General features: G+C 37.3%; 1 protein-coding gene and 1 pseudogene across 2 annotated transcripts; both read right to left on the bottom strand.

Moving 5' to 3' along the window:
- Positions 1–50,305: 50,305 nt before the first annotated feature.
- On the bottom strand, positions 50,306–65,067 carry LOC149016111 (kinetochore protein NDC80 homolog). The gene is given in 5 exon segments (XM_089157242.1): positions 50,306–50,902; positions 50,994–51,061; positions 51,064–51,139; positions 62,837–63,083; positions 63,724–65,067. Coding segments are annotated over 5 exon segments (1,776 nt in total). The 5' UTR covers positions 64,884–65,067; the 3' UTR covers positions 50,306–50,677.
- LOC149016112 (uncharacterized) lies at positions 53,773–62,830 on the bottom strand (annotated as a pseudogene). Its single transcript, XR_016173663.1, has 2 exons — positions 61,356–62,830; positions 53,773–55,191 (listed from the first exon to the last, which is right to left on the bottom strand). The product of XR_016173663.1 is annotated as an uncharacterized LOC149016112 (transcript).
- Positions 65,068–72,089: the final 7,022 nt, after the last annotated feature.

Genomic DNA, 72,089 nt, shown 5'->3' with positions numbered 1-72,089 from the left:
TAATGTAAAGATAACAACAAATCTCACAGCCGGGCACCATGAAAGTCGTCATTGAAGCATATTCGTATTACTTTTACCCACCTCGTAAAGTTTGACCCAAATCATCATTCAGCATCGCTTCGAGCTTTCCTTTGAAACCACCTAGGCTGCATTTGTTTGTTGGAATAAAGGTAGGGTGGGAAAATTCTTGAAAAAAGTGTAGATTTCTTACTTTTCCCTTAAATCCTAAAATGGTAGATTGTTTGGTTGTTTGGGGGTGGGAAAGTGAAAGTTTCCTTGAATCAAGGAAATCTGTCTGGTGATGTGGCAGCCCAACTTTCCCACCCCAAGCCATTTTAAAACCCCACATATTTAGTAGGACTTTGTGGGAAAGTTGGGAAAAGTAAAAAGTGGGACCCACCACTATCACTTTTCCACAAAACCCTTTCATTTCATTTCCTTCTCCCTCGCCTCACTACACATGGGCCCACATGTTTTTTTTTTCCCTACCCACCTTTGCAAACAAACGCAGCCCTATTATTTTTTTCATAAGGCTGCATTTGTTTGCTAGAATAAAGGTGGGGTGGAGAATTTAATGAAAAAAATAATTTTTTTCCTTTTCCTTTAAATCCTTAGAAGTGTAGATTGTTTGGTTGCTTGGAATGAGAAAGTTAGAGAAATTTGTTGGGTGAGGTGGCAACCTGACTTTTCCACTCAAAACATTACAAAATGTATAGGATTTTAAATAAAAGTAAAATGTAAGATCCACAATTAACAATTTGTTGTAAATTCCCATCCTCCTTTTCTTTTTTTTTTTTTTTTCTTCTTTCTCTCTCACCTCATTCCACATGGAATTTACTATATATATATTTTTTTCCATCTCTTTTTTTACACTTCACCTTTACAAACAAACGCAGTCTAACGCTGGTAACGCCTTTTGCGCTAAGAAAGGACGTGTAACTAAAGATTCTCCGTATCGTAGGGTACGAAGAATCTATTGCTGCTGTAAATCGTAATGCCAATTGCCAATTCGGTTGTCTCTTCGCTGTTGGAAGTTTCTCTTCCAACTTCCAACTCAGTAGTAAATTTAAAGAGTTAATTACGACCATGCCACTTTTGTTTCTGCTCTATTATAAATTAATTACACTCATGCCAATAATGCCATTATAAATTTGGTTTTCAATTTTTTTCTTTCTTTTTTAAAAAAAGAAGACGAGCTTCCGAGGATCAACAATCAACAGTATAAACTAGCCGTTTCCCCCAAAAACTAAGCCCATCCCCGCAACGGATAAAGGCGAGTCAGGTTTTCTAAGTGTAGTCATCTTTTTTTGGCCAAATTTAACTTCTTCTTTTTTACAATTTTTTTTTTTATGAGGTTCATCCGAGCCAGCTTGGGCACACCACGATTACATCCTCAAATTAATGCCGCCGAATGGGTGCGAACCCAAGACCTCCCCGTGGGAGGTAGAGTCTTTAACCGCTTTACTAACCCATCATTGGCAATTCTAAGTGTAGTTATCGTCACTTAGGTGTTCTGTTTCGAATTTATGAATGAAGTCTTTAACTTATTATTAAAAAAAAAAAACCACAAGACAATCATAAATTAACCACTTACAACCAATGGGGACCTTTACAACTAGGGTTTCGTTGTGTGTTTCCAGTGGTAAGTACTTCTGCTGGGCTCTTTATGTTGCCCCACAAATTTTACGCTTTAAAGTATCTCCACTACCGTATTGATTGAATTTGTGATATGTAATTGTTAAGAGTCTCTAACTAATCCAGTTTTGCAGTAACCCGCCAAAGAAATGGATGAGAATCAAAGCAGAAAATTTGGAATAGTAGAAGTGGTTCGATAACATGCAGGTTTGATTGCTTTATTAAAACGAATGATAGGAATTGCACTGACAGATAAGCTTAGAAACCGGAGAAGCAACCAATTGGATTAATTGGAGTTTATTGGATGTGGGTTGCAGTATGTGCAAAGTTTGAATGTTGTATGGTAATCAACAGAGACTGGTTTGGGTTGAGATCATCAAACAAAAGAAGCAGAAAACTTAATTTCATTTATTATCATTATTTACTTGCAAATCAATCTGATGCCTGATCTCAGGACTGCAAAACGCAGTAGGTTTTATCTTCTTCCCCGAATCCTTCCTGAGAGCAAAGTGCCAACCCAAAATATTCACTTCCTGGTTTTCCTTGCAGTCATGGACATTTGAACATTGAGCTCGGTGTGAAGCAGCTAGACTATTTTTAGTAAAGAAAAACCAGATAAAAATAAGGGTTTAGTTTTACGCTTTAGCACTTTACATTGATGACAGACTAGCTTGTAAGAACTAAAATAATGGTTTGTAAGTTTTTTCAAATCAAACTCCATTTTTAATTGAAAATATGAGAAATTATGTATTTACCAAATCTGTGGATGAATGTGGGCTTCGTGAATGATGTATTACCAAAAATCTCAGTGGCACCCGGCTGTCTCAATTGAGAAAATCAAGTTTCATCCATTCCTTCACTTACTCTTACTCTTACTCTTATTTGTTTCTATGTATTAGATTATTACACCTGAGGAGCATAATTGCATTGTAGAGAGACTCTATATTTGGGTCACAATGTAGCCTGAAAAAATTCAAATTCGTAGAGTTTTTTTTTTTTTTTTTTGGGTATAAAGGCACCTTTTTATATGTAAGAAATGGAAATAGTATATATCATTTACAAGAGTTGAATTTATAACCTCTTTATTAAAATGTATGAATCATTACCAACTGAACAACCCTAGTTTGATAAATTTATGGAGATCTCCACATAAAGAAGAAGCATACCAGGGGATACCATCTCTGTGAGTACCCCCTCTCTACATCTTATTCTATTTGTACTCTGATGTTTGGGTTCCATATGTTATTCTAGCGTGTGTTAGATACCTAAAACGATGTGGATGTTTTATCCCCAAGCACTTGGCAGCATGGAATAGGGATTCTCATCCATGCTCCCATTGCATCCTCCACCACATGTTTAAAAGGCGGCTCTACCTAGATTCTAGACTCTTTAGCATGTTAAACAAATGGCCTAAATTGACATTTTTACTTTACAATTAAAATGTCTCTTTTTGAATGCGCAACTCAGCATTGTAATTTTTGATAGTTTTCTTTCAAAATTCAAAGAATTTATGTTTGCTAAAGGTTGGATCTTTTTCTAAAGGACACCTAAATGGTCAATAAGTGTCTCTTTTGGAAGGCTAGCTAGTTCGTTGGCTAACAAACATGCCTTAAGGGAAGAGATATGAGAAACGCAAAAGTAACAATCAAAATTGATGGGGAAAAATTCCACCGAACGCCCACGAAGACGCAGCGGAAGTCTAGATCCACGTCCGCTCCACCACCAAAGGTTTACCGGCGAGATCCTCAACACGGAAAGGGAAAATATCCACAACCCAAAGCCGGGATTAATGGAATGAAGATCAAAACTAGCAAAGAAGAAAACTAAGCGCGATCTAAGAGAGAGGGAGAGAGAGATGGAGCGCGCGAGACGCCGGCGAATGAATTACTCGACTGCCACAATGCGGGGTACAAAAATATAACCTATTGTAACCGCCTAATAGTGAGTTTCAATATGCCCTTGGGCATTAATTATTAATCAAATCAAAAATCCAACAGCTCCCACGCACAAGGGCAAGGAACCAATGTGCCGACACACGATATCCGAATACACATCAATCCTCGCTATGATCCCGGAACAAGACCTCTGGTCCCGACACACAGCATATCCGATATACAATATATTGATCCTTCACTATGTATCCCGGAACATAGACCACCCGGCCGGACACAATATCCACAACATACGGCAAAATGGGTGGCGACGGGAAACGACGCGGAGCCCCAAACTAGAAACCTTCCGAAGGCCGAATGGCACATCACCATAGAAACAAATCAAATAAGCATTAGTATAACACGGTGTCCAGGTTTATTCAAACCACGGACTAAAGGACTCGACCTCGAGAGATCACCTTCTGTCCTTAAAATGTTCACAGAACACAACGGCGGGCCAGAAACACTTTAGGGTGCGGAATCAAACATTTCTGCCGACCATCACTACACGGGATTGACTCCTTTCCGGTAGTGCCCCTTAGGTCGAATCATCATGACCAAGGTAACACCCCAAAGAGCCACACAACCCCGTTCAGATGTCGCGAAAGTCACTAAGAACACTAATGGACCATAAGGTCCAGGACTCACACAATGAGAGGAGCAGGGATCCATCCTCTCATTTCCAATGATCGCAAGCACACATAGTATGAATATGTGCTATGGTGGAGCACTATATACAAAGAACGAGTCATCTCAACACCATACAAGTCTTAGTCAGGAACCCGCGCAACCCGAGTTACATGTCGCCACCCAGCGCCACATAAAGTACCGGCTCATATAGGCAACATGAATAGTGGGAACATTCAGGATCTCTTCACAATAGAGAAACTCATCTTGATTCCAAATCAAGGCGACACATGATTATGAATTGACCTACACAAAGTCACACAACGTCTCACTCGCGCCCAAGGCGCGAGGCGAATGCTCGGTGAGTGAGCCACCTGCCTATTGACATATGTTGTTTTATGCTAGAAGAAACACAACACAGAAAGTGAATAATAAAAAGCTGGAATGAACTCATATTATTCATTAATAAGAAAGTCTCAGACAAAAATAAGTCACAATCTACGCAAGCCAAGGATTTTACATGAGAAATAAAACATCCTTGGCTATAGGTTTGGTAAGAGGGTCAGCTACCACAAACTAGTAGATATGTGTAAGTACAACCTTCTGATGTAATGTCTCTAACAAAGTGATATCTCAATTGTATATGTTTGGTCTTCCCAGATACTTGGGGTCCTGACATAGCTAAGAGGCCGACTATCACGAGACAAGGGCAGCCTCGGATGTCATCACAATCCAGATGTCGAAGGAATCTCTCAACCAAACAGCCTCTGAACGAGGGAGCAGCACAACCGCCCAGGTGAGAGGGAATACAAGCGCCTGACACCACGAAAGGCCGCCAAGCAAGAAAGATACGAGGGATTTGCGCCATTGATGCAGGGGGCATCACAAGAACAAGAAACGATGGTAACACAAAGAGTTACGCGAGATATCTCAAATCCCGACGCTCGGCTAGCCGGGTTGATGGTATGATAACCAAACCTGAAACAAATACCGGCCTAGTACACATCAAGCGACAAAGGCTACAGACGGAATATGGAACTCTCCATCTGGTTCTCCTCTGGAGTCTTAGGACCCATATCAAGGCTCAAATGCAAACCCTCTCCACCGGAGTATCAATTGGTTTGCGGGGATTGGTATCTCGCAAGACATTGTCAATATAGGTCTCTTGAGATAAACCTAATCTCTTTGCCTATTTTGACAATCTTGACACCAAGCACATAGCTGCTTCACCCATGTCCTTCATATCAAATACGGAGGACAACCATTTCGAATGGTTTCCAATAGCTCCTGCTATTGCTAGCCATAAGTATGTCATCTACGACAGTGTGAATGACATAATTATTATCAGATCTCTGGGTAAACACGGTGGTCTTCCTCAAGCATGGAAAAACCATTTTCCATCATAGCGGTGGAAGCGCACATTCCATTGTCAGATGCTTGCTTTAAGCCATATATGGACTTCTTAAGCTTGCACACTTTGCGCTCAAGTCCATGTGCTTCAAAGCCTTGAGGTTGATCCATATAGATCTCTTCCTCAAGTCTCCATGAGAAAAGCGTTTACATCCATCCGATAAAGCTCCAAGTCCAACCGAGCAACAATGGCTAGTATGAGGCGAAGAGGCAAACCTAACCACGGGGAAAAGTTTCCTCATAATCAACGCCCTCTCGTTGGGTGTAGCCCTTAGCCACTAAACGAGCCGAATCTCTCAATAGATCCACCGCCTTTCTTTGATCTTGAGAACCCACTTGTTCCCAATCGCCTGGCTGGGGCAAGTCAACCAAGTCCGACATGATTAACTTTCATCGACTCCAACTCTTCCTTTATTGCTTTTAACCATTCCTTTGAGCTTGACCCCGCAAGAGCTTCCGCACGCTCTTTGGTTCATGCTCATCGACTGAAATCATCTCACAGCCAATCTCTTCAGAGTTACCATGTAGGCTTCATCCTCTATGTCGAAACGTCGACGAGGAACTAGCCCGCGCCTACTACGGCGCAAGTGCATGTCAGATTGCTCACCGTCTAAGGTAGCTATCACATCTGCACTCCCACTCCCACTAGGATCTTCGGATGAACCCCGGTTCATTATCCAGAATCTGAATCCCCGGAGTGACAAGACCACTATCTTGTATCTCAAAGGTTAACTCCCGAAAGAGATGGAAAATCATTCTCCAAGAATGTTGCATCCCTAGACTCAAGTTCCATTTTCCTCTCATTCTCATCTAGTCCAATGAAGACATGGCCCTTGAGGGTTCAGAATATCTCACAAAGATACACTTTCTTCCTCGGGTCCAAGCTTTCCATACCGGTGAGAAGTAGAGTGAACATATGCGCACATCCCCATGCGCGCAAGTAACTCAAATCGGCTCCTTCCGGTCCACAACTCATATGGTGTGGAAGGAACCGATTGGTTGGAACTCGTTGAGAATATAGGCCGTAGTCGCAAAGCATCTCCCCAATAAGAGATGGGTAGATTTGCCTGCGCCATCATGGATCTCACCATGTCTAGCAAGGTTCTATTCCTCCTCTCAGCAACCCCATTTCTGTGGAGTCCCCGGAATAGTAAGTTGTCTAGATATCCCCTTTCATCACATAACCCTTTGAATATATCGGAGAGATACTCTCTACCTCTATCCGTTCTAAGAGTTTTAATCCTTTATCTAACCGATTCTCAACCAAGCTCATGAATTTCTTAAAACTTCCGAGCTTCGACTATGAGAAATTAGATAAATGTGACCATACCTTGTATAGTCATCTATGAATGTGATGAAATATGACTATCCTTTTCTAGTATGCACATTCATGGGTCCACACACATCCGAATGGATAAGTTCTAAAGGAAGAGAGGCTCTCAAAGCCCTTTTAAATGGTTCTAGTTGCTTCCTGCTAGACATGACTCACAGATTGGCAAACCGGATAGTGAACCTTGGCCTAAGAGACCTCTCTGCCAACCTGTTCATCCTATCTAAACCAATATGTCTTAGTCTAGCATGCCACAAATTAGAAACAATACACACAGATCTTGGCAAACAAAAGCACTACTAGAATTAAATGAATAATCAATTGTATCCAATACAATGAAACCATCGAAAGAAAACCATAACCATAAACCGTATCACCCAGATACAAAACCAAAGAATTGTTTTCAAATACAACTCTAAAACCATGTCTCATAAACCACTCTGTCGTCCCACCTCTATTACTTTGCCTAGACCACCGAGGTTGAGCTCTCTCCTCTGCGCAAGCCCGCACCCTACGAGTGCGCCAGCAACAACTATTTCAATGTGAGGGACATCGGCCAACATCCGATCCTCCTCTAGCTCAAGGTGCTGGCAGCTTGATCAAATGTCTTGACCTCATCAACATGAGTCAAGAAGATCTTCATATGCTCCCAAGACTTAGGCAATGACCTAATGAATGCAGAGACTTGCCCTCATCAGCTAGGCGCCCACATTCGCTCAACTCACTAATCATGTTGGACATGATGGTTATATGCGCCTCATGGTGTGACCCCGGCGCATCATAACCGCAAAGGTGAGTCCGAGCTGGCAGCCTCTTGTGGTGGAAGTCCCTCCATACGGAACTTCACAGCCTCCCACAAAGACTTTGCAGTCCTATGCTCTCAAATCGAAGCATCAGGTCATCCTTCATGGAGCTCGGGATTGTAATCCCGGCTACCCGGTCTTCCTCTTCTAGGCATGTAAAGCCAAGGTTCGCATCGGCAGTGGTACCTTCCTCGGTGGGGACATGGTCTAGTTTACGGTTTCCAGCATGTTCTATTCTTCAGGAGATACTGCACCTTTCGGTGCCAAAGGTCATAATACCTCTCATCGGTTATCTCCTTCGCGAAGTTAGCAACAATGCTCTTGGTAGCAGCCATTTATTCTAGAGACATACATACTAGGATGAGTTCAACTATCTAGCATAAAACACAACTCAAGCAACAACAAATCACACTAGCATAGTCAACCTATGGGATAAGCATTTAAACCAAAAGAGATGCTAACAAACATTCAATCAAATCTCATGCAAACCCACATAGACTTATACACTAGCTTCATTGTGCAAGAAACATGATTGATAGACCCATAAATAAAAAATAGTTTTATTAAAATAAAACATTCAATCATGTTCAAGCTATGAGGTGGTTCACACAGAACACTCTACCTCATTAGCTCCCACTAGGCCCCATTAGGCCCTAATGCTCAAACATCACATAGATTGTGAGCCATAGATGTCCAATAAATAGAAACACATTCAAAATTGGACAAAAAACCGACGGACCGAGACGGATCACCGCCGACAACCGCCAGACAGATCCAAGACGGCCCCGTCCAGTCCACACCAGAGGAGGACCCCTCACAGACGGACCCCGCACGGACCAGACGACAGACGGCGCACCGCGAGAGTCCGCGCCGTGACCAGACAGAACGAGATGGCGCACCACCGAGAGTCCGTCGGACGTGACCAAACGGATTCCGAGATGGCGCACCACCGAGAGTCGTCGCCCGACCAAACGGATTACGAGATGGCTCACCCAACCGCCGGCACAGACGTCAATTCCCATTTAACGATTTTTTCTTTGAACGAAATTTTTTCAAAAAAACGGAAAATCACGTTTTTTTCAACAAAAATTCATCCAAAAACACATGAAAAAATCCAACAATAATTATTAACAAAAATTATCATCATGGATTATCAATTCATGCAAATCTTCATTAGGAAAATCACGAGGATCCTCCCACTCGGATCCGAATCAAAATTAAAGGTTTCCAAAAACCCTATCAATTCTCCCAGGGTTCAGATTAAACCCTCGATCCTCCCATTGGATCCATACAATAAAATTAAACAATGGGAGGAACAATAAACGTGGAACCAATGGCTCGATACCAATGTAGTTAATACGTCAAAAGTAATTCAATTTAATTAATTGATGGGGAAAAAATTCCTTACCCGAACGCCCCTTACTGAAGTATTCGCAGCGGAAGTCTAGATCCACGTCTCGTTCCACCACCAAAGGTTTACCGGCGAGATTCCCAATCACGGGAAAGGGAAAATATCCACAACCCAAATGCCGTGGATTAATGGAATGAAGATCAAATACTAGCAAAGAAGAAAATCTAAGCCTGCGATTCTAAGAGAGAGGGAGAGAGAGATGGAGCCGTCGTTTCTCAGAGATTCGCTCGTGCGAATGAATTACTCCGTTACTTGCTCACTAATGCGGTGGCTACTAAAATATATAACCTATTTTGTAACCGCCCTAATAGTGAGTTTCCAATATTGCCCTTGGGCATTTAATTTATTAATCAAATCAATAAATTCCAACAAGATATGTTCTTTAGAGACAACCTTTGGTGGTGTCTCTTACTCTTCTATATAAAGGTGTGAGGGATTGTTTATTCTAGTGAGAGTATTGTTTTGAAAACTACCGTTAGTTTTTTTTAAACTGTGTCATAAAACAGATTAGTGAATATAGCTTTACGGATTCCTTAGTCCATCAACTACGGAGTGCACCGTGTGTGATGGAAAGATTGACTGATCTTGGGGGCCGGGTGAAAACACATTTAGAACCAATGTGCACTATTTGGGGCATTTAAATACCTTAAAGAAAGCACCACTAGTACGTTTCAAGTCCACCAAAATTGTTTGCGTATCACAATATGGATATACGTAAGTATGCTTTTGATATATAGATTTCAAACAAGGTAAGTTTCCATACTCATGATCCTACTTTACTTATTTATTTGTCTTATATGATTGCCATAGTATTATATTATTTCAAACATTCAATATAACATGATTATTAAATTTATGTAAGATCTAGGTTTTTTTTCAGCATTGAATTTCTTAGAACCGATTTAGAATCAGAAATAGAAAACCAATAGTTCCCAAAGAAATGTTGTGTATCTTAATGCTTTAGTGGAGTCAGGATTTAATATCAGAGGGACTAAGTGTTGATATTTCATACAGAACACAATGACTTTTTTATTCATCTTTACTGTTAAAATTTTTTTTCTAATAGGGTAGCTAAGTACTGACATTTCATACATGAAAAGAGTGTTAAAAATGAAATTCCAAAAACTCGGAAAAAAGGAAGCAAAAAAATTGGGATAATTACTATTGCCCCCCTGGACTTTGATTTTATTACTAATGTATCCCCTGTATTTTGCAAAATTACTAATCCAACCTTTAACTTTGTATATAATTACTAATGCCCCCTACTGTTAAGTTCCGTTAGTTTACTGATGATGTGGCATCTCCATATTTTAAAATCCCAAAATACCCTTTTACTTATCTCTTTACTTATTTACCCTTTGTCAAATACGAATACCCTTAATTAATTGAGAGAAAGAAATAATCATAACGTTTTACTCTAAAAAAATCACCAAAATAAAGAAATAATAATTGAATAAAATTAAAATAGAAACCGAAGAGGAGGGAAGATAGAATTCAACTCAAATTTGGAAACGATATCACCTACCGAATTCCTTCTCCGGCAAGATTTTGTGGTTTCGCAATGGGGGCAAGCTCCCATGGGGAGGGTTACGTTTCGTTTCCAATATTAAAAAGCACCGGTCCCAAAAAAAAAAAAATTGTGGTTTCCTTCCCTACGTATGCTAGAGGAGAAGGTGGGAAACCAAATCGAATTTGAATTTTGCCAATTTCTTTAATTCAAAATAAATAAGTTTAGTGAAGGTGGAAAACCAAAATTTTTTTAATTCAAAATAAATGAAGTTAGGGTAAAATTGACATTTAATCTGGTTTTTATAAATGGGGTAGTATCGTCTTTTGATTTCTTAATTTTAATGAAGGACAAAGTGGACATTACATATTCAAACTTAACGGCTGCTTAATACCGTTATAAGGAAGGGGGGCAACAGTAATTTTGTAAAGAACAGGGTTTTATTAGTAATAAAATCAAAGTACAGGGGGCAACAGTAATTATCCCAAAAAAAATTTAAAAAATTAAGGAGGGGAGTCAAGTGATTATATTTCACACGTATGAAGAGGACTAAAGAAAATTTTCCAGAAAATAAAAAAGGGAAAAAAGAAAGAGAAATTTCAAAACGTCAACGAGGGCCGTAGCCCCTTAGTCCAGGGGTAGCTCCACCTCAGTTTATGTGTTAATATACATTCTCCATGAAATAACAATAGCAATAACATTTGTATGAACATTGATTTTTCATGTATTTATGTTACAAATGATCAAGATTTTGCAGGAAGTAATGTGAACACACTTATTTTCCATGAGTAGTTATTAATGGTTTGTAGTATTGTTTGTGTGATGGAAAAGCTGGAGGTTTTCCAGTCAAATATGTTGCGAGGTTCTTTACAGTGGCGGACCCAGGATGCAATAGTGGGGGGGGCCGAAGAATGAAAGCCAGTAACCTTCCTATTTGGGGTCCTACCGCTAAATTATTTTATTAAATTAAAGAATAGACCCAATATATTTGTGGGGCCCACACATATTGAAAAAATGATAAATTATTGATAATGATATATTTTTCGACAAAATATAGGTAAAATTAAAGCAACAATATAAAAAAAAATATACACATGACTCAACCCTAAAAAGTTAAATGCAAACCAAAATTTTCATTGGTAGGAGATGTAAACCAAAAAAATTTTTTAGGTAAGAGATGCAAATCAATGGTAGTTAGTTACCTACTAACATAGACATTTATTCACAATGCAAAATCAAATAACAAAATGCGAAGAAATAAAGAAACATAGAATATAAAATCAAATTAAAAAGAATAACAAAAGAGAAAAAAAAAAAACAATGAATAAATTGAGAAAGAGAAAGAGACTTAATTGTGGAGTAGATTTTCCAAATTTCTAGGGCCTGTTGGACATGAGTTTGAAGATTTCAAATATCTAGAGATTTCAAATCTATAGATTTCAAATCTATGGAGTCATAATTTATAAATTAAATGTTTGGTTGTGGAATGAAATCAGGGATTCATCCTAAAAACTATTTGATCGACAGATTTTTGTGAATTTGCAAAGTATAGCTTTGAAACTCCGGATTTCACCCTTACCCATAAATCTAAAAATCACGTTTAGGAAAAGGTGAATCTATAGAACAGAATCTAGAGATTTTACAACCAACGGGTAAATCCGATTCATGAATCCGAGATAAATCCGGATCAGAACCAAACAGCCCTAAGCCACGCTATAGAAGGGGAGAGAATAAATAGGAGAAAAAAGAGGATAGAGGAGAGGAGAAAGAGAATAAATAGGGATGAAGAGTTAGTTTTAATTAGAAAAATATTTTGATTTTTGAACCTAATAAGATATTTTTTTCAAAATTCCTTTAACCCACATTAGAAACAAAGAGAATAAATAGGAATAAAAGACGAGAGAGAAGAGAGGGGAGAATAAATAGGGATTGATGGATTAGTTTTTTCATTAGGAATGACATTTCTACCCATCATTTTATATTTAAAAATTGTTCACAATATTGGGGGGGGGCCAAATAGTGACATTTCACATGTAGGAAGAGAAAAAATCGGAAAAATTAAAAGAATTAGGGGAATATGGATAAAATTTAAAAAAATCCGGGGGCCATGGCCCCCTCCGGCCCCTTCATTGGTCCGCCCCTGGTTCTTTATTAACCTTATGATTGTCATGGCTTTTCACATGCATTGTTCTTTTTTCTTCTGCTTCCATGATTAACTTTAGAGCTTTTACATGCACCCACAAACCCCCTCCCCCAGACCTTACAAAAAAATCCACTAGAGTTAACATTGTCCCTTGACCGTTGAAGACTACTACCATTTTTTTGGGTAAATCATGACTATTACCATTTTACCTTCAAATAAAAAAGAAATATTTGAAAAGGTATGTTAAAATTACTTTTCTACCATTAACGTAATTCAACCATACACAAGTGGATGAAGGGGGAATCCCTCCCCCATCTTCTTTATTTATTAAGTTGAATTTTGAAAAATGAAGGATCTTGTTGGCAATCCCTCACCACCACCTCCTCTTACAGTGCAAACTCGGACAACTAATTGACTACATAGCCCTAATATCGTTTTCTTACATACTTAGCAAACTGTTTTTAAATATATATTTACTTTGAGGAGTTGTAATCATCGTGGTTAGGGATGTAATAGGGATGGGCTAGGCCAGGCTCTAAACACTTATAAGTAAGCTCATTTATTGCCTTAATCCTAATTCATGGCCTAAAATCCTTGTCCTTGATCTTAAACATTAACAGACTAAGCCCGTCCCTATGCCGCTTGATTGTCCCTAATCGGGCTGAGATAGGGTGGGTTGGTCATGTCCTATCACTGATTGGCTTTGTCCCTATCCTTGATTGACCCTAACTCTGGCCCTAGATTAGCAACTCTAATATAAAGATAATCTTAGCTAAGTTGAAAATGAGATGCCAAATCAAACATAACACTTCCAAATTCCATACTTTAATTAATTTTAAAATTAAAAATCAAAGAAAAAACTTACAAACTATTATTATTAAATCGGATATGATAATATCCTAATTGGACATGCAAAAAAAAAATTTGAACTTTCATTATCTAAACTTTTGTTAAATCCAAACTGTTTGATATAAAGAAAATAAAGAAACAGCATAATTTCCAAGTTTTTTTTTGTATTTAAATAAACATAAAATCAATAATATGTCAATTATATGAACAATAAAGTAAAAAAACAAAATTATAATCTAACTTATTGTTAAATTTGAATTATCTGATATATAAAAAAATGAAGAAAAAATATTTTTTCAATTTTCTAAATGCTATTAAATATAATATCAAAAGTAAAAGTATCTCAAACAAACAGAATAAAATGCATAAAAATATAAAACAACTCAAACTTCATATTATTTTAATCTCTATAAAACAACGAAGTAATTTATAAATCTACATTGTTGCATTGATTACAGAAATCAAAAAATCAAGATCAAGATTAGAGCCAAAATTAGGGACGGGTCGGGACAAACCAAACATGATAAACACTAATTCCAGGTCCGTCATTGGCCCTAATTCAGAGTCAGAATATTTTGGACCTAACCTACTTTCAGGGCCAAACTATTAAACCCAGAACTATGCGGGGTCAATGTGGGAGAGGACAACTTAAGGCCTCTCGGGCCAAGTTTGCACCCCTGGGGTTGACTCTGGTGTTCATATGCCGTTTGCCGTAGAGATTGGATCGTGTCTGTTGTGGTTGGTTACTTGGTTATATTTTGCTGTAGTCATCTCTTCATTGCTAAAAGAAAGACTTTGATTTCGTATTTAAATAAGGAGACTAAACTTTTATAATTAGATTGAAATTTAATTGTTTTCTTTAATTAAAAAAAAAAGGATTGAAATTTAATTGCTTAAAGAAAAGATTTTAATTGCTTCAAGCTTCAATTGAACGTTCATGACAATACAACTTTCAAAACCTTAGAAGAAAACCATTTAAAACGCAAGTTGATAACGGGCCAAGAAGCTGTTTTTTGTGTTTTTTTATTCTGAGAATGCCGAAGAATATCAAAAAATGTTTGGTAAAATTGTCGTTCTTTTGTTTTCAGGAAACAAATTGGTCTAATTTTTGTGTCTGAGAATGCTTTTTGCAAAAAAAATTTGACTTGTTTCATCGTTCTCATAAAATAAAGCATATCCCATAATTAGGTTAAAGAGGGACATTCGACCCAAATTTCATTCACATGCAACTTCTAACTCCTTCCCGCATTAAAAAGAATTTTATTTATTTATTTTTAAAATGTTTCAATTGTTTCAAGGTTCTCAATACAAATTTTACTAAACGGTCAAAATTGTGCTCAAACCACAATTCTTGATAAAAGCATTACAAAAGGGTTTTCAAAGAAAGACCATTACCAATGGCACACTTAGGACTGACAGCCTAACACAACTCATTCACGTTTTATTTATTCTTGAAAAAATAAAATAAAAGGAACTTAATGGTACGAAGTATGAACTAACATCTGCCTAATACTTTTAGTTTTATCTTTCTTCTCATTTACAAAGAAACTAGGTTATGTTTTTATGCTATTAGATCAATTTTTTACGCAACACAATACAAAATGGGATTTTAGGTTGGCGGATGAACAATAGCAATGGTACTTTGTTGACGCCCCCAAAAAATTAAGGGGGAAAAAAAGAAGGGTAGTACTTCAAGTCTATATTTACATCTCATGATCAATAAGGTCATTAATTTTGAAATAATCGACCTTAACTAATAGTTCTAATTAGCATAACCTATTGGGCTTACATGTAAGCCACAAAATAATCTAAGGGGTGCATGTAATAAGCCAAACATTATGGTGCACCTGTAATTAGGCCTAAATTGCATTGCTTTACTAGTGATTACCACATCAGCCCCAACATCCTCAAAGTAAGGTTGCACAATAACAAGGTCAATGAATCATTTGAAAGTATAGCACCTAATTGATTTTCCCCTAAGTGCAACAAGATCCACTGTTAAGTGGATTCAAATAAAAGATCAACAGATTATTAATGTAGGTGTTGGGTTTGACCCCAAACACAAGCCTATTTTGTTTAGAACAAATGGATTTGATTATCCCCTTAACAATATATGGAGTGACCCTTGAGGTATCTAGGATATTATCATTACCTTAAAACTACATCACCTGATCCAACTGCAAAGCCAAAAAAGATCAATTTCGACACATTTCCATTAGTCAATTAGAGAGCAAAACTTACATTTTGCTTAAAAAATAGGCATATATGAAGAGCTTCAAGTGTTGCTCCTCACCTAGAGAATGGTCCTTGAAGTCTAGTAGTGCATCATAAAACTAGGGGGGAAAAAACTCCTTGAATCGAAACCTCAAATTCACCACATATGGGGTGTATCCGCAAAACTCTAAGAAACTTCAAGAGAGAGGGTTGCCATTGTATCTTGTGCCCCCTCCTTTTGTTCCCCTGATGTAAGGAATCCTATGGGTTGTCCAACACGGTAACTTTAATGTAATTATAGATAAGACCCTTCTAACTTCATATAATTATATATACAATCATTCACTTTTAAATACATCAATAATCATAACTTTATTCCAATTCAATGAGTCGGCTAAATGGATCCATAAGAGTTAAATAAAAGGCTAAGAGGAATAGCATTAATAAAACTTAAGCACAATAAAAATAAATAGGAGAGATGATCAAAGATGAGGACATAATAAGATGCATGAGCTTGGATGAATCTCATATAAAAAATAAAATAAAAATTTTAAAACATTTTCCCTAAAATTTGTCTTCATTTTCAATCACTTTTGAAAGGTATATATCTACTTAGTTTAAGGGACTTTTAGAGATTTACTTTGACCAACCTATTAACCTATAAACTAAAACGTGAACAAAGACTATGGAACCTCTTCTCTTCAAAATATTTTTTCTACTAAAAACTAAGTTTGTGTTAATGATTGTATTATGTTTTGATGAAAACTTCAAACTACAAGACCATACATAGAGTTTTAAGAATCATTTTAAGAATATGCATTTACTTTTGCAATCTTGTATATCAAGTGAACGCTAGAGGATTATCATACTCAGCGGTAGCACAGTGTTAGCATCTCTTAACCTATAATGCTTTTTGTGTGAAGATTCACCATGCCAAAAGTAAACGGGAAAAAAAATTGAGCAACACGATTTACATGAACATTGTGCTTTTCATATATTTATAGAATCGATTCTTGAGATCTCATTAGAAATATTTGGCACTCACTTAGTTTTAAACAAGTATAGTTGTTTATTTGATTCATATTATCATATATAAGATGAGAAGCTGTAATTTTGTTCTTAGGTTTGGGATGTTGGAGTAAACTAAAAGCATATATTTTTCAACGATTACAAGCCATTTTCCTCATCTTAGTTAATGATAATTCATCATTTACACTTAATTACTTATGTAGAGATCTTATATTTGGCTCATCAATCATTTTACCCTAATTAAGCCAAATATAGAGTCCAATGATTCTTTTACCGTGGAAGAATTGAATGTGATTGTTGTTAAAAACATTCATGATGTTGGAAGACAGCTCACTTTTAGAATCTACCAGATGAAGTGTGGCTTGTCGTGAACACTGACGGATTGGTCTTGGTGACAGAGGAGGATATGCTTTTCGGTTGTTCCTCATTTTTGTTTCTTCTTTCTGGGTTTCCAGATAAGATTTCTGTTTTTATCAAAAAAAAAAAAAAAAAAAAGACAATATTTTTTGAATAGATTTTTTATTGAAGAATTTGATTTAAAATCATAAGCGGAGAAAATACAACCACCAAACCAACCACTTGTACATTATACCCATCACATACATGTAAATCAACATTAGAAAGAACATTAAGTGATAGTGGTGTTTTCCTTGATTATACCATATGGGTTCTATATACTTCAGCCATTAGTTGCATTAATGACATTATACAAATGCATGATTTCTCATTTTCATTAAGTGGTTGAAAATATAATCATAATCTCAGAATACCATTTAAACCTTTTTCTCAAAAATATTCTTTTGTTTTTAATTTACTTTTGATGTATCTTCGACAACGTTTAGAGATTTGCTTTGACCAGCCCATTCTATATTAACAAGGACTATAGATCCTCTGCGGTCAACACATTTTATCCACCTCAATGAAATTTGTGCCAAGTTATGTTTTCATTAAAAATATAATACTTCATGATATACTTGTAAAAATTGCATTTGAAAGCATGTATTATTTCCATAATGTTGTATATCAAGTTTTTTGGCAAGAATATTTTATATCAAGTGAAATGCTAGAGGCTTAGCACTTTTAGGCATATTTCAGCATTATTTTAACCAATAAATATTTTTTATATCAAGTGAAATGCTAGAGGATTAACACTTTTTGGCACATTTCAGCATTATTTTAACCAATAATACAATCTATGTGAAGACATACATTTTATCTAGGGGAGAAACATAAGCAATAACATTTAGATTTACATGATATTTATGGAATAAATGCTCTAATTTTTATTTGTTCAAGTATGAGACTTCATTCATTCATAGGCACCAGTCTGGGAGAGATCCTCCCAGCAAGAAAAAATACTAAGGTTTTCACACAAATGGGTGGATGCATCCACCAAACTTTTGACAAACCACGGCATTTCGCACCCTTGACTAACATATTCGCCTAAAAATTATCTGCCCAAAACTAAAAAGACTTCAACCTAATCAAACATCACAAAAAGGGTCTTAACAGTCTCTACAATGTCAGAGCAGTTCCAATCCATGGAGTTGGGACTCCCTTTTAAGCCCATGACTACAGAAATACAATTAGAGAAAACCTTGATATATCCTATACCTAGAGTGCTTGTTACTTGTAAAATATCTCTAATTGCTTCAATTTCAACTTAGGCTGCTGTTGATGTCCATCCCGATTTCACTTTGCTACAATGCACATACCATTAGGAGCCCATATAATTCCCGCCCTGCCACCTTTCTTTGTTGTTTCTTCCCATGAACCATCTACGTAGGCTTTAAACCAATGTCTTTGATTTTGCTGAGTAAATCTTTGCTGTTGAAATCCTTGTTCTACCTCATTACCCCTAGGTTCTTCTCTTGATCCTCTATCTCCCATGCCAACTCATATAGCATCATTAATCATCTTCATCTCACATTCTTACCTAGCAAGTTATTAAACAAAGACAGAGATCTGTGTAAGCACAATTGATAACCAAAGAAAAGATATTCATTTCTTGCTTTCCAGATTACCCAAGCTAATAAACTCCACATTGTATGCACTACATATTCCCTGATTGATTAAAACAACTTTATACAAAATCCCACCAATCAATGATACTACTCCCTGTAAACTGATGTATCTAATCTGCGCGGTGTAGCCCCCAAACATAATTGAGCATGGTTGCATTGAAATAGAGTATTAACAATTGATTCATATGAGTTTTTGCGAATCAAACATAGTGTTGTATGTGCTTCTTCCCTTTCAAACAAATTCAAACCTGTAGATAAAGCATCGTGCCCAGCTTTCCATAGGAAGGATTTCACCTTTGGTAATGTTTTGCCAAGTTTTCCTCCAAAATCCAATCCCTGATGATGTTGAGCTCTAGCTTCCATGCAAATCATTGGAAGTTAGATCCATATAATAAGCCAATCTAACACGAAGAATTTAATGCTTTGATTCAAAATGGTACTTGGGTTCTTGTATCCTCTTCTCCTTCATAAAATGTTATTGGATGTAAGTGGGTGCTTCGGGTTAAAAGGAAACCGGATGGGTCAATTGAGCATTATAAAGCTCGATTTGTTGCTAAAGGATATCATCAAAGGGCTTGATATGAGTTTGGGGATACGTTTAGTCTAGTTGTGAAACATACAACTATTCGAAATATTCTTTCTACTACTATCCAAAATAATTGGCCACTTGGACAATTGGATGTCTCTAATGCATTTCTACATGGGAATTTGGATGAGATTGTTTTTATGGAACAACCTTCGGGTTTTGTTGATCCGGCTTATCCTTCACATGTTTGTCAACTAAAGAAATCTCTCTATATGGTCTCCAACAAGCCCCTAAAGCTGTACACAAGATTGACTTCTTTTATTACTTCTTATGGTTTTTGTGGAAGTAAGACTGATACTTCTCTCTTCTACTACAAAACCTCAACTGTGACACTTTATTTCCTCATTTACGTTGATGATATCCTTGTAACTAGGAATAGTTTGCCAGCTATTTCCTCTCTCCTAAAAGCTCTTGCCACAGAGTTTCATATTAAAGATTTGAGGGATTTACATTATTTTCTTGGAATAGAGGTGACGTGATCTTCTAAGGGTTTATTCTTGTCTCAATGGAAGTATATCACAAACTTATTAATCCATACAAAAATAAGTTATGCTAAACTAGTTTCAACACCTATTGCTTCTAAGGCAAGTCTTACGCTTATTGATGGGACATTATTATCTGATGGGACAGAGTATAGGCATACAGTTGGATCTCTTCAGTATTTTGCTAATACTCGACTTGATATTGGATTTGTTGTTAATCGTTTTGCTCAATTTATGCATGCTCCCACGAATGTCCATTGGAGTGTTATCAAGTGTATCTTACGCTACTTACACAAGACATTAACCATGGGTCATTTCTTCTCCCTGACATCTACTATGACTTTGTCTGCCTTTTCGGATGCTAATTGGGTTGGTTGTCCAGATGATCAATGATTGACTATTGGTTTCTCGGTTTTTCTTGGTTCACATCTTGTTTCCTAGGTGTCCCGAAAACAACGTACTATTTATTGCTCCTCTACTGAGACAAAGTATCGTGCTATTGCTACGGCTTCTACTGAGTTGCTTTGGATCCGCTCCTTAATTGGAGAGATTGGGGTTTTTCTGTTTGCTGCTCCTCAGATTTGGTGTGACAATATTGGTGCTACGTATATGACTGTCAATCCGATCTTCCATGCACGCACCAAACATATTGAGATTGATTTTCATTTCGTCCGTGATTTGGTTGCAACTCGTCATCTTGTTGTCCGATATATTTCCACTAAAGATCAATTGGCTGATCTACTTACTAAGGGTCTTCCTCATGCTCGGTTTTGTCATTTGAGGGACAAGCTTACGGTCTCAATCCTGTTACGCTTGAGGGGGTCCTCTCTCTCTCTCTCTCTCTCTCTCTCTCTCTCTCTCTCTCTCTCTCTCTCTCTCTCTCTCTCTCTCTCTCTCTCTCTTTGTGTTATAAATAAGTGTACTTACTCTTCATAATACATACGAGATATTCATTACATCACTTTGTGATTTGTTTTTATTTTTTGTTTCCTTTTTTCTTTCACCAAGTCTTTCACCCTCTTCGTTGGAAATTGAACACTAGTTACACAAACCCAGATCTGTATATTGAATACACCAACCACCAAGTTGGAGTAAACTAAGTAAGATACCATTCTCCTTATTTATAAGTTTTCTTCTATCATTCTCTTAATTCTTACATAATAAATCAATGTGTACATTCGGTGATTGGCAAAGATAGGCTACACTCAGGTCATCTGTCCTTCTTGCTCTTATTAGGCCAAATGGTATGTTTAATGGTTTTTCTTCTATGATAGAATTGAATGTTGACATGGGTTAATAATAATAAAGGTAAATATCACTTACCTCCCCACTTAGCTGGATAAATAGCACTTACACCCCCTCTTAGTTAGATAATATCACTTACCTCCCCTCTTACCTAGCAAATATATCAAACACCTCCCCTCATTTAATTTTTTCGGTTAAATTTAACTTTTACCGTTAAAATATTTTTCTAAAACCTCAAACTACCCTTGGCTAAAAATATTTTTTTAATTTTAAACCCTAAATTACCTTAATCACCCTAGCAGTTAAAATACTAATTTACCATCAATTAAAATAATTGTTAAAAACCAAAACACCATAGTTAAAACCCAAATTATCGCCAACATAGAGCTGTTCTAGTGGTTGAAACCAATCCCCATTCCCCAGCTTAATAAAGTCCCTTTGTACGAAAAAAGGAAAAAAAAACCAAATTATCTTTAATTATTAGAAGCCTAACATACCATTTTTTTTAAAATAAATTTATCAAACAATTAAAAAAACCTAAAATAGTAGTACGTGTTTAATTTTATCAACAAACCCTCTTTTTTTTTTTTTTTTTTTACTTGATAGTAGTACGTCTTTTTTAATTGTTTGATAATTTTTTTGGTAAATATCACTTACCTCCCCTCTTAGCTAGACAAATAGCACTTACACCCCCTCTTAGTTGGATAATATCACTTACCTCCCCTCTTACCTAGCAAATGTATCAAACACCTCCCCTCTGTTAACTTTTTCGGTTAAATTTAACTTTTACCGTTAAATATTTTTCTAAACCCCAAACTACCCTTGCCTAAAAATATTTTTATTTTTATTTTATTTTATTTTAAACCCTAAATTCCCGTAATCACCATAACAATAGTTAAACTACTAAATTGCCCTCAATTAAAATAATTATTAAAAACCAAAACACCATATTTAAAACCTAAATTATCTTTAATTTTTAAAAACCCAACATACCCTTTCAAGCACTTGGCAGCATGGAGTAGGGATTCTCATCCATGCTCCCCTTGCATCCTCCACCACATGTTTAAAAGGGCTCTATCTAGATTCTAGACTCTTTAGCATGTCAAACAAATGGCCTAAATTGACATTTTCACTTCACAATTAAAATGTCTCTTTTTGAATGCACAACTCAGCGTTGTAATTTTTAATAGTTTTCTTTCAAAATTCAAAGAATTTATATTTGCTAAAGGTTGGATCTTTTTCTAAAGGACACCTAAATGGCCAATAGGTGTCTCTTTTGGAAGGCTAGTTTGTTGGCTAACAAACATGCCTTAAGGGAAGAGATATGTTTTTTAGAGACAACCTTTGGTGGTGTCTCTTATTCTTCTATATAAAAGTGGGAGGGATTGTTTATTCTAGTGAGAGTATTGTTTTGAAAACTACCGTTAGTTTTCTTTAAACTGTGTCATAAAACAGATTGGTGAATATAGCTTTACGGATTCCTTAGTCCATCAACTACGGAGTGCACCTTTTGTGATGGAGAGATTGACTGATCTTGGGGGTGAAAACACATTTAGAACCAATGTGCACTATTTGGGGCATTTAAATACCTTAAAGAAAACACCACTGGTACGTTTCAAATCCACCAAAATTGTTTGCGTATCACTATATGGATATATGTAAGTATGGTTTTGATATAGAGATTTGAAACAAGGTAAGTTTCCATACTCATGATCCTATACTTTACTTATTTATTTGTCTTATGCGATTGCCATAGTATTATATTATTTCCAACATTCAATATAACATGATTATTAAATTTATGAAAGATATGGGGTTTTTTTTCAGCATTGAATTTCTAAGAACCGATTTAGAATCAGAATAGAAAACCATTGGCTATTAGACTTGGATGGTTTACTTCTAATTTTACATATCACTAGAATCGTTAAAAGACCAATTTAATAACCAAAGAGTATAAATTGAATGTTCTTGTTCCATCCTGGTATGATCAGGTTTATGTGACTGTGGGGTTAAAATGAATCCACCGGACTTGACTTTTTTTGGTAATAATCCACGGGACATGTCATAAGAAAGGAATTTTTTGGGCCCTTTTGTTTTCTATTTTGTACGAAATTTCATCCTTCTTAATCCAAACACAAAGTTAAAAAAAAAAAAAAAAAAAAAAACATTTTCTAAAACAATAAATGTTTCCAAAATTCTGTAATTGTGTAACCAATAGTTCCCAAAGAACTGTTGTGTATCTTAATGCTTGAGTGGAGTGGATTTAACATCAGCGGGACTAAGTGCTGATATTTCATACAGAGCACAATGATTTTTCTATTCATCATCTTTACTGTTAAAAATTTTCTCTAATGGGGGGGGGAGCTAAGCACTGACATTTCATACATGAAAAGAGTGTTAAAAATAAAATTCCAAAAACTCGGAAAAATGAAGCAAAAATTTTAAAAAAATTAAGGAGCGGAGTCAAGCGATAATATTTCACACATATGAAGAGGACTAAAGAAAAATTTTCAGAAAATAAAAAAGGAAGAAAGAAAGAGAATTTTCAAAAAGTCAGGGAGGGTCGTAGCCCCTTAGTCCAGGGGTAGCTCCACCTCAGTTTATGTGTTAACATACATTCTCCTTGAAATAAGAATAGCAATAACATTGTATGAACATTGATTTTTCATGTATTTATGTTACAAATGATCAAGGTTTTGCAGGAAGTAATGTGAACCCACTCATTTTCCATAAATAGTTATTAATGGTTTTTAGTATTGTTTGTGTGATGGAAAAGCTGGAGTTTTTCCAGTCAAATCTGAAATGTTAGACTAAACTAATAATGAAATCATCCTCATTTTTATTATCATTTGTGTGATTTAAGTTTGGTGCATGTATGTCTGATTTGTTCCAAGATGTCAATTTTATTTATGACTTACTTGAATTTTGCCTTGATTATGTGGTTTTGTATTTGAATTTTTTTTATTTTCTTTATGAGTCATTGTTTGGAAACTGGGGCGATACTTCATGATTATGGTTCAGCTTCCTCAAGGATTGTACCCCGCACCATGTATGATCTGAGTTTTTTTTTTTTGTGGGAATGATCCGAGTTCATAGTTTATAAAATATGATCTGAGTTCATAGTTTATAAAATTTGAATGTTAATCAATTTGGATGTTTGTTTTTACGTTTCAAGCATTAAATAATTGAAAGAGAAAGAAGGTCTTTTGGAGTTTGACTATTTTGTTAATTGTGATGTTAAAAAATTATACAGAATATTAGAAAAATAACTATATAAATGATTTCTTTTTTTTTTTTAAATTGTATCCAATGCAATCTTATACTAAAGATTTATAGGCTTTTCTTATAATTCAATTTTTATCCAATCAAAATTTAGAACAAAATTGTTTCCATTATAAGGGTGGAGTGAGAATATCTTAAACCATGTTGCGAGGTTCTTTCTTAACCTTATGATTGCCATAGCTTTTCACATGCATTGTTCTTTTTTCTTCTGCTTCCATGATTAACTTTAGAGCTTTTATATGCACCCACAAACCCCCTCTCTCGGACCTTAAAAAAAAATCCACTAGACTTAACATTGTCCATTGACTGTTGAAGACTACTACCATCTTTTTGGATAAACAAGACTATTACCGTTTTACCTTCAAATAAAAAGTATGTTAAAATTACTTTTCTACCATTAGTGTAATTCAACCTAGTTTCATAATTCAACCATACACAAGTGGATGAAGGGGGAATCTCTTCCCCCCCCCCCCCCCCCCATCTTCTTTATTTTATTAAGTTGAATTTTGAAAAATGAAGGATCTTGTCGGGAATCCCTCACCACCACCTCCTCTTACGGTGCAAACTCGGACGACTAATTGACTACATAGCCCTAATATTGTTTTCTTACATACTTAGCAAAATGTTTTCAAATATATATTTACATATGAGGAGTTGTAATCATCATGGTTAGGGATGCAATAGGGATGGGCTAGGCCAGGCTTTTTTGAACTCCAAGCCTAGCTCTAAACACTTATAAGTAAATTCATTCATGCCATAACCCTAATTTAGGGCCTAAAATTTTTGTCCTTGATCTTAAACCCTAATGGGCCAAGCCCATCCCTATCTCGCTTGATTGTCCTTGATCGGGCTGAAACAGGGTGGGTTGGTCCTGTCATATCCCTAATTGGCCTTGTCCTTATCCTTGATTGGCCCCAGGTCCCCAACTCTAGCCCTAGATTAGCAATTTTAATATAAAAATTATCTTAACTAAGTTGAAAATGAGATGCCAAATCAAACATAACACTTCCAAATCCATACCTTCCTTTTTTTTTTTTTTTGGTTGCCAACCCCGGTTTCAAGGCTTTGCCCTGACTAATCCGGTGTTCGACCCGGGTCGCACACCTGGCTATGGTTGGTGAGTCTCCCAGCGGAGATTTTTTGCATCCACAAGGTTTCGATACCGGAACCTTGCTTAAGCGAACCAAGTTGCTTACCACTTGGACCAACCCCCGTTGGTCCAAATCCATACTTTTGTTAATTTTAAAATAAAAAGTCAAAGTAAAAACTTACAAACTATTATTATTAAATAAGATATGATAATATCTTAATTGAACATTAAAAAAAAAATTGAACTTTCATTATCTAAACTTTTGTTAAATTCAAACAGTTTGATATAAAGAAAATAACGAAACAACATAACTTCCAAGTTTTTATATATTTTTAATATATAAAAAATAAAAAAAATATATGTCAATTATATGAACAATAAAATAAGAAAAATTATAATCTAACTTATTGTTAAATTTGTTATCTGAAATATATAAAAAAAAAAATGAAGAAACAATATATTTTGGATTTTCTAAATGCCATTAAATATGATATCAAAAGTAAAAAGTATCTAAAATGCATAAAAATATAAAACAACTCAAACTTCATATTATTTTATTCTCTGTAAAAACAACGAAATAATTTATAAATTCTTATTGTTGCATTGATTATAAAAATCAAGACCAAAATCAAGGTCCAGTCCGTCCCGACTCATCCCTAATTTTGGCTCTAATCATGACCTTGATTTTGGTCTTGATTAGAGCCAAAATTAGGGATGAGTCGGGACGGACTGGACGGTATAAACACTAATTCCAAGTCTGCCCTTGGCCCTAATTCAGAGTCAAAATATTTTGGACCTGACCTGCCTTCAAGACCAAAATCTTAAATCCAAACACTATTCGAGTTCAAGACAGAATAAGCTAGCTTACGATCTGTAGGGCCAAATTTGCACCTTTGGTGTTGACTCTGGTGTTCATATGCCCTTTGCTGTAGAGATTGGATCGTGTCTGTTGTGGTTGGTTATGTTATGTTGTAGTCATCTCTTCATTGCTAAAAGAAAGACTTTAATTCATAACCTATTGGGCTTTCTTGTAGGCCCCAAAATAATCTAAGGGGTGCATGTAATAAGCCAAACATTCTGGTGCACCTGTAATTAGGCCTAAATTGCATTGCTTTACTAGTGATCTCCACATCAGCCTCAACATCCTCAAAGTAAGGGTACACAGGCACAAGGTGAATGAATCATTTGAAAGTATAGCACCTAATTGATTTTCCCCTCATAGTGCACCAAGATCCACTGTTAAATGCAGATTATTAATGTAGGTGTTGGTTTTGACCCCAAACGCAAGCCTATTTTGTTTAGAACAAATGGATTTGATTATCCCCTTAACAATATATGGGGTGACCCTTGAGGTATCAAGGATATCGTCATTACCTTAAAAACTACATCACCTGATCCAAATGCGAAGCCAAAAACATATCAATTTCGACACATTTCCATTAGTCAATTAGAGAGCAAAACTTACATTTTGCTTAAAAACATAGGCATATATGAAGAGCTTCAAGTGTTGCTTCTCATCTAGAGAATGGTCCTTGAAGTCCAGTAGTGAAAAAAAAATCCTTGATTCGAAACCTCAAATTCACCACATATGGGGTGTATCCGCAAGACTCCAAGAAACTTCGAAAGAGAGGGTTGCCATTGTATCTTGTGCCCCCTCCTTTTGTTCCCCTGATGTAAGGAATCCTATGGGTTGTCCAACACGGTAACTTTAATGTAATTATAGATAAGACCCTTCTAACTTCATTTAATTTTATATACAGTCATTCACTTTTAAATACAACAACAATCATAACTTTATCCCAATTCAATAAGTCGGCTACATGGACCCATAAGAGTTAAATAAATAAAAAAAGCTAAGAAGAATAGCATCAATAAAACTTAATCACAAATGAAAATAAGTAAGAGACATGATCAAAGATGAGGACATAATAAGATTTATGAGCTTGGATGAATCTCATATAAAAACTAAAATAAAAATTTTAAAACATTTTCCCTAAAATTTGTCTTCATTTTCAATCACTTTTGAAAGGTATATATCTGCTTAGTTTAAAGGACTTTTAGAGATTTACTTTGACGAGCCTATTAACCTGTAAACTAAAACGTGAACAAGGACTATGGAACCTCTTCTCTTCAAAATATTTTTTCTACTTCAGATTAAGTTTGTGTTAATGATTGTATTATGTTTGATGAAAACTTCAAACTACAAGACCATACATAGAGTTTTAAGAATATATCATTTTAAGAATATGCATTTACTTTTGCAATCTTGTATATCAAGTGAATTAACGCTAGAGGATTATCATACTTAGCGGCAGCACAATGTTAGCATCTCTTAACCTATAATGCTTTTTGTGTGAAGATTCACCATCCCAAAAGTAAACGGAAAAAAAAAAATGAGCAACACAATTTACATGAACATTGTGCTTTTCATATATTTATAGAATCGATTTTTGAGATTTCATCAGAAGTATTTGGCACTCACTTAGTTTTAAATAAGTATAGTTGTTCATTTGATTCATACTATCATATATAAGATGAGAAGCTGGAATTTTGTTCTTAGGTTTGGGATGTTGGAGTAAACTAAAAACATATATTTTTCAAGGTTTACCGGCCCTTTTCCTCATCTTAGTTAATGATATATTTATCATTTACATTTAATTACTCATGTAGGGATCCTATATTTGGTTCATCCATCCCTTTACCCTAATTAGACCAAATGTAGAGTCCAATGATGCTTTTAACGAGGAAGAATGGAATGTGATTGTTGTTGAAAACATTCACGATGTTGGAAGACAGCTCACTTTTGGAATCTACCAAATGAAACGTGTCAAGTTGTGGACGCTGACGGATTGGTCTTGGTGACTAAGGAGGATATGCTATTAAATTGTCCCTCATTTTTGTTTCTTTTTTTTGGATTTCTAGAAAAAAATTCTGCTTTTACCAAAAAAAAACAAAAAGAAGATAAAATATTTCCGGTGGATTTTTTTTATTATTAAAGAGTTTGATGCAAAATCATAGTCTGCATCACAATCATGTAAATCAACATTAGAAGGAACATTAAGTGATAGTGGTGTTTTTCAGCCATTGGTTGCTCATGAGATTATCCAAATGCAAGATTTCTCATTTTCTTTAAGTGGTGGAAAATACAATCATACATCTCAGAGTACCATATAAACTTTTTCTCATAAATATTCCTTTGTTTTCAATTACTTTTGAAATGTATTTTTGACCACGTTTAGAGATTTGCTTTGACCAACCCATTTTATGTTAACAAAGGCTATGGATCCTCTGCGATCAACACATTTTATCCACCTCAATGAAATTTGTGTCAAGTTATGTTTTGATTAAAATTTAATACTACATAATATACTTGTAACAATTGCATTTGAAAACATGTATTACTTCCACAATGTTGTATATCAAGTTTTTTGGCAAGAATAATTTATATAAAGTGAAACGCTAGAGGATTAGCACTTTTTTGCACACTTCAAAATTATTTTAACCAATAATACAATCTGCATGAAGACATACATTCTATCTAGGGGGGAAAACATGAGCAACAACATTTAGATTACATGATGATATTTATGGAATAGATGTTCGAATTTTTATTTGTTCAAGTATGAGACTTCAGCTCTTTTTGGTATCAATTCTCATTCTCAATTATGAGAATTTTTTTTATTATTTTAAATTGTTTGGCATTTATTATCACTTTTATTTTTATTTAAAATAAAAAAAAAATTCGAAATCCATAATAGACTTTTTGTCTATTATGGATTATGGTGAAAATTCTATTCTCTTCATTTATGTGCAAGTTTACTTAAAAATTTATAATTAAGATGAAGGTAAAATAGTCAATGTACATTCTTTTATAAAAGGTATACTTTTTCCCTCTTTTCTCACTTGCTCACTATCATTTTTTTAACAATTTTTTATTTTGACACCAAACTTATTTTTTATTTTATAATTTATTTTTGACAAAATTCACCAAACCATTTTTCATTCTTGACCAATAATGAATTCTTGTACTTATTTCTTTTAAATAGACATAATAGAGAATGAGAATCGATACCAAAAAGAGCCTTCATTCACAAGCATCAGTCTGGGGAGAGCAGGAAGAGATATAAAGGTTTTCACACAAACGAGTGGATGCATCCACCAAACTGAGGCATTTCGCATCCTTGGCTAACATATTCGCCTGGAAATTATCTGCCCAATTAACAAAAAGGACTTCAACCGAATCAAACATCACAAAAAGGGTCTTAACACATGACTGCAGAAATACAATTAGAGAAAACCTAGCTTGATATTCCTAATACCTAGAGTAGATCTTTGCTGTTGAAATCCTTGTTTTACTTCATTACCCCCAGGTTCTTCTCTTGATCCTCTATCTCCCGTGCCATCTCCTATAGCCATCATTAATCATCTTCATCTCACATTCTCACCCAGCAAGTTATTAAACAAAGACATAGATCTGTGTAAGCACAATTGATAACCAGAGAAAAGATATTCATTTCTTGCTTTCCAGATTACCCAAGTTAATAAACTCCACATTGTCTGTACCCATTGCATATTCCCTGATTGATTAAGGGTCTGCTTGGTTACATGAGTCTGGAGATTTCAAATATCTAGAGATTTCAAATCTATGGAGTCATAATTTATAAAATTAAATGTTTGGTTGTGGAATGAAATCTGTGGATTCATCCTAAAAAACTATTTGATCGACGTGATTTTTGTGAATGTGCAAATGTATAGCTTTTTTGAAATCTCTGGATTTCACCCCTTACCCATAAATCTACAGATTCACGTTTTTAGTGTAAAAAAGTGAATCTCTAGATTTCATGAATCTAGAGATTTTTACAACCAAACATGTATAATTCTCAGATTCATAGATCCAGAGATTTGAAATCTCTGGATTCATGTAACCAAACAGGCCCTAAAACAACTTTATACAAAATCCCACCAATCAATGATACTACTCCCTGTAAACTGATTTATATCTAATCTGCGTGGTGTAGCCCCCAACATAATTGAGCATGGTTGCATTGAAATAGAGTATTAACAATTGATTCATATGAGTTTTTGCGAATCAAACACAGTGTTGTATGTGCTTCTCCCCTTTCAAACAAATTCAAACCTGTAGATAAAGCATCGTGCCCAGCTTTCCATAGGAAGGATTTCACCTTGGTAATGTTTTAATTTGCCAAGTTTTCCTCCAAAATCCAATCCCTGATGATGTTGAGCTCCAGCTTCCCTGCAAATCATTGGAAGTTAGATCCATATAATAAGCCAATCTAACACGAAGAATTTAATGCTTTGAATCAAAATGGTACTTGGGTTCTTGTACCCTCTTCTCCTTCACAAAATGTTATTGGATGTAAGTGGGTGCTTCGTGTTAAAAGGAAACCGGATGGGTCAATTGAGCATTAGTAAAGCTCGATTTGTTGCTAAAGGATATCATCAAAGGGCCTGATATGAGTTTGGGGATACGTTTAGTCCAGTTGTGAAACATACAACTATTCGAATTATTCTTTCTACTGCTATCCAAAATAATTGGCCACTTGGACAACTGAATGTCTCTAATGCATTTCTACATGGGAATTTGGATGAGATTGTTTTTATGGAACAACCTTCGGGTTTTGTTGATCCGGCTTATCCTTCACATGTTTGTCAACTAAAGAAATCTCTCTATATGGTCTCCAACAAGCCCCTAGAGCTGTACACAAGATTGACTTCTTTTATTACTTTTTATGGTTTTTGTGGAAGTAAGACTGATACTTACTCTCTTCTACTACAAAACCTCAACTGTGACACTTTATTTCCTCATTTACGTTGATGATATCCTTGTAACTAAGAATAGTTTGCCAGCTATTTCCTCTCTCCTAAAAGCTCTTGCCACAGAGTTTCATATTAAAGATTTGAGGGATTTACATTATTTTCTTGGTATAAAGGTGACACGATCTTCTGAGGGTTTATTCTTGTCTCAACGGAAGTATATCACAAACTTATTAGTCCATACAAAAATAAGTTATGATAAACTGGTTTCAACACCTATTGCTTCCGGGGCAAGTCTTTCACTTTTTGATGGGACATTATTATCTAATGGGACAGAGTATAGGCATACAGTTGGATCTCTTCAGTATCTTGCTAATACTCGACTTGATATTAGATTTGTTCTTAATCGAGTTGTCAAGCGTATCTTAGGCTACTTACACGATACATTAATCATGGGTCATTTCTTCTCCTTGACATCTACTATGACTTTGTCTGCCCTTTCGGATGTTGATTGGGTTGGTTGTGTTAGCCAAAATTGATAATATAATAAGGGAACAAAGAATTTAGAGAAGATTCGGAAAGACAGAACTTGAACCGAAAAAGAAGAGTAAAGGAAAACCGTTGAGGCGCGTCAGACGCTTTCCTTAAAACAAATTCGTCCCCTCCACAGTGTGCTTGAGGATTCAACAGACGTCTGTCTCCCAGGATACAACGACGAACAATGATGTACTTAGCACAAAGTATATCGCAACGACGAACTTGACATGTGCCTTCCTTTTATCACCACACGATTCAAATACAAAACCAAACTCGAAGCCAAACTCAAACCATTGACAACACTCACAAATCGTTTTTAAGAAGACCCTTAAAACACACTTAGCATTCTTCTTAAATCATAAAAGAAAACACAACACAACTACCCATCTTCACCAAGGAGGGATCCCTAATTATAGAGGAATTCTATGTCTCTTTAACTAGCTTGAAAGATGAAAAGCCATAGTCATTATTCCCAAACTTAATGAATAAGTTATGGAAATGAAAAGCTTTATTAATAACCAAGCTAGAAAAGAGAAGTTTCTTGGAAATCAAGAGTCCCCAAAACCCTCCATAATTATCTTAGGGAAATGAGAAGTTTGTTGTTAGGAAATAGAAGGTCCCATAACCTCCATTCATGAATTCTCCTTGGGAGATGAAACACCCAATAGTCCATAGGTATTCCCATAACCCTTCATTCATGACCTCTCTTAGTGCAATGAATCACCAAATAGACCATTGGTATTCCATGCACATATTTCCACAAACTCTCCATATGAATGATTTTCATTCACATTCACTCATGCTCAAAGAGCATATTCCAACAATCCCCCACATGAATGAAAATGACGACGAAAAACAAATAAACAACGACCGACAAGGTGATAGAATTCTACGGTGAAAGCCTGCATAGGATAGGTAGGTTTTGCCTTTGAACCTTCCCTTGTGAAAGTATATATTTACTTTACTAGCTGATCAGTAGACGCGACGTCCGTTGAATCCTCAAGCACACCGTGGAGGGGACGAATCTGTTTTAAGGAAAGCGTCTGATGCGCCTCGACGGTTTTCCTTTACTCTTCTTTTCGGTTAAAGTTCTGTCTTTCCAGATCTTCTCTTAATTCTTTGATTCCCCTTATTATATTATCAATTTTGGCTAATAGGTTGTCTGGCTAATCAATGATCTGACTACTGGTTTCTCAGTTTTTCTTGGTTCACATCTTGTTTCCTGGGTGTCTTGAAAACAACGTACTATTTATTGCTCCTCTACTGAGACAGAGTATCGTGCTGTTGCTACGGCTACTACTGAGTTGCTTTGGATCCGTTCCTTAATTGGATAGATTGGGGTTTTTCTACTTGCTGCTCCTCAAATTTGGTGTGACAATATTGGTGCTACATATATGATTGTCAATCCGATCTTCCATGCACGCACCAAACATATTGAGATTGATGTTCATTTTGTCCATGATTTGGTTGCAACTCGTCAGCTTGTTGTCCGATATATTTCCACTCAAGATCAATTGGCTGATCTACTTACCAAGGGTCTTCCTCACACTCGGTTTTGTCATTTGAGGGACAAGCTTACGGTCTCAATTCTGTTACGCTTGAGGGGGTCTGTTAGAGAGTCCTCGACTCAATCCCGACAGGTGACTCAACGAGTGACTGAGTAGTATATGTTTTTGTACTCTCTCTCTCTCTCTCTCTCTCTCTCTCTCTCTCTCTCTTTGTATTATAAATAAGGGTACTTACTCTTCATAATACATACGAGATATTCATTACATCACTTTGTGATTTGTTTTGATTTTTTGTTTTCTTTTTTCTTTCACCATTCTTTCACCCTCTTCTATTGGAAACTAAACACTAATTACACAAACCCAAATCTGTATTTTGAATACACCAACAACTAAGATACCATTCTCCTTATTCTAAGTTTTCTTCTATCGTTCTCTTAATTGTTACATAATAAATTAATGTGTACATTCGGTGATTGGCAAAGATAGGCTGCACTCAGGCCATCTGTCCCTCTTGCTCTTATTAGGCCAAATGGTATGTTTAATGGTTTTTCTTCTATGGTAGAATTGAATGTTGACATGGTTAATAATAATAATCTTGACCATCGCATTAATCCAAGTCAGCGGGACAAACTACAATAATGATCGCATTCTACTCTTGTAATCAAATAACAATCACATCATGACGAAATTCCAAATCTATCTTTCTATCAATATCATTATAATATTCAACATTTTTGAAAAATACAATTGCCTATTTAAATTGTTGAAATTCTATGATCAAATCCCCCTTAGTAACTTGAAACACTACTCACTCTTGGACACAATCAACCTAATCCAATTAATTTGGATTTGGTATCATGAAGCGGCATAAAATTTAGTTTTCAAAATTTTCCATTCTCCTTGCACCATGTCTCTTGGTCCAAAGTTAGCACTTCATAAAACTTTGGACATGTTTGATAACTAATTGAAAAACAGTTTCTAGTGTTTCTTGCTTGGAAAAACAATTAAATTGGCAAAAATTGTTTCACATCTTTTTGCAACTAATGCGTCCAAAATTTGCTTAGCCCTTAGATCACTGATGAATGACCTGCAAAACAATCGTCAGGTTTGGCCCGACCGTGGCGATCAGGAGTTCACCTACGAAGGCTAAGTCAGTTGATGAACTAATCACAAAGGTTCTGGCTAATCGCAGAGCTAAAGTATGAATACGATTACTGGGAATACGATTCAATTACCTTCTTCGTACGTAGGTTCTGACTTATATAGTGTGTACCTTATAATCTTGTCCGTTAAACTCGTTCGAGCCTTCTTCTGGTGACTGTCGGATCTTGACAGTTAGACCCATTAATAGGGTGATGGACAACTTCCCTTGATCACACGATCTTTTGTAGTGGGTGTGGCAGTTATCCAAGTTTGCACGATCGTCAGCTTCCGCGAGTGCTGATAATCGTCTCCTGATGGGTTATCCATGCCGAGAATCCCAAACGTGTACTTGCCTACTGATCGTGCAAGGTTTCTTTCTTAGCACGCTATCTTCAAACCCGGTTCGTTCAAACCTAAATCGGTCGGGTCGTCCCCAACCGGGGCCAAGGATTGAACCAAGAATAGACCCGGTTCAACGATATTTTTCCCATATCAGTAACATAAATTGAAATTGATCAGAATTTTTACTTCAAGAAACACTTTCTACACAACAAATATTTGTTGTTGCGTTTATTTCTTGAAGTAGAACTGGGCACGGGTTGGGTTTAAGTAGGCCTGTAAACGGACCGGATTCGACTCGGATACACCAGTATCCGAATCCGAATCCGATTAGCAAATCCACTATCCGAATCCGGAAAAAATTTAGAGAAGGCATCCGAATCCGAATCTGAAACTTTATCGGATATCCGATAATAATCCGATCCGATAAAATATCCGATTATTGATTGATAATTGTCACTTTTTTACTTTTTTACATTTTTTACATTTTTTATTATAAATTTCTAATTTCCGATTACCAAATACCGCTATCCGAATCCGATTATCATCTATTTTTAAAGAAAAAATGTTAAAATACTTTACTCTATCCGAGATAAAAATTTATCCGGATATTATCCGATCCGAGAAGCAATTATCCGAATCCGAATCCGGTTGCTTAGCGGACGGATACGGATACCTTTAAACAAATACGAATGCGAATTCGGAGGCGGATTTCGGTTATCCATTTACAAGTCTAGGTTTAAGTGATACAGTTTTACAAAGGATAGTTTATGAAATTTAACACACTAAACTTAACAATAATTTTATTATAATTTCGAACTTCCTACTTCATTGACCCAAAAAAAAAATAAACTTCCTACTTCCAAAAGCAAGTTTTATCAAATGGCTAAAAGAGTAATATTTCTACTTCTAGAAATGTTCAGAAACTTTTCTAGTGTTTTTCCTAGTTGAGTTATCAAGCAGGCCCTTTTTTTTTTTTTTTTTTGGTAAATAGGATAAGTTACATGAAATTAGAACTACACATGTGATACTGAGAAGCACGTAGTTAGAGACTTGGAGCTACTTATGAAAATAATAATGAACAAAAAAGGGTGCAGAAGGTTATTAAAAAAATAAAGAGAAAATTATACGGTACATACTATATTTTTGGGTGAAGCTAGTGATCACCAACTATTGCCTCAAAAATTACATGGCATTCACATACATGATAACAAGTTAGCCAAATGCCCTTTGTACATGGAAATGACAATAATGCCCCCACTTTTCCCCATCTGCGGCCACACCACCCTTGACAGCCGGAAGACATAGGTTAAAGCTTAAGCCACCCTGTCTTGACCTACTAAAAGAAAGCAAGCCGACTTTCCCCCTATCCGAATTCACCTGAAACTTCTACTCCTTCTTTGTTCAGTTTTTCAAATAGAGAGCCAAAGACAGAGAGGTATTACATCTTTTCAATTTTTAGTCCCAAAACCATAGGAAGTACAATCCGATATTTTTTTCAATATTCAGAGCAATGAGAAATTGAGGTTTTGTTTACCAAAAAAAAAATAAAAGAAATTGAGGTTTATGCAAGCAGAGCGCAATGCTCTATAAAACTTCTTTTTTTTTTACCTTGTCGATGCATATATAGATAGAAACCACTTTCTGAAATCTTCAAAACGGACTCATGAAATAGAAATAGAAATAGAAAGAGGGAAATTCTAAATATTTGTTGTAGGTATGTTGGATCTTAATGTTGTTTCCACTGATTCAACCTACGTTGAAGAAGAAGGTTGAAGATCGATAAAATCAGCAAAGAACTATTAAACAAGGGGCTATAGCTTTCTAGTGTAATTTCCCGTCGTAGGCCAAAATTGGGACCGAGAGAAAGGGAACAACAAGCGAGGACGGTGAGGGAAAAGAGAGAAAAATTAGGTGACAAAAGAGATAAAGGCTCTGCATCAAGACCCCAATTTCCAAATCCCGATATCTCTCAAAATCAGAAAACAATAAAATTGAATTCATAGATTGCTTGAATTTGCACATTGGCTTGCTATTTCATCAGTTGCAAGGATTCAATCGTTGGTTGCTAGGTTTCCCGTGCAAGAGCGGCAAGTAGAGCTGGAATTTCAATGTCGTTTTCTGTCATAGTGAATCATGTCCCAGTCTGCCAAACCAAACTTTAAAAGCTAGAAAATTGAAAACCTCAAGAACAAGTGGATGCTAGAAAAGATACTACTTGGAGTAAACTAGTGAATTGTAGGATTGCTTGTCGATGCAACTGAGATCTTTGTAATATCCCATATGGCCGTGAAGGTGTGTTTGCAGAGAGCACAGAACAGGTCCCGCTGAGGAAGGAGAAAATGGTGGGATGAGAAAAGCCGAAGACAGAATCCATTGAACCCTAAAAACTGGGTTTTTAATTAGGTTTTTGACTCTTGTTTTTCTCCGTTTCAAAGTTGTGCTCTCGGTTTCACCGCTCGCCAATCGATCACGTACAACCCTGAGAAATTGACATTAACGATATACCTCTGCTGCAAAGCTCCTTCAGATCTGATGATTCATGGTTTCTGGCGTGAGAAAGGTTGCAAAGATTGGCTCCATCGTAGAAGATAAATTATAGAGTGAGGTTAGGGTATTTTTGTAATTTCTCTATCCAAAAGGTATTTATGTAATTTCAATTTCAATTTCAATTTTTGAATGACTTAGCCAAGTAAGGATATTTAGGTAATTTTATCCATCATTTTAACAGCAAATTTATCTGTGGATAACTTGTAATCTCCCGCTTCACAGGTCAATTTTGGACGGAGATATAAAAACTGTTGGGTTCGAAGTTGGACTTCTCCTGACACATGCACCCTCAGACAAACGGCGGTTGGCTCTACCTACGGTTTAAAGGGCTGATCTATCCTTCTTTTCTAGTGACAGCAAAGTCAGGACTAGCCAGCGAAGAAGCCCAACCAAATGCCTTGTCTACGAAAGAGCGAGAGAGCAGGAAGCATTTATGATCAATGAAAATCTCGAGCATCCCGGCAACATCAAGAAGGGCCTCCGCACTATCCAAACGTGGGAAGATCTGCATGTGGATACCGTGTAATTTTTAAGACAATAGTGGGTAGTCACTAATTTCACCTCAAATATAGTAGGTGCCATGTAACTTTCTCAAAAATAATAAAATAATAATAAAAAGAGTTACTTCACGTAAAAAAAATAAGTCCACTAAGAACCTTCTCTTCCTCTTAGGCTATCCATAAAAGGGAATTACCATGACCAAAAAAAATAACTAGAAGATCTTCCCCAATATAACTGTGCAACTATGTCTCCCTATACACAAATACAAAGTTAATATCTAAAAAAATAGGGATCAACTCTTCAATCTCTTCTAGAAATTCTCTAAAACACCTAGAAGGTGGTATCTCCTTGTTAACATATTTTATTGAGAGCTCTAAGCTAGAATTTATCTTAATTTTAGTGAAGTCCATTTTTGCCGCCAGTGTAATACCTCTCTTTAAGGCTTCGAGCTCTAACTCCAAAATCCCTTGGTTCGGATCTGCACCACCGGCGACGGCACTTATGACCTTCCCTTCGTGATCTCTAGGTATGACACCATACCCGCTCCTTCTAATCTTCTAGATGCATCACTGTTGATTGCAATCCAATCAAGAAGTGGAGACTCCCAAGTCAACAACTTCATGGAGGACGAACAGAATCTAACTTGAGGGAAGCAAAGAAATCTCTCGACCAGATTGGTGGGTCTGACTTGAGGTGAGGGAAATACTCATTGGTCAAAGAATGAATCCATTAATTTTACAGAAGACATTCTCAATTGCTTACAGTCATGATGAAAAAAGAAGGTAAGAAGTGGCTTCGAGGATAGATGTTCGGGGAAGCAAATCATACAAGCTTTTTGGGTAGGATCATATTCATATTCATACATCATGTCCATTTGACTTGAGGAAGGAGGATGAATTAAGAATTGCAAGAAAAATACTCAAAAATAGTAATGAAAATGTAAACGTAAGGTAAACTTAGTCTTAGGCAGCTTGGGATCGAACACAGTAGAAGAAGAGGGGAGTGAAACTATATCGGATCGGACTGCCGCTAGTTGTTAATAGGATCCTCACTGCCCAAGCTCATGATCTATGCGCCTTCTAGCTAGCTCTGGTTTTCAGCTGAGTATCGCACAGAATGAAATCACAATATTTCCTAACTCTTTCCTCAACCTAGCTCACTTCTTCTATTATGTCATCGCTTAGTTTCCTTGCTCAACTTTTCAACGTTATTTGTTATTATTTTCTTTTTAGTTTCTGGACTCTGGTGTTGGTCAATTTTCTCCATCCATTGATACTCTTGTTGTGCATGCTGCTTCAATTCTCTGCCTCGACTCCAAGGATTTCTCAGTTTTTTTTTTTTTTTTCATTCGGTTACATGTCTACTATTGTTCTTTAGTAGATCGTTTTTAGTTTTTTTATTTTTTTTAGTAAGTATTCAGGTAGATAGTTGTAAACTAATTCTGATTACTTCATCTATTAGTTGGAGTTGACTCCCAATAGACCTAGGAGTTGTGAGCTCTTAAGGTTATCTGTAGTTCCCTCGGACCTGACCTTACCCACCGCTCGCTTTGAACAAATTCTTCTACTGTCGAAGGGTGGTCTCCATCATCACTTCATCATGGAGAGTTCTAATGAATTAATTAAAAAGAACTTGATCGATCCCCACTAAGTACCTGGGACTTGTGCTAGGAGGGTGTTTTGCAAGAAAAGTATGTTGTAATGAATTCTCAGTGTTGTTGCTAGATGTATAGTCGTGCTATCATCACATTTAGGGCTTTGATATCTTCATCAATTGATTTATCTTTCTCACTCCCATAGAAGCTATCATCACGCGTAGTTGCTCATAGTCACGGTGTGTGCGGCAAATGCCAAAGAAAGCAGTGGAAAGCAGCGGTTCAGGCCACAGCGGCATTGACATTAATTGACTCTACAACCCATGAGTTCGACCAAATTACCCTTTAAAATCAAATTTGTAATTAAACCTCATTTATTTTTCATTTTTGTACTAAATTCACAAAATAAAAAAGATTAAAAAAAATATAGGACATCATTTCTTTAAGACATAATTATTTAATTGGTTCTTAAATACACACATCCAGATGCATCTCTAGCAATAGCATTGCTGAGATTTTGTGGGGATAGAGTAAATGTACGTGAAATTCATACAAGAATGGTATGCTCATTTTCGATAATATATCTGCGCAATTGTTTTTCTCCCTATACACAAATACAAATTTAACATCTAAAAAAATAGGGATCAATCCCTCAATCTCCTCCAAAAGTTGTTTAAAACACCTAGGAGCTAGTATCTCCTTTTTTCACATATTTGACTGATAGCTCTAAGTCATAATTTACTTCAATTTTAGTGAAGTCCATTTTTGCTGCTAGTATCAAACCTCTCTTTAAGGCTTCCAACTCTAACTCTAAGATCCCTTTGTTGGGATCTGCACCACCAGAGACAACAAATAAGGCATTTCCTTGGTGATCTCTAGTTATGACTCCATAGCCCGCTCCATCCAATCTTCTAGATGCATCAGTGTTTGATGGCAATCCAATCAAGAGGTGGTGGCTCCCAAGTCAACAACTTCATGGAGGACGAACAGGAATCTAATTTGAGGGAAGCAAAGAAATCCCTTGACCAGATTGGTGGGTGTGACTTGAGGCATGCAAAATACTCATTTGTCAAAGTGTGAACCCATTTTTTAGAAGACATTCTCAACTGGATGAGGATGCAGTCATGATGGAAAAAGTAGGTAGGAGGTGGTTCTGAGAATGGATTTTCGCGGAAGCAAATCATACAAACTTCTTCTTGGGTAGGAAGGGGTGCTGCCACATGATATTCATATTCATATTCATCTTCTTTGTCTTTGGTGGTGGAAACTATACAATTTTCATTGAAGTTTATTGATGAAAGCATCAAGTCGAGGTCGGTCATTTTGGCTCGAGGAAGGAGGATGGATAAGGAAAGAATTGCAGGAAATGCTCAAGTTTACTCTCGTTTGGGATGGGAATAGGAGTGGAAGATCGAAGAAAATAAATCCGTGGAGGAGCACTTATAATTAAATTACTTCATTTATATATTAGTTAAGAGTTTACTAATTCCAATAGGCCTAGCAGTTGTAAGTTATTTGTAGTTGCACTTGTAGTTACCCTCTGAATCGGGAACCGAACCTCCGAACGCAGACAAATAGATGGGCTTCTCATGTGTCGACGAAAATAGATTTTTGACATTCTCGATCCAGCAGGCCTATATGACCAAGTATAATTAAGCCCATTCACACACCCGCCCATATGCTAAAAGGTCTATTAATTGCTCCTTCAAGCGATTGACAAGTACTGACAGTTAGATCAATAACAACTGTATTTAACAAAATATTTTAGGGATTTCCTTTCTCTTCTTTCGTCATTAGTCTCTTCCTTTTCCTCTTCTATCTCAGGGATTGAATATCCTCATTCAAGAGCGTTTGAGAACATTTTGAATCTGCTTTATGAATTTGTTTTACTGGTCTTAATTCCTTGTGGTTTTAAACTTGCTGATTAATCTTCCCTTGAACATCTATTGTTGTTTTTGTTGTTCCTTTAATATGGTTAACTTGCTGTTCTTTTATTTTCTTCTTATTCTAGCTATGGTTGCACTTGCCTCTGTCTGTTTTTTCTGGTCTCGATTTTCTCAGGGTCTACTAGCAAGCTAAGGGAGTTCCACCTGGGGGCCATGGAGCTGAGGGAATGATTAACACCTGGTTAAGGATGAATGTTGGTGAGCTGGTCAAAGACCCAAAATGATATGCGATGGTATCCATCTCCCATGCATTGGAAATATGAGTAATGCTTCAACAACCAGGTTTTCACAACATTAAATGGTTTTCTGTTTCTAACCACCCATTTTACTTGCATATTCACAACCTACCCACTTACACCCTTCCATTCCCTGACCACCCATTCTACCTACTGACTAAAACAACGTAATTATGTCAATTTTTTCTAAAAATGTGTAATGTTCTTCTTAAGTGGAGTTACCATATTTCACCTCCCCCGCGGGTTGCTAGTTTGCTATCTGCTGAAATTGTTTATGTTCTGTCCTTGTCACTGGTTCTGGTAGTATCTTTTAGCTTGAAGGCCCAGTACTTTGTTGCATCTTCTGGAGGATTGGGTGTTAGTCTACTGTGATCGATTCTCTTCTACTATTGTAAGGATGAGTAGACAAAGTGGACGTGTAAACCAAAATTACCCTCCACTGCGTTCCCCTCTTTCTGTTGGTCCCCACTCAGCTGGAGCCTATCGACATCTTAACAGAAATCTGGAAGCCAAAATGGGTGTTGAGGCCGACTCTTGGAGGGCTGTTGAATCTTCAGCAAGCCAGCCACGCCAGCTGAATGTGCACCAATGTGAGGGTATTCCTTCGTGCTTTGTCCTCTATGGGTATGCTCTTGGCTTCCCAAGGGAACTCACCTCTGTTACTAGGACTAAGACCACGGACCTCTAGTCTCCGCTGGGAGCCACCTCCGTTACTAGTATGGGAAGGGAAAATTTCAAAGTAATGTTTGTCTCGGAGGAGCATCGAAATCAGGTGATGGCCATGTCCCCTTGGTGGAGTGGTAATTTTATCTTGCATTTAGCTTTAGACCCCTTACCTGAATGCAAGAAAAATACTCTGTTGCCACCAATTATTATTTGGATCCAGCTTTTAGCTTCTAGACCTAATCACCTGTCATATGAAGGGATCCTTATGGCTGCTGCTAAAGTTGGAAGGATCCTTGAGGTTCAGCTAAATCCAAGTGATGTTGAGGTGCCGAGCACTACTGCTAGAATCCGAATAGTTTTTTATATCAATAGGAAAGTGCAAACAAAAACTTCTTTCAAGAATGCTAGAAATGAATGGATTTCATTTGATGTGAAGTATGAAATCAAAGTCTTGTGTTTAAGATGGGGGAAAATTTCCCACCAAATGGGCTTTTGCAAAAGGTATGAGTCTGAAAGCTCATCTCCTCCCTTTGATGCTGCTTTTCTTTCAAAATTTTATGAAGGAATGCTGGCTAAACCCTTGGGTGGGGGTTTTCCAAAGACTCTTTCGACCAAAAGTATTAGAATTATGTTGGCACTACCAATGGGATCTACAACAAATGCAATGATTGAAGAGGAGGATGAGAATGAAGGGCTACAGCTTGTACCGGAAGTACCTAATACTAAGGATCTAAACTCAGTTTCAGATGGAGATTGCTCAGCAAATAGTCAAGAAAAAGGAAAAGGGGTAAAACTAGGAAAAGGGAAGTCTCCATGCAGTTTTACCAACATTTGGATCTTCAGGGACCTTAACGGGAAGGTGAAGCACAAGCTGCTGATACTAACTTAGCGGCTGGGACTATGTTGTCAAAAGATGTTGTGAAGAACAATGTTGTGAACAAAATGCAGGAAAAAATAAAAGGCAAGCAAATTATTATTGAAGAAGAGGTAAATACTCAGTTGACTCTTCAGCAACTAAAGGATAGACAAGATGAAGTTGAAGTAATGCTCAAACATCACTTTGAGACACAAGTAAAGAAGAGTGAGGGAAATTGGATGAAGGAACATGAGAATACCAACCCGGTTCTGCTGAAACTATTAGATAAAATAGAAAGCATTGAGAAAAGGCTGGAAGCAAGGATGAAGTCTCTGAACAAGGTGGTCAAGGAAAGAGGACGAATGGTTCTAAGATGAATGAAGGACAGCAGCAAACTAATCCTGCGACTGGGGAAGATGACCATACTCCCTATGCATCTGACCCTGGCCCAAACCAACTTAAAAGAAGACATCTTGTTGAGCTCTCAACCACCCAAAATACAGTGGCCTCACTTCCCTTCACAACTGTTCGGAACCACTTACTGTATTTTACCAATTCAAGACTGAGATGGATGCTCATCACCAAATCTTCGAACATCTCAACAATTTGAACACCATGAGCAACCCAAGGCAAGCTGGAGATGTGCAGGTCTTTGGGAGCAGCACTGACATTCAGCCATTGAACAACCAAGCAGAGATCAAGACTCCAGCGTTTATGGCCCCTCAGGTATTCCCATATCACCTGTATACTTGATTTTCTTGACCAGTGTATCGTTTATTTTATGCTGCTGGTTGCCATCATTCTTAGGTGGTTTAGAAAATGATACTTCCTTTCGTAATCTTAGTAGATAGTATGCTTGAGTTTCTTTTTCTTTTGACTTTAGGAAAGCTGTAATAATTCTTGATAGGAAGTAACATACATTCTTTAGTCGTATTCTGCTTATCTGTCTTTTGTTGACCTCTACCTTATTAGGAATCTTGGTTAAAGATCTGATGCAGTTTTTGCTCTTTGAGATGACTTACTTAATCTGAAATAGGACTTCTTCACTTACACATTTCTGCTAAAATACCCTCACTTCACTATCTTTGCTCAATGTTCTATTCTTGGAATTAGCTATAGTTTTTTGAGAGAAGTCGTTCATCTGTTCAAAATGCAAATTATGTCCTGGAATGTTAGGGGCATAAATGGTAATTTTACTGTTAATTGCCTTTCTAAACTTATCAAGAAATTTAACCCAAATTTGGTCTTCTTATGTGAAACCAAATGTGGGGACCATGCAATTTTCTTGGAGAGGAGGAGAAAATTTCTTAAGGAATATTCCTCTATTGGTTTTATCAATAGTGAAGGGGCAAAAGGTTTGAAAGGGGGTCTTTGGATTCTTCAAAAAGAAGGTACTGGATGTACGCTCTTCAAAAAAGACATATCCTTTTTAGCCATCAATTGTACCCTTGAAGGGAAGGAGTGGCTTACAATTTTCATATATGCTCCACCCAACTATGCCACCCGAAAAGCTTTTTGGATCGATCTTCTAGGCTATATCCAAACCCTAAACAAACCCTTTATCATCATGGGAGACTACAATGAGGTCATGAACCAAGATGACAAATTTGGCAAATAGTTCAAACCATCTCCAGCTCTACCAGCTCTGCAAGACCTAATATGCAATCTTGATTTACATGAACTCCTTTTTCCGGGTTTACCATTGACATGGTCCAATAAACAAAAGCCCCCCAACCTAACCAAAGAAAAGTTAGATCGAGTCTGGGCTTCACCATCATGGATTGGCCTGTTTCCTGAAGCCAATCTCAAAAAATTACCGGCAACAAGCTCTGACCATAATCCTATCTTTCTTTGCTTGGCCAACAAGAAAAACCAGGGAAGGAAATTGTTCCATTACCAAATGGCTTGGCACTGCCATCCACTCTTTGAAAGAGCCATTGAGAAAGCATGGGTAAGCACAGGTAATGTCCCTTTAAACTGTAAACTTGCCAATTTGTCTCGATTTCTAATGCAATGGAACAAAGAGGTGTTTGGGAATATAGATAATGTTTTCCACAATATCTCTAACGAAATTGAGGTACTTGAGAGTATGCATGTTCCGGATTGGGAGATTATCAAGATGAAAAAACAGGCCCTCTCTATGGCACTTGCAGCTGAGGAACAGTTCTGGTTTCAAAAGTCAAGAGGTAAATAGATCAAGGATGGGGACAGGAATACAAGGTATTATCACCTATTTTCTAGACTCCATCAACATAAAGGTAAGATTGAAAATCTTGTACTTAATGGTAAACTGGTAAGTGCCCCTTTTGAAATTACTCAAGCATTTTCTTGCCATATGCAAAACTTATTCTTGTCTTCAAACCCTTTGGACCCTTTATTCATTGAATGCTTATTCCCGAATATGGCCAACCAGGTCAATCTGGAAGGAATTTCGGGGCCACCCTCAGTGGAGGAAATCAAGAAAATTGTTTTCTCTTTGGACCCCTTTAAAGCCCCTGGGATGGATGGGTTTAATGCTTTTTTCTATCAAAAAAATTGGGAAATAATTAGGCATGACCTCTATGGTCTTGTCTTAAACTTTTTTAACTCTTCCACACTCCCCTTTGGTGTAAATCATACCCTTTTGTGCTTCATTCCAAAAAAAGACCTTGCAACGTTGGTTTCTGATTTTAGACCAATTAGTCTATGCGATGTTTGCTACAAAATAATAGCAAAGTTATTGGCCCGTAGAATAAAGCCACTTCTGAAAACCTTCATCTCTCCGTGTCAATGGGCTTTTGTGGAAAATAGACAAATTTCAGATAACATTTTGATAGCCCAAGAAATCTTCCATTTTTTGAAAAAAACCAAAGGTAAGCAGGGGTATGTGGCTCTCAAACTTGACATGTCTAAAGCCTATGATAGGGTAGAATGGAAAGTGTTACTCAAAATCTTTGAGTTCCTGGGATTTGACCAAAGATGGTGTTCCTTAATAGAATCTCTAATCTCTAGTGCTTCTTTTTCCATCAAATATAATGGTAATCTGGTTCTCAAGAACCCGAGGATTGCATCAAGGTTGCCCTCTGAGCCCTTTCCTTTTTCTATTCATAATGGAAGTCCTCTCGAGGATTTTGAATGAATATAAAAGCCTCAATTTGTTCAAAGGAATCATGATCACAAGAAGAGCTCTTGAGATTTCTCATCTCTTTTTTGTGGATGATACTTTTCTTTTTTGTCGTGCGGAGAAGGAAGATGCTTTGGCCCTCAAAGCGGTGTTAGAACTTTTCTCCGATATTACCGGCCAACAAATTAATTTTGAAAAAAGCGAGGCTTTCTTTAGCAAAAATGTGATGCCTAGCAACAAAAAAATGAATATTGTCATATCTGGGCATCAATGAAATGCAGAAGGATACAGTCTATCTAGGCTCTCAGTTGGTACATGGTCGATCCAAAATGAAGAACCTGATGTTTGTAACCAACAAAATGAAGAAAAAATTGGCACTGTGGAAAGCGGCGAGCCTTTCCTTTGCAGGGAGGGGGGTACTACTACAGTCACTCCTTCAAGCGCAATCATTGTACCACATGCAATGCTTTAAGTTCCCAAGGACGTTGTGCAAAGAAATTGATTCCCTCTGCCAAAAATTTTGGTTAGGGAATCCAACAAAGGAGAAGCAACTAACGCTAATCTCATGGGATCGATGCTATCAACAGAAAGAGAAGGGTGGTTTGGGTTTTCAAAAAATGGAAGATATCAATAATGCATTGCTACTAAAACAAGGATGGAGAATTCTCAAAAACCCTGAAGCGTTGTGGGTGTAGATACTGAAGGCGAGATATTTCCCAAATACCACACCTTTCGATCCCAAGGTTTTGAAGAAAAAGGGCTCTTGGACTTGGAACAGCATTTGTGAAATCTTACCTACCCTCGAAAGAATGGTCTGGAGGAAAGTAGGAAATGGAAGGACTACATCATTCTGGTTTGATCCATGGATAAAAGAACCAATGGATCGATCATACTTAACACCAAACACAGATCTGTGGGCAAGAAGTGCGTCAGTTGAACAAGTGGCAGTGCAACCATCAAAACAGGGAGTTAATCTTTCCTCAACCTTCCCAAGTTTATAGCATTTCCAATCTAGTCTTGAATAATGAACAAGATGAGTGGAGGGCTCTTATTTCTAGTAATGGGGAGTTCTCTGTCAAATTGGCAAGGAAATCCCTATTACAAAGAAGAGAATTGCCAATATCCCACTCTCTTAAAAGATGGTGGGATTTTTTTTGCAACTGCCCCCTTCATCCCAAATTTAAATTGTTCTTTTGGCGCCTATTAAATGCAGGGCTTCCGGTGAAAGAAATTCTCACTAAATGGATATCAATGAACCCTATATGTGAGATGTGTGAAACAAAAGTGGAGTCTTTAGGGCATATCCTGTCCTGTGACTAGACAAAAAGAATATGGGCAGCCAGACCCCTAGGTTTAAGGACTGAAAGACTGACACAGGGGTCTATTATGGATTTCTGCAGATCTTTTATCTAAACCCTAGGTTTGGAAAAGATACATAGCGATGGACGGCATCGGTTTTCATAATAACCTGTTATTTTGTATGGAAGGAAAGGAATAATAAAATATTTAATAAAATCAATCCCAATCCAAGCAAAGTGTTACACAACACAGCTAGGTGGATCCAAGACTTAAATTTATTTCTTCCTGATTATTAAGATGCCTCAAGTAGTGAGACCAGTGTCATAACTGATAAACCAAACACTTGTATTTGTAGAATTTTGACTAATATGAGTCAGTCTTTCTTGAGTCGTCTTTCTTGATATGTGCACGGGTACATAACGCAAATTTAAATAGCATTGGATGAAGCGTTGGCCTTTTTGCGAAAGGAAGACTAAGTTATGCTAGCACTGGAGGAATAGGGGAAGGAAAGGTAGAAGAGGCCATACTAGTTTGGATCAAGGATGCTTTGGATCAAGCACAGAAAAGGAATATCTTACTGATGAAATTTGGTGCGATGACAAGAATGTGCTACATCTTCTCTCATCACGGAATCACAACAATTGGCCTATAGCATATGTCCCAATTTTGGTTAACATAATATGTAACATTAAAGACTCTCAGCTTAGTGGTTGTAGCCAGTCAATGCTCCAACAATGGTTTAACCATATAGCATACGAATATGCACTAGACTTTCACAACAAAGTGGTTGTAATAGATACAGCCAAACTATAGTTGTTGTCTTAACTAATATAATATATAGCTTATTTAGCATCAAAAAAAAGTACTGACAGTTAGAAATTAAAATTAAATGGGTGATATATGAATGCAATTCTTTAATTAGGAGTTGCATGCCACTTAGATTACAGTTTAGAATCCGAGAAAATCTTCCCTTGTTCAATAATAAAAAGATCTGAGATGGTTTTAGTGGGAGGGTAGCGATGCTCGAAAGAGAGGTTAGGGTTCGACCTGATCTCACCGTTGGAATCTGTCCTGGTCCTCTCTCAATTCCTATATGCTGGAGGCAGAGATGAGGACCTGTTATTGTAAATTAATAAAATTTTAAGGGATTAAAGTGTGAGAAAAAAAATCAATATTTACAATAACCCCTCATTGTTTAAATCTGGATCGTTGATTTCTATTTCGATGACATGGCTCAATCAGAGCCGTCCGCAGCAGCAGGTGCTGCTGCCACAAATAGAAATCCGTGGGTAGTTACTAGTTTCACCCCAAATATAGTGGGTGCCGTGTAATTTTTTCAAAAATAAAAGATAATAAGAAAAAAAAATAAAAGGAATTACTTCACATAACTAACAACTAGGGGTGTCAACGGTTCGGGCACGGTTTGGGCGAAATGATTCGGCCCAAACACGGCCCATTAAGAAAATAACGGTTTCGGGCCGGTTTTGGGCCAGTGCGGTTTGGGTTCGGGCTAACTAACGGTTTGGGCTAACGGTTTAGAATTGGGTTTACTAACGGTTTGAGTTCGGGTTTACTAACGGTGTGTTTTAGTACCTTGTTGATATGTGAAATTTATCAAGAGTATGTGAACACATATAAATATTAAGTTATCTCCAAATCTTTTGTGTTGGGCATTCAAAACCAAAAACCTTTTTTTTACAAAGAAATAAAACTTATAGAACTACTATACAAAAGAGCTAGCATTTTGATGAATTTTAATGGGTTGTCTCTGCTTATTTTCCTCACCCTTCTTGACACTTGTAAAAATGGATCAAAATAAAACATAAAAAGATTTTTAAATGATAATACACTTGCTAAATATTTACTAAGCCCATCTTCCAAATGGCGAAAGCTTTGACAAGCTTGTTGTTTGCATATTCCAAAGCAAAACAATTAAGGAAAACAAATGGATATTTGGGGTTTTCTTGTCTTTTACATTTAAATTTAAGTTATTTTATTTCTTTATAGCGGATTTAACGGGCTGGTTTGGGTTTGGGCTGGTTTCGGGCCAAACGGTTCAGGCTAGCGGGCTACACACGGGCTGGCCCGGCCCAGCCCAAACCATTGCGGGCTAAGATTGTTCAGCCCAAACACAGCCCATTAAGCTTCGGTTCGGGCCAGTCGGCTATAGGGGCGGGGAGTGGGATTTTAACGGTTCGGGTTAGGTTTTGACACCCCTACTAACAACATAAGTCCACTAGGAATCTTCTCTTCCTCCTAGGCTATCCATAAAAGGAAATTACCAAGACCAAAAAAATATAATTTCTTGACGTCCAAACACATCCTAATCCAATTCCCTATTCTTCAATCAATGGATCTGATTCAAAGCCTCACTATTCTTATTTCAGTGCCTATGAGAAAAGAATTATTTTTTTTTATTTGGTCAAAAAAATGGAAAAAGAAACTTGATTTTAAGGATAATTGCAATGTTACATTCAGTCAAGTAAGATTGTAGTTTGACATTTCAGCCATTGAATAGAAATACTAGATAAGCAGATAATCATGCGGTTGGACTTCTCCAATTCTGCATCGAACGTAATAAGGTCACAGGAAATTAGATTGCAACCTGTACATCCCAACCATCCGCAGTAACAAAAACAGTTGAAATTACACCACCAATGTTATAAAAATAGGCTCAGAACTGGCATAATAAACCAACTTAACTAGAAAATGACAGATTTTAACCATCTTAGTCTGACCAAGTTAGGCCTAATCAGACTGATATCAACAAAGTCTGATCCCTATAGGATCTTTCAGATAAGAATCAATGAAGAATGATTTGATACCTGATTTTTAACTTTTAAACCTTCCACAATGTCGTTCAAACAATAAACTGTATATGGCAACACAAAATAACATATATATTGACAAGTACACTAGTGTCAACATGTAAATGGGATGAACTGAATAAAGTTATAGTTTTCCTTCCCCAACACCCTCCCTTCCAGCAGCCAAAAAAATCAAAATCATTAACTGAGTGAGACAAGTCAAACATTACAAAGAGTACCAAACTGTGCCGTCAATGAGTGCTTGTGTGCAGCTGCGACAGCTTTGGCATTGTCCGAGAGATCATTGTTCATTGCCAAGATTTTGGACTCCACGTATTCTTTATACTTAGAGATTGAATCAACCAACATTACCAATTCGCGAGCACATACCTGTGTTTCCTTTTCAGTTTGTTCAATCACAAGCTGTAGATTTGCTTTGGAAGCCTGCAACAAAAATTCCACATTGAGGTAAACCTATTGATGCATTTACAGTTTCTATCATATGCCTCAGTGGAAGTGGGGAACAAGGACATACCTTCAAAGATTCTTCTGCTTCTCTTTCCACCACATCCATCTCATGCATCTCCCTTTCAATGTCTTTCTTTTTTCCTGAGCTTCCACTGCATATCTGGACATGCAATCCTGTATTTCCTTCTTCAACTTGCTCAGTTGAGCTTCACCCTGGAATTTATCATTGCAAGGAATCAAGGGTGCATACAAAAGCAGCTCTTGAAACATAAGTTGATTACCAATGCAATCCTTTCCCAACCCTTCACCCAAATGGCAGAATTAATTTAAAAATGTTCAAAAATGAACTAAATTGTAACACAGGTGCATCCAATTAGATAATAACAAGAATAATAAATGAGATGAAAGTAACTGAGTATTCATCTAAAGACTAGCGCTTAACTGCTTTAGGAATCTTTTTATGTAAAACCATCATGAGTATCCATCTAAAGAACAGGCCATGATAGCATAAGTAGCACACTAAGGCAAATGAGAAGAAAAAAAAGGTTATCTGGACTTCCATTCCTCAGATCCAAAGTTCAGTCAACACTCAACAGTGAGACACAGTCTCTAGACTATTTGCAAAACTGCTTCATATCTTTCTAGGTTTTTAGGACACTGCAATATAATGCAATTGTATAACAAATCACACTCTTTTAGTTGCTTTGGAATAGTTCAAAAATCATCCCATAATCTATAAAAGCAGCTAATTTAGCAGCTCAAAGGTTATTACACAGGCTCCCAACACAAACATAAACTAAATTGTAGTTTGAACTTTGAACAACTGTTGGGTAAAACAATTAAGATTTGTGCCCCTAATGTTAGTAACAACTTGCAAGGACAGCATGGGTAAGCATCTCATTACTCAAGAGACAAACTTGTTCATGGAGAAATACAATAAATTGTCATTGACTTGATTAGCAGGCTCACATTGAGACGTAATGAGAGCATGCAAGACCAACTTGGGTTAGAAATCAATCACCATTTTGATAGTTTGTGTAGTAAACAGATGGTTCTTCTGTTCCATGGAAAACACCTATTTACCTAAAATCAAAGTTGGAAATTAATTGGAACTTCATCCAAGGACTGGGATATAAAGGATCTTGGGTTATTAATTAAAAAAAATAACTTGCATCGAGAATATGAGTTGATGGTCAACCCAATAATTAGAAGCTAATGGTTTCAGCAATCATACAGAGTTGTCGGTACCAAATTAGGTCATCACTCCAACAGCAGCCGCTGAAAAGATACTATAAACCTCCTCACCTATCAGCTTCAACTTAACACACAGAAAAGACCATCGAAGTGCAGACAAAAACTTAAAGACAAGAGCATAAAATACAACGGCAGAATCATTGAGTTAGACCACAAATTTGGTGTCAAGCCCCCCTGCACAGCTGCTGTTATACCACCCTTTCTTTACCACAAATTGTAGTGCACTACTTGTATCTAACCTTTATTAGTGGATAAATTCAGCAACCAAATGACATCCCCATGGCATTTGATAGAGTTCTAAAAAGTAGAAATCCCTCCCCCAAGATTCTAAGCATTTGGGGAAAAAAATCCATTACCACTGTACTCTTAACTATATGGTCCCAAAAACAGATGCATCTCAAGACAACAACAAGAAGCTTTATCCCAACTAAATAAAAAAAGGGGAAGTTTTTTCGGTCCTCATGAGTTTCGTTTCGCATTTTTCGGTCCTCATGAGTTTCGTTTCATTTGTAGCTTTTGTGGCTTAAGAGGTATTTGGAGGCAAAAGATGAGAAAAAGAGGTGTTTGAAGGCAAAAGAGTAATGAAAATTAGGTGAAAATGTGATAGCAATCAACAAAATTGAGGAAAAACAAATTGAAGTGTCGAAACTTGCAAAATTTAGGTCAAAACCTGCAAAATGGTCGAAATCTGAGAAATTTTGGTCGAAATTGACTATTTTGGCAAAATAATTCATATTTCATTTTGATTTCCAAAAGTGCAGCAATTTCGATTGAAATTTCAACCATTTCGATCGAAATTTATTCAATGGTTCTTCTTCTTCCTCTTCAACTTCAGCAGCTAACTCAGATTTTTACAAGTACAACACCATACCTCTTCCCCCAAGCCAACGGTAGCCCTTCCATTCCCTGCCCCTCTTCCTGTGCTGGCAGCAGCCATCCCCCTCTATTAGTCCCACCTCCCCAGCCACCCTAGACCCCATTCGCCTTCCCCCGTACACCAAGCTGTAGAAACTATTCCTACAGTTATTATCCCAATCAGCCCTATTTTCCCTAACCTGGAAAATTCCTACAATTCATCTTCTTCTTTGAGATTTCTATAGATTTTCTAAAACCCTAAGTTCTAAATTCCAGATCTGAATCATCTTCTACAGCAGAGTTTTGGAGCTTCAAGAGCCCCTATAAACCCTAAATTAGCCTCCCTTTTGCTGGAAATCCTAGGCAACCCTAGGAATCTAGGGAAATTACCAAACTACCCCTAACCCTAGATTGGGGGTTACATCATCACATGTTTTATCTAGAGTTTTTTACCAGAGACTCCCTTAAGTGGTGATGAAACTGAAGGCACCTCCCTTAAGTGCCAATATTATTGGCAATTCACCCTTTATTATTGGTTATTGACACTTAACAAAGTGAGTAACACTATTAAATAATTCAAAAATTCAACTTCAAATGACCAAAATACCCTTATGTCAATTAAGTCCAAGAACAAAATTATCAAAATACCCTAGTAATATCAATTTACTAAACTACCCTCTCATACCCAACCCTTAGGTGGGTGAAGGGATCCCCCCTTCACACATCTCCTTCCTTCACTTTGCCTGTCGTGAATCACTCGCCAGGGCCGCCACCACTGGAAATCACCCACCCCTGGAAACTACCAAAAAAAGAAAACCTTTTGAAAAACATTGATTTTTGTTTTAGAGGTGTTGTGTGCTTTTTTTAGGGATTAGGTTGAAAAACAACAATAGACATTGGTTCTTCACACTTCACAAGTTCTTCTCTCCCAGAGTTTTTCCTGTTGATTCAAGTCTTGCCGAAAATTGCTGCCTTGACAATCTGACACTCCTAACGACGAGGTTCTTCAGCAGAGATCCCGATGGTTGCTCATGTTGATTGTTCTTATGATTGTTGTCTTCACTCTTCCTAGCAACTAGGCTAATGATCTCATTAATGTGATCAAAGAATACCCTTGGTTGTGATTCGAGAAGCGACCTTGGCCTTCTCGATCTTGTACTTTTTTTTCAAAGTATCGACTTGGTTCTTGCACTAGATATCTGTCTTGGTAGGTTTGGTTTAGTCTTCGCAATTGGTGACAACATCAACAACCTTTTTCCAGTATTTCTACTTCAAATTTCCTCAGATGAGCTCAAGATAGTGTTCACCCCAAGCGTCGATTAGCGTAGATGTGGCGCCTTCACTCCAACAGTCCTCACGACCGCTCCGGTGCCAAAGATCCAAGCTTGTATTAGTAAGGATGGGTTAAAAATTGGTGGGTAGACGGTGCCACCACTGCCACCATTACCGGTTGTGACGACGATGGCAGTGACGGAGATGACGAATGATCATTTTGATTATTAGATGAAGACTGCAATTTTGGGTGGAATTCATTATCATCTTCATCATCCATCAGCAGAATAGGATTCGAATTTTCCCATGACTCTGCAAAGGAGAAAGAATTAAAAAGATGTAGTTGTGAAGGGTTTACACTTTGCAGACTAGTGAAGACGGGTTTTCAGAGGTGAAGAACTTGTGGAGTGTGAAGAATCGATGTTCAGAGATGTATTTCAGCCTAAACCCTAAACGGCAATCGGCATTTTTCAAAGGTGTGTTTGTTTGGTAGTTTCCGATGGTGGGTGATTTCTAGCAAGCAAAGTGAAGGAAAGAAATGGGTGACCCACTTAAAGGTTGGGTATGAGAGGGTAGTTTAGTAAATTGATATTAGAAGGGTATTTTGGTGATTTGAAGTTGAAATTTTGAATTACTTAATAGGGTGTTACTCTATTAAGCATGAGTAACCAATACTAACAAGGTGAGCCACCAGTACTATTGGCATTTAAGAGAGATGCCTTTAGTTTCACCCCCACATGAGTGAGCCACTAGCAAAAAAACTCTTCTATTTATGATTGAACCAAGGCACCTAAACAATCACTTTGAGGAATCTACTTATCATCAAGTTTCACCACCTCATCATCCGCCCAATCATGACCTAAGTCACAAACTTGATATCCTTTCTTCATGGGGGAACGGAACGTAGTAGTGGAACCGAACGGCTTTAGTTGATGGTTCAGCCTTATTATATTAGGGCGGGGTTTGGCTCGCACGAGTTATGCAACTTGTTTTTCGATTTTGGTTTGCTCCGCACGGGTCGAAGCTCGAGGCGCATGGCGTCGCTTCGGCACCGACCATGGTCTAGTTGGTTGTTAATGATGGAAAGATAGGGCCGATCGCAAGAGCAAGGCGATCCTCGATGATCTAGAGAACCGAGAGGATATCGAGGTTATATGTTCCTCGTTCTTCTTCTTTAGCGAATCACCCATACCATAGTGGATTGGATTCATACTCGAGTCCCGGAGAGTAGGCTATGCCGAACCCGCATCAGTGATTGTCTTCTCGTTATTCCAATTTACCCTTGTATGTTTGGTCCGAAGCAATTAGGGCAGAGGTATTTTGATTTCACGATCCGATTGGCAGAGCCATGGCATGGTCCCTACCGTTTAGGTATGTGAAAACAATTAAATCCTAAATGTGAAGATTGTCTATACGGTTAAGGTTGTCTCAGGTTATTCCTAATTCTTTATCTTCTTGTCGCGATATCTCGTTATATGAATGATGATGTTGTTTTTATAGTTTCCATTCAATTGCATAAGTATTAATCGTATGAAACTGATTTTCATCTCATATGATATGTATGTGATATGACTATGATTCGGGTCCTATAAATCTCGTAGATTTTGTCATATAAGCGTGGTATGCTCGTTAAGCGATTATAACGTTGGGTGACAATCGAGTATAGGTAGATGATTATGATATGATTATGGTTTTAATTAATCTCATTTAATCTTGAATTTCTCATTATACTATATCGTCTAATTTCTATGTTAGTATTGATCTAATACTTGGTATGTATTGATCTGTGGTGTTAACATCGATTATTAGGCGTCTTATAACTTGTATAAACCGAGATTATTCTTTTTGTGATTAATTTAATATTGATTATTTAACACTTTGTTAGAATAATCTTCATTTTTCAGAATTGATTAATCGGATTGTGAATTGGATTCTTATATCGATTAGTGTTTTGGACCGGGTTCAAAGTGGAGCCAAGAAAGGGTTTAAGTCTACCGGGGGAGGATACACCTCCCGGTGTGGTTAGTGTTATAACCACGAGGCCAGTAGAGCTGAGGACTAGGGAGGGACCCTAGTTACCTAAGTTTGGATACTCCTATGGGGGTTCCGGGGTAGATATTGAGAAGTTCGATGGCACGGGGACTTTGGGATTTGGAAGAGGAAGGTTCGAGCCTAATGGCTCAACGAAGCTCCTAAGATCAATTGATGACCCGGATGCTTTCTTTGAAAGATTGATCCAGTCTGAGGACGAAGTGATGGAGAATGCAATTGGTTGCATGCCGGAACATCACGAGATGGGGTCATTAGGTGTCTTGATGATGAAGACAACACTCCTATAAAAGTTTGGAACAAGCGAGCGGATATACGAGAAAAGAATCTAGGTAACAAAATTTATTTGAAGGAGAGGTTGTATGGGTTTAAGATGGACCCACAACTACCCTTGACAAGAACCTAGATATATTTAAGAAGCTTATTCAAGACTTAGCCAATACGGGGGAAAAGACTAAATTGGAAAATCGGGACTTGTCTATTATCCTATTGAATTCATTACATAATGATTACCTTGTTGTGAAGAACTCAATCAAATATGCATGTCAAAACATTTCCCTAGAACAATGATTGATGCCTTAAAGAATAGGAGTCGAACTATTGGCTTCGGTAAGACTAAGGCGATGGGAAAACCGTTTGAAAGGGCAAGGGCTCTTACAAACAAGGGAGATCAAAGGAAAGGGAAAAGTAATTGAAAGCCATGAGTCTAACAATAAGAATAATAATGGGAACAACAAGTCGATACAAACCTCAGAGATGCTTCTTTTGCAAGAAAGTAAGACATTTTAAGAAAACTATTTTGCATATAAGAGGAAAATGAAGGAATTGGAGAATACCCATCGATATGCCGGACCCAAGAATGGTCAAGCCAATGTCTATGAAGACATCAGTGAGGTGCTTACCATTTCGAGGTTAGTAGGCAAGAAGGATGGATTTTAGATTCAGGTTGTACATATCACATGTGTCCACACTACCCGGTTTACACACTGTCCGAGTTGAATAATGCCAAAGTTATGATGATTTATGTGATGTAGTTGGTATTGGTTCTGTTGAATTGTTAAATCACAATAAATCTGTTTTACCTTACATGATGTTAGATACATACCGACTTAAAGAGAAACTTGATTTCAATTAGTAGCCTTGAGCGGGTTTGTAACTTGTATCTCCGGGGGTAGTCTTTCGTATCTAAGGGATCTCATGTATGTTTAAAGGGCATTTCTCGATCGGTTTGTATGTTTTTGATGGTAGTACATTCCTTAATAATATCTCCAATACTTGTTGTCCGTCAAGTGAATCAAATATCACTAGTGTGTGGCATGCTAGGCTAGGACACATAAGCAATAAAGGAATGCAAGCTCTAAGTAAACAAGGCCTGTTTGGCAAGGATGTCATTGATAACTTAGAGTTTTGTGAGTCATGTGTCTTAGGTAAGCACACCGGTTAAGCTTTGGAGCTGGGTCTCACTTATCCGGGGATATATTAGAATATGTACATGCTGATTTGTGGGGACCTGCTTGATCTTGTCTTATGGTAGAAACTCTTATTTCTTATCCCTTGTTGATGACTACTCTAGGAAAGTGTGGATCTTCTTATTGAAGACCAAGGATGAAACTTTTGAAAAGTTCAAGTATTGGGTTGCTTTGGTAGAAAACTTGAGTGAAAGGAAAGTCAAAACATTAAGGGACTGACAATGGATTAGAATTTGTTAATGAAATGTTTAATGGATTTTGTAATGATAAAGGGATTCAAAGGCATAGGACTGTTAATACACCCCTCGGCAAAATGGTATTCTGAAAGAATGAATAGGACAATTTTAAACGAGACTAGATGTATGCTCATCGGTCGGGGGTACCTAAGGGTTTCGGGGTGAAGGCGTTACAAAACGTTCACCTAATCAATAGGAGTCCCTCCGTTACCTTAGGGTTTAAAACCCCGAGGAAATGTGGTGGGGTAAACCTCCCGGTCTTAGTTACCTCGGGGTATTTGGGTGTGAATCCTTTGCTCATCGAGTATTGGAAAATTAGAACCCGGGAGTAAAAGAGCATCTTTCTAGGTTATCCTGAGGGGGTGAAAGGATACAAGCTATGGGATAGGACTGTGCCTGGTGTTAAGACCTTTATTAGTAGGGATGTTCTCTTTAGGGAGAGTGTGTTCCCTTGTCTTTCCATTGACAATACCAACTTGAATCCACTGATCAAAGAATGACAGACTTTACTCAATTTGATTTAAGGCGGGCTGATGTTTTCTTAAGTCGCTCGGACTCTTGATTCTAGTATACCAAAAGTACCCTTGACTTCCCCTCAACCTAGCTCGGTAATAAAGAGTCCGAGGTTGTAGTTTCGATATTGAGAGTGGGCCATTGCCCCTCCCCGAGTCTTCTCACGGTGAGGTGGAAGAAGTTCCGATCCGAGTAGTTACCAATTGGCGGGGGATAGAGTTAGGAGAATGATTAGGCCACCTAGAAGGTTTGTAGCCAACTTTGCACATGAGACCGATATTTCGTCTCGATATTGGGTTAGAAGAACCTAGTTCCTATGAAGAAGCTTTGGGTTCCAAAGATAAAGATTTATGGGTTCAAGCCATTAATGATGAATTAGATTCATTAAATAAGAACCAGGTTTGGGAATTAGTTCGAAGCCCAAGGATCAAAGGTTATTACCTTGTAAGTGGATATTTAAAATCAAAGATGATGGAATTGATAATTCCAAAAGATATAAGGCAGACTTGTTGCAAAGGTTTTGTTCAAAGAGAAGGGGTGGATTATGATGAAATTTTCTCTCCGGTTGCCAAGTATAAGACTATAAGGTTGTTGTTGTCCCTTGTTGCTCGAACAAAATGACAATAGAGCAATTGGACGTGAAAACGCCTTTCTTCATGGCAATTTAGAAGAAAGGATATATATGCAACTACCTTTAGGCATCTCGGCAGCTGGAGATGAATCACAAGCTTGCTTGTTGAAGAAATCTCTCTATGGACTTAAACAGGCTCTAGGCAATGGAATAAACGTTTTGATTCATTTGTGTTGAGTGTAGGGTTTAAGAAAAGTGTTTATGACGAGTTGCCTATATTTCTCATTCGGATTCGTTGTGTTATATCTTATACTTTATGTTGATGATATATTGATTGCTTGTGTTGATTCTAGTCTTATTCAAGATGTTAAGAACAAGTTGAAATCTGAATTTGAGATGAAGGAACTTGGGACACCAAGAAAATTTTAGGGATTGAGATTCATAGGGATAAGGGGGAGGATACTATGTTCATTGGTCGGAGGTTATATTTATTGAAAGTGCTTGAGAAGTTTAACATGCTTGATTGTAAACATGTAAATGTTCCTTTAGCTTCACATTTTAAACTCTCAAATGATCATTGTCCTAAGAATAATTTTGAAAAAGATGAAATGTCAAAGATCCCTTATTCTAGTCTTTTAGGTTCTCTTATGTATCTTATGATATGTACTAGACGATATTGCTCATCTGTTAGTGTATTGAGTAGGTTTATGTCTAATCCCGGTAAAGAACATTGGCTTGCTCTTAAGTGGCTTTTAAGGTATTTGAAAGGTCTGTTCATAAAGGTTTAGTGTTCAAGTCCACACTGGTGATCTTATTCTTGAAGGATATCGACTCAGATTATGCTAGTAATGTAGATAAGAGGAAATCATTATCTTCTTATTTCTTTCCGTATCCGGTAATTGCATCGATTGGAAGGTGCAACAACGACCTATAGTTGCTTTGTCCACTACAAAGGTGAGCTTGTTCTGCATCCGAATGTGTTAAAGAAAGTATATGGTTGAATGGTTTGTTATGTGAACTTGGTATTTTGAAGATTAAACTGTTGTCTTTGTTGATAATCGAGTGCTATCTTCTTATGTAAGAATCCTGTTTATCATGATAGAACCAAACATATAGACATTAAATACTTCTTCTCGGGGATAAAATAGCGATGGTTCACTTTTAGTTGAAAAGGTAAATCGAGCATAATCCTGGAGTGGTACTAAGTCATTGCCTCTTTCTAAATTTTTACATTGTCTTGATTTGTTGGGAATTGGTGATGTTGCCTTTTAGTACATATGTTCGTAAGTTTTTGAGTTGTATATTACTTGTTTTAGATTGTGGTGTGTGTCTTGTGGTTATTTGTTTGTTTATCGGGTTTGCATTTGTTGCGGTTTTAGGGGAGATGCTGCCCAAATTTTTATAACTCTTATTCGTTTATCTCGGTTTGGGATATATGCCGGTGTGTGCATGTGTGCTCTTCATTGTTGTATGAGTGAGTTATGAGTTATGAGTTATGTTTAGGGTTTCTCTACCTAGTGCGATCGTTGCATGGTATATCCGCATGGAGTCATTAGTGTTGCATGGTTAGTGTGTCTAGGTATTTTGCATATTTTTATTTGCTTTGTACTATGTTTTTTTTTCTTTTGTCTTGTGTGTGCGGGTATACGTGGATGATGACGGTCGCATCCAATTCACTATAGTTAGTTCTTTGGGGGACGATTAAGGGGGAGAATGTTGGGGTAATCTGGTAATCTTGTATTTGTTAGTGTTGAACCGAACCGGTTCTTTGGTTCGTATGGTTCATGCCTTATTATATTAGGGCTGGGGTTTGGCTGACGAGTTATGCAACTTTTTTTGATTTTTGGTTTGCCTCCACGGGTTCTTGAAGCTCTGAGGTTTCGTTCATGGCGTTCGTCTTGGTCACCTGTACCTATGGTTCTAGTTGGTTGTTAATGATGGAAAGATAGGGCTTCCGATCGCAAGAGCAAGGCGATCCTTCGATGATCTTATGAGAACCAGAGACTGTGTATATCAGGTTATATGTTCCTTGTTGTTCTTCTCTTAGTCCGAATCACCCATACCTATAGTGGATTGATTCATACCGAGTCCCGGAGAGTAGGCATGCCGAACTCCGTCATCATGTGATTGTCTTCTCTGTTATTCCAATTTACCCTTGTATGTTTGGTCCGAAGCAATTAGGGCATGAGGTATTTTGATTTCACGATCACATTCATTCTACCTAGCTTAAAGCCTTTTTAATTCTAAAGTTGCTATCCATGATTCTAACTTAGTATTAGAAGCTACTTGTGACTTATCTATTAACACAATAGCATTAGCAAAAAGCATACACAAAAGAACCTCATCCTAAATGTTTTTAGTTAATTCATCAATCACAAGTGCAACTAATTATGGGCTTGAAGCTAATCTTTGACGTAGCTTAATTGTAATTGGGAATTCTCTACCTTGTCCCCCCACCATTCTTACACTTGTCATTGAACCATCATACATATCCTTAACCATGTCAACATATTTACTTATAACATCCCTTTTCTGTAATACTTGCCAACTTAATGCTCCAAGGACTCTATCATAAGCTTTTTCTAGATCAATAAAGACCATATGGAGATCTTTCCTATACTCTCTATACCTTTCCATAAGCTTCCTAATAAGATAAATAGCTTCCATTGTAGATCTTCCCCGCAATAAAGCCTATTGGTTCTCCGTTATTGTGGTTACTTGTCTCAACCGTGTTTCACTTACTCTCTCCCATAATTTCATAGTATAACTCATCAATTTGATGCCTCTATAGTTATTAAAGCTTTGAATATCTCCTTTATTTTTGTAAATTGGAACCATTATACTTCTCTATTCATCTGGTTCTTTCTTTGTGCTCATAATCTTATTAAACAACTTGGTCAACTAAGCTAACCCATAGGTGCCTAAGCTCTTCCATACATCTATTGGGATTTCATCGGGACTTTGTGACTTGCCTATTTTCATCCTCCTTAGAGCTTCTTTTACTTCATACAAAGATTCTCTATACATATGTTCGAAAGTTGATTCCATGGTGAATGGTGTAAGTACCAATCACAGATACTTGAAGTATGCTCATCCAGTAGACTAGAGAAATAGAAATCTAACTCTTCTTAATGTCTTCATCACGTACTAGCACTTTACCATCTTCACTTCTAATACATCCAATATGATCTAAATCTCTACTCTTGCTGCCCCTTATTTTAGCGATTTTATAAGTAAATTTTTCCCCTTCCATCGTGTAAAGCTAATTATATAAATCTTCAAACTTCTCTCTTGCTTTTTCTGAATTTTCTTAACTTTATTTTTAGCCAACTTATACCTTTGCAGATCCTCTACATCCTTAGTCATTTGCCATGTCTTAAAACTAATTCTCATTCTTAATGGCTGCTTGAACCTCAAAAACATATGCATCTCCATAAGAGGTCAAAACTTTCAGCAAAAAGATAGTGTCTTCTGATACTGATACAGATAGCCTGGATATGGTTGGTGTATACAAATTTTGTTAAGCAATAGTATAGGCTGAAATAATCCAATAACCTATTTTTCATAAGTCAAATTGTTGGAGAAGAGTCATTGAAAAAGAAAGAAGATCTAGTTTCCACAAGGATTCTCTAATGCTAAATACAGAGAAATCGCATGTTATTGTATTTGCAAAGAGTTTAAGAAAACCTACTTCATCAACTCTTGACTGAAGCACTGCAAGACAGTTTCTTTTTGACTCAAGTTTCGAATCATTGTCTACTGACTGTTGCTGAAGCGAAATCAACTCCTCCAACTTTGAAACAGAGCTTTTCTTTAGGCTATCAATTAACGAAGAGAGTGCAGGTTTAATATTTAATTTGTAGTCGACCCCTAAGACTTCAGCAGGTGTTGATCCTTTGGCATTGAGCATATATTGAAAGTCATTTCCAAACTTTAACCTGTCAATAAGTAAAACGGAATCAATGTATGATCATGATTTACACCTGAAATTGACAATAAATGAATAAAAGCTCCCTAATCAGTGTAATTTTAGTGTACATTGACTGTCACAAAACCATGGAAGGAAGTGAAAAGGAAATAATTCGCATTAAGCACCTCACCAGGAATCTTCATGAGAAAGATTAATAAGGCTTAATTAACAATGCATTTCTTCACACTAAAAAGTATATTTATAAGGAAAAAAAACAGCAGCAATTGTGATTCAGTAAGCACTAATAGGGATAACAGATTACATATCCCACAAAAAAAAACTCCAGGATCACTTGCCTTCAACACCAGGTTAGAATTTGCCGTGCTTTTTGCTAGTGTAAGCCATACAACCAGCAAAATTAGAATAATGAAGCTCTGTAGTGTTCACCATAAATATTCATCTAGTCTAAATGCCCGTATTTAGTCAAAATCAATGTCCATGGAAAAACTTTACACCTTCAACTCAGAGATTCTTTAAATCAGAATTTCTTATTGTACTACTCATATAAATAAACATGAAAAGAGAAAATCTAACAGTCACAAATAAGATTAGAACAAATAAAATGCGTGAACGGCAGGCAGAAGATCACCAGAGAAGGGGGAAATTACCTCCTAAGAGCCTGATTGCATTCAATGGAAAGGTTCTCAAGCTCCTTAAACTTATGCCCAAGTGCAGTATCAAGATCCCACGACTTCTCTTCCCACACATTCCTTGAAGCCTCTGCCTCCGCAATATCCCTCTCCACAGCCTGTAACTCCCTTCTCATCCTCTCTACATCCCTAGCATTTACAGTCTGCAAATCGATGCTTTTCTTCAACTCCTCATTCTCCTCACAGATCCTCTGATTCTCCCTAACCTTTGTGTCCAACTCCTCCTCCTTCTTCTTCAAAGCCGCCTCCACAAGCAAAATCCCATTGGAGAGCTCCTCAATAATTGTATGAAACTTCTGAACATCCTTCTCCAACATAGATTTATCCTTCTCTCGCTCTTCAGTCGCGGACGGCGCCGTCCTCAAGGCTTCAATCTCGGCTGCAAGATTCGCAACCTCTCCTTCCATCAACTGAACCTTCTCGGCAGAGGCATTCTTCTCCTGCTCCATCTTTTCAGTGAATTCATGGTCCAGTTCATCGACGGCATCGTCTTCACCACGGATATAGAGCGAGTAGCTCTGAAGTGCATAGAGAATAAGCTTGTTGTCACCGAGAAAATTGCTAGTGCTGGAGTCCGAATAAGAGACATGATCGCTGTAGAGAGCGATCTGGACGAGCCAGTGTATGACGGCAAGGAGAGATGGCCAAGTGTGAGGGGTACTAGCTTTAAGGACGGATTTGTTGATTTTAACAGGGCAATTTAGGTGTTTTAGTAGGAGAAAGAGATCTTCTTCGAGCTTGTCTGCCTTGTCAAGATCGCGCCATTCGAGGCGGTGGCAGAGGAAGCGTAGAGTTTCGGTGATGTCTTTGGCAGAGGGGAGAGGAGGTCGGAGTGAGATTGGGAAGGAATGGGAGGAAAGGTAGGCGTTGATAGTACGGATGGCGTTGCTCTGGTAGGAGCGATCGTTGAAGGGAATCGAAGAGGCAGAGCGGCCGACGCCGGATGAAGAGAAAGAGGGGCGGCTGCTGCAGAAACTTGCATCGGAATCTCTGCTATCGCGGTGGTTGGTGGTGGCTGTAAACTGGCGAGAGTCGATGGAAGGTCTCTCAGCGATGGAGTCCTTCGGCCTTCGTCTCCCACCTCTCATATCCGTCGCTTTCTCTCTCTCCCTCTTCATCTCTGTCTCACTTCATCGCTGTCTCTACCTCTCTCTACCTCTTTCCCGCTTATTTCATCCATTTTCCTTTCAAAAGATTTCTTAGGACAATTTCAAGAACGCTGGCAGCGTTTCCTGCCGGTGCGAGAGCGTTTTCCTCAAATGAGTTACGAGCCCTCTGGTCCGTCTCCGGAGAAATGGATTATCCATTTTCGTATGATGTCTGACATGTTGATGTGACTTTTAAATTCATTTTAACCATTTGATGCGATTCTGGAATACTTGTCACACATCTAAAAAAAAAAAATAATGGTCTATTTCGTGAACCCTGCCTAACTTTACATGTTACTCCCCCTATTTCTTGAAAATTACAAATTAACGCTAACTTTTGAGAATTCGGATCATCACCTCCGATGGGGAGCACAGAGTGCTCCTGATTTTTTCCACCACAAAAACGGTGGGCCCCACCACTGAAAATAATTTAAAAAAAAAATCCTCCCATCACCACTCCTAGGCCCCTTATTTTTTGTGGTGGTAAGCCGTCGGGGCTCCCCGACGGGGTCGTAGATCCGGACTCAACTTTTGAAACGTTTTTTTTTTTTAACCAAGGTGACACCAGTCATCATGACTAGGACCCATAGGCCCTTTTGGAAACAGGATGAGGGAAGATGTAATTAACTTCTCAAATGCATTTACAATTTTACTATATTATTTTTATTCACTCTTTTTTTCTTTTTTATTTGAAAAAAGTGGGAGGAGAAAGGGAAAAAACATAATTACATGTAAAATGAATCTTTACTTGTAAAATTAAATCAATTGTAAATTACTAAAATTGTGTAAAGTTTTTAATTTCTAAAATTACATGTCCTACACATTGCACCATAGTAAACTAGTAACAAGCTAGTGATCAAGTAGACCACAGACCACAATTAAGGCCCTGTTTGGTTACTTGAGTCTGTAGATTTCAAAAATTTAGAGATTTCAAATCTACCGACTTCAAATCTAGAGCCATGATTCGTAAAATTAACTGTTTGGTTAGTTTGAATTTTTGGAATGAAATTTCTAAATTTATCTTAAAAAAATATTTATTGAATTATGGTTCAAATCTTTAACGCTTTGATATTATGGGTGAAATCTCTAGATTTCATGAATCTAGGGATTCACACAACCAAATAGGTAAAAATCTCCCATTTGTGAATCCAGAAATTTGAAATCTCTGGATTCGCGTAACCAAACAGGCCCATTAAGCGAATCGTTTGACTTGTCTTGAGTAGGTAAGTTTAAGAAAAAATAGTGCAATAAAAAATTTTGATTTTCTTGATTATTTTTCAAAACTTACTTTCTTAATACATGAATTATATAAGTTTGAAATGGAAACATGTTCACCTTTGTGTTACACACACTTGTCCTACATGATAGTTGAAATCTAATCTTTTATTGATTGTTTGGTAAAACATGTTGTCATGTATTTTGTTTACTATTCATTTGTTTTTTTATGTGTTTACTTGACAAAGGGTTGGTGCACCAACATGCATCATATACTGAATCACATGACACCTAACATTGGAGCAATATGGGGTTGAATTAACCAACAATCTCCACCCCACTTCGTGAATTCTTTTTTACTTATGTTCAACATGAAACTTCAAATATATGAAATTGTGCCCTTGGCTAAAACTTGGTGGAAACCATTAGTTCGACAAAGTAACCTTGAAAATATCAAATATGAAAACTAAAAAAAATCAGTGGAGCAAAGTTGGTGGCGAGGGTTTCATTGAGATTCAAAATGATTTTTGTTAAGGAGGAATATGCACAAAAACATATATAAATTACTGATTAAGCATCGGACATATGTATTCAGTTTGTATGAGGTTCAAACTATCTTGTCTGTTGGTTGGGGCATAATTACTAATAGACTTACTAGCTAAGCTATTAAGAGAGTTAAGGAGTGTTGGGGACTTATAATTACAAAATGTGGCATTTAGCAATGTAGACTTAATATCTACCGAGTCAGATATTAGGTGAATAGGTCAATGCAACTTGGGTGGAGCGTCGAAAAGAGGGATTGCCTTCACATCATTGATCCACACTTCTTTGATGCGATTTGTGTTTGTGTTCTTTATGCCTTCCTTCATTGCTTTCATTAACGCTTCTAGCTAATTGCTTTTTTCCAGCTACCTTGCTTTAGCAAAAACGAAAATGCCATGCTCCATAAGTCCCACGCTCCATCCCCGCTACCTTTAGTTCTTCGTTATATAACCCTGCACATAATAATATAGGAGAGTAAGTATCTAGTATTTTATACTCATGTTGTGGATTGTGCAAGGTATTGTTGGGGTGTTTGTCCATCACGGGTGTGATGTTCATTTCCAGAAGCCATTTGTTGATATTTGTTATTATCTTATGGGGATTAGGCTTAAGTTTTTTCATTGTTACTTTATTTCTCTCTTCCCATATAAAATAACAGGTAGTCACAAAGGCAGAAAAGAACCACAGATTTTTATGCTTGTTTAGTTGGAAATCAATTAGGAACTCATTGCACAAGTGCAAGATAGATCTTTGGGCTAGGTGTTCCGTTCTCAATACAAGAGGTCCTACCGCCCAGATTCTCTTTGCCCATTCACATGAGATGAAGACATGCCAAATAGTCTCTGTCTTATCTCCTCACAGTTTACAAAGATCGTGCATTTCCGTCCATCAAGATAGTGTAGCTCTAACTGGTAGCCCTGCATTCAGTAGACGCCAAAAGAAAGATTTGAGTTTGGGATGTAGCAGTAGTTTCCATAACATTTTCCACCATTGGGTGAAAGCATTGGGCATTGTAGCAAATTTTTGTTTACTCAATGCCTTACTTGCCAATTTAGAAGAGAATTCACCATTGGTAGATATGTGTGATATTTAGGTGTCATGTGGAAGATTGAGATTCAAGAGAGAGATTGGGAATTGAGTGAGATTAAAGTTTGAGAGATACTCCCCGATTACTGAAATATATTGTGACATTTCAGCGACTGTGGTGTTGTGTGACCAAATGTTTGATTGAGGGTACTTCTCACTTACATTCCTAGCATCAGGGGGCAAGGGATCATACCAGAATGAGGTGTTGGTGCCATTCCCTACCTAACGGGAGATCATGTTCTTCAACTCCGGAGTGATGTTGTACAGGCTTGCCAAGGCCAAGATCCACTTTTGTGTTTGACTTTGGGATTGAACAAGCTTGCGTTGGGGAAGTATTTGGCTGTAATGGTGGAAGCCCGAGAGGATGTGGGCTCATTAAGTAGTTTTCAACCTTGTTTTAGTAACAGGGCTTTGTTGATATCTTCAATTTTTTTGAGCCCCAGGCCCCCTAAATGTTTTGGTGTACAACATTTGTCCCATGAAGTTAAGGCCAGTTGCTCTTTTTTGGTAGGGTTCCCTAACCAAAATCTATTGCATAGAGAGTTAATTTGTTTTCAGATTGCTTTTGGGAAGCGAAAACATTGCATGTGGTAGAGAGATAAGGGTTGTAAAACAGATTTGATGAGTACTTCTCTTCCAGCAAATGAGAGGTAGAAGCTTTTCACGAGGCAAACCGACTACCGATCTTGGTGAGGAGGAATTTGAAATTCTTTGACTCGGATCTTTCATGCAGCAGGTTAGTCCCGAGGTAATGAGTATCCTTTTTAATTTCAGGGATCCCCAAAATCGACAGGATTTGAGTTTTCTGTTCATGGCAGACGTTTCTACTAAAGAAAGCTCCCTTTTTTTCCAAATTGATTTCTTGTCTTGTGATGTCAGTGAATAGTTCCAATGTGGCTTTCAATGTTAATACATCCTCCTTCTTAGCACGACAAAAAAGGAACGTATCATCTGCAAAGAAAAGATGAGAAACTTCTGGTGCATTTTTTGCAATTTTTATGCCTTTGAACATATTGAGGGCCCTATATTCATTGAGAATTCTGGACAGAATTTCCATAATAAGCAAGAAAAGGTAGGGGCTGAGGGGGCATCCCTGTCTAATTCCCCTAGTTCTAGAAAATCATTGAAAGGGATTGCCATTGATTTTGAAAGAGTAAGTGGCAGAGCTCATGAACTTAGATACAAGCTCGCAACAAGTTTGAATAAACCCTAAGAAATTGAAGAGGTCACAGATAGCATTCCACTCAACTCGATCGTATACCTTTGACATGTTGAGTTTCAGAAGGACATAACCAACCTTGCCCCTAGTTTTGTTCATGAAATGGAAGATCTCATGTGCAAGAAAAACATTCTTAGTTATTTGTCTTCTAGACACAAAAGCACCCTCTAGGGGGGAGATGATATGGTTGAGGATGGGTTTCAAGTGGAGGGCTAGAGTTTTTGCGAGGATCTTATAAGGGATTTTTGTTCGCGCCATCCGCGCAGGCACAGGGTTTCGACACGTGTCACGCGTTTAATTCAACGGTCTTAACAAAGTCTGTTTATTTTAATTTTTAAAACCTTTTGCAATTTACAATTACAGGCCCCTAATTTAGGATAAATTTACAAAACAAGGCCAAACTTGGAAGAGTCAGAAAACGATTCTAATTCAAGAAAACCCTAGCTTCCCTCCAATGCGAAGATCTTATTAGCTCTACCGCGTCTTTGCATCCATAAATGGACATGAAGACACTGAGTTGAGTATTACCAGAAGGAAAGGAACTGGTACCATAAATCCCACACTCGACTTGAGGGAGACGAATGTTTGAGAAAAAGATGAGGGAATGGACCATCACCTTCCTACTCTGTAGACTCTTAAATGTTCCGTATGTTGGTATAATTTGAGCAGAAAAAAAGAGGAAAATACCCAACATTCAAAATCCATCTTCTTCACCAAATCTCATATTCCTGTTCAGTTAAACCCCAGTTGTATCCTAGTTGCAGAGAAAGGGGTTTAAACCCAAAAAATTACCTGAGTTCCCACAATTTCAATAGGGATAAAATTGTAGCAACAAAGAAAAATCTGGTCTAGTACTTTGATTTCTCTCAAAATCAGCGTTACTCCTTTCTCACATAAATCCAATTAAAATTGGAGATTCCATTGCTGAGTTGGGTTGTCTTTAATTTATCTTTCAACTCACTTTCGGGTTTAATTCTTCTATATCATCTACCCTGTTTTAGCAACCCTATTTTCTAAGATCTGTCATGGAAAATGGCTTCTTCTAACTCCTTGTTGTATAATGGTATATGAAAATTTCAGATTATCTCCGACTTTGATACGATGGATGATTCAGGATTACAATCACAGTCCCATGTTGCAATATTCAGATCCGATTCTTGAAGCTTTTTTTATCTAGGGTTAGGATTTATATCTAGTTTTATGAAATATATTAGGTGCAGCAATAGAGTTAATGCATGACTGTTCATAGATCAGGGGTTTGTTATTCAATTTCACTCGATTGGTAGGGTTTTCACTTCCTCTCTCTTTCCCTCCTTGTTTTCCAACTTTCACTGTCGGTTTTTTCATCGTTGCGATCGATACTGATCTGAAGCATCTGGTATTTCACGGTTAAAGGAGTAATATAGTTCTCTGCATAAGATGCTTTACAGATATGTCAAGGTAGACCCGAAACGCTACAACTCCAACGATGGCTAGGATCATCAGAGATGATGATGACTAGCTTTTTGGCTAAGTAGATTTTTTCCTATTAGGGTGTGCTGTTGTAAATTACATAATTTCTGGGGTGGTATACGAATTTTCAACAAAGAAAAACCCTATATAGATTTAATTATCTTTTGAGCACCGTTGGATTAAAAGTGGACAGATGTCGCATACTTGTGCCTGTGCAAAAGATATCTGCGCAGGCGCCAACAAAAATCCTCTTATAAGTGACATTACAAAGGCTTATGGGTCTAAAATCTGAAACAAGCCGAGCATTGTCTTTTTTGGGTATGAAAAGCAACAGAGTATGGTTTGTGCCCCACGGTAATGTCCCATCAGTGAAAAACGAGTTGACAAATAGTTGAACATCCCTACAAATAAGGTCCCAATTTTTTTGGAAGAAGAAGGCATTGAACCCATCACATCAAGGGGCTTTGTAAGGTCTAAGGGATAGAACTATCGTTTTTATTTCTTCAAGTGTAGGGACAGTGGTCAAAGAAGATAGTCTATCAACATCATCCAGGGGGGGGGGGAAGGCTTTGAATGAAAGAGGTATCAAGGGGTTTGGAGGTTGAAAAGAGATTCTGCATATATTGAGCAAAGGCAAAAGCAATGAGGTGTGGTTCAGCTAAAGTGCGGCCATCATGATCAATGGATTCGATTTTTCTCATATAATTGTTGATCTTGGAGCTGAGGTGATAAAATATAGTATTTCTATCATCGGCAGAGATGTACATGCTTCGGTATTTTTGAAACCAGAAGAACTATTCAGCATCAAGGGCCCAAGATAGAAGTGCTTTCTTTTCACTGATGGTTTTCAAGTCAAGATAATGGCTGGATTCCATGGTATCAATTTCAATGGTCAAGCGGTCAAGCAAAACATTCACATTGCCAAAAGAAGAGGCATTCCAGTGGGACAAGAATCTAGAGAGGTTGGCAAGTTTTTATGTCAAAAGTTGGCCCCTATTTGCTTCCCAGGTTGATGATACATCCATAAAAAAGGTGGGGGTGAAGATGCCAGGCTATTTGGTAGTGGAAGAGTTTCTTTCCACATTGCTTATTTTCTAAGATAGAGAGAAGAATGGGGTTATGGTCGGAGCAGCTTGCTGGTAATCTTCAGACCTAGGCAAGGGAAGGGAAAAGGGAGATCCAATTGGGATTAGCAAAAATATGATCAAGCTTTTCCTTGATTAGGTTTGGTGCTTTTGACGGTTAGTCCAAGTGAATTTTGGAGTAGGGGCTGAGATCTCCAATAGGGAGTGCGAGTTTACCATCTCCAAGAAAGAATACAAGGCCGAGATGGGCTTGAAATTGCCTCCAAGTTTGTTATCAGCAGATATAACCTCATTAAAATCTCCAAAGATGAAATAGGGTTTATCCGTAGTACCTAGGAAAGCATCCAAAAATTCCTAGAACATAACCCACTCTGAATAGGTTGGTGGGACATAAATAAATATGGCAATCCAGGGTGAGGGCTTGTTACCCGAGATGGCAATGACATGTTTATCAACAAGTAGTAAAGAAACTGAAAAGCTAGTTTGGGCAATAACAAACAGTCCTCCCTTTAGACCATTCGCGCCCGAGCTATAACAAAACCAGCAAGGGAGAACCCTTTGAAAAGAGAGCTTTGT

The sequence above is a fragment of the Hakea prostrata genome, chromosome 5, assembly GCF_041222555.1.
Source record: "Hakea prostrata isolate BN-2017 chromosome 5, UWA_Hpros_2, whole genome shotgun sequence".
In the NCBI taxonomy this organism is placed as follows: Eukaryota; Viridiplantae; Streptophyta; class Magnoliopsida; order Proteales; family Proteaceae; genus Hakea; species Hakea prostrata.
Note: the sequence above shows the minus strand (reverse complement) of the source record. Positions and strands in the feature narration are given on the sequence as shown.